Source organism: Gossypium hirsutum, chromosome A05 (assembly GCF_007990345.1).
Source record: "Gossypium hirsutum isolate 1008001.06 chromosome A05, Gossypium_hirsutum_v2.1, whole genome shotgun sequence".
In the NCBI taxonomy this organism is placed as follows: Eukaryota; Viridiplantae; Streptophyta; class Magnoliopsida; order Malvales; family Malvaceae; genus Gossypium; species Gossypium hirsutum.
Genome location: NC_053428.1, coordinates 33363558 through 33435646, shown reverse-complemented (window position 1 = coordinate 33435646; position 72089 = coordinate 33363558). Strand labels below are relative to the sequence as shown.

At 32.2% G+C, this 72089-nt stretch overlaps 4 protein-coding genes and 1 pseudogene across 6 annotated transcripts; 1 reads left to right on the top strand and 4 right to left on the bottom strand.

The window, feature by feature from the left end:
* Positions 1-7703: 7703 nt before the first annotated feature.
* Positions 7704-9255, bottom strand: LOC107903046 (annexin D4-like; annotated as a pseudogene).
* Positions 9256-22288: 13033 nt separating this feature from the next.
* On the bottom strand, positions 22289-25160 carry LOC107904427 (annexin D4). The gene is made up of 6 exons (XM_016830810.2): positions 25019-25160; positions 23951-24123; positions 23321-23539; positions 22953-23177; positions 22766-22837; positions 22289-22612 (listed from the first exon to the last, which is right to left on the bottom strand). Exons 1-6 carry the CDS (start codon positions 25062-25064, stop codon positions 22427-22429), a joined length of 921 nt encoding a protein of 306 aa, XP_016686299.1. The 5' UTR covers positions 25065-25160; the 3' UTR covers positions 22289-22426.
* Positions 25161-31225: 6065 nt separating this feature from the next.
* On the top strand, positions 31226-34170 carry LOC107904429 (annexin D3). The gene is made up of 6 exons (XM_016830812.2): positions 31226-31606; positions 31685-31830; positions 32445-32672; positions 33056-33268; positions 33390-33479; positions 33861-34170. The coding sequence occupies exons 1-6, from the start codon at positions 31456-31458 to the stop codon at positions 34062-34064; spliced, it is 1032 nt and encodes a 343-aa protein (XP_016686301.1). The 5' UTR covers positions 31226-31455; the 3' UTR covers positions 34065-34170.
* Positions 34171-34291: 121 nt separating this feature from the next.
* Positions 34292-38297, bottom strand: LOC107904428 (CSC1-like protein At3g54510). The gene is made up of 10 exons (XM_016830811.2): positions 37978-38297; positions 37754-37894; positions 37599-37662; positions 37253-37465; positions 36978-37163; positions 36119-36417; positions 35709-35988; positions 35026-35304; positions 34685-34918; positions 34292-34594 (listed from the first exon to the last, which is right to left on the bottom strand). Exons 1-8 carry the CDS (start codon positions 38205-38207, stop codon positions 35155-35157), a joined length of 1563 nt encoding a protein of 520 aa, XP_016686300.2. The 5' UTR covers positions 38208-38297; the 3' UTR covers positions 34292-34594; positions 34685-34918; positions 35026-35154.
* Positions 38298-39090: 793 nt separating this feature from the next.
* Positions 39091-41543, bottom strand: LOC107904430 (30S ribosomal protein S6). 3 transcript variants are annotated; one of them, XM_016830813.2, is made up of 4 exons: positions 41348-41543; positions 40494-40566; positions 40170-40383; positions 39091-39564 (listed from the first exon to the last, which is right to left on the bottom strand). In XM_016830813.2, the coding sequence occupies exons 3-4, from the start codon at positions 40350-40352 to the stop codon at positions 39292-39294; spliced, it is 456 nt and encodes a 151-aa protein (XP_016686302.1). In that variant the 5' UTR covers positions 40353-40383; positions 40494-40566; positions 41348-41543; the 3' UTR covers positions 39091-39291. The 3 variants fall into 3 exon arrangements, with proteins under 3 accessions (XP_016686302.1, XP_016686303.1, XP_016686304.1); XM_016830814.2 differs by having other exon boundaries at positions 40494-40582; positions 41348-41447; XM_016830815.2 differs by having other exon boundaries at positions 40494-40561; positions 41348-41447.
* Between the last annotated feature and the right edge of the window lie 30546 nt (positions 41544-72089).

Below are 72089 nucleotides of genomic sequence, written 5' to 3'. Positions count from 1 at the left end.
TATGATAATGATAATTTTGATTATCTTATGATTTTTTGAATTAAATTAACGGATATTATCAAAATTTATTAAATTTATTTATTTTTAATAAGTAAGGTATATTAAAATGTATTGATAATTTTGAGTAATTTTTTTGACAAAAGAAGAAAACATCACATAATTCATTTCTCCAAATGGGGATATTTAGAAAACTAGTAATCATTGACTATCCAAATGAGTCAATTTGCCCGATCTATCAACTTCTTGGTTCGCTTCTCTAGAGATATGGCATATGCTCCAATGATGAAATCGAAGAACTCGCTGAAGAATTTTCCTAATCAAAGCAGAATTTGATTCTCTTGTGAGTTCTTCTTGTACGACAGTAGCCACTTCAAGATTATTCATCTGAACTAACACATTATCGTAGCCTCAATCAATCAAGATGTCTAAGCCACCTAAGATGCCTTACAATTTAGCCTCGAATACTAAGCAACTCCCTAAAAATTTGTTAAAACTAAGGATTCAATTCTCAACTTTGTCTCGCACAATTCCTTCTGCTGAAGCAGAGTCATCCTCGGACCTTACAAAACCATCAATATTCAAGTAGACAGTTTCCATGTAGATTGGAACACGAAGTTGGAGCCTGAAGTGATATCGTTGGGCCACTAGCTGCCATCATGAACTATTTGGCCCAGCTAAAGGAGACTTTAATAGTGTCGATACTATTCTAAGACGTCCCTTGAAAAATAAAGAGATTGTGATTTTTCCATATGCGCCGTATTAGGATCTGAAAAAAACATTTCTAATCAGCTTTTCCAAATCCTAATTCATGTTTGTTCTGCAGGTTTGAGACGATCCATTCCTGCAAATTACTTGTTTATATAACTATTGGTTTATTCGTATATGTATAAACTTATATTGTGTTTATATAATTTTTTTCTATTGTATTGTATTTTATTATATTTTAAATATTATTTTAATTTGGTAAAATATATTATTTTAATATTATATCCGTGTTGTACCTTTCTAACTTATAAATAAAGATATTTTTTTAATTCACTAAAAGAGTCCTTATTTATTTTTATTCTTTAAAATTATAATATATCTAATATCTAATTTAATGCGTATATCTAATATTTAATTTAGATAGAGATTCACTTACATAGGTGTAAAATTAACTTTTATATATTTTTTACATCTAATATTTTAAAGATTTAAATGTTGAATTTATTGATATAATTATACTTGTTATGCATGCAAATTCTCAAACCAATCTGATATCTTTATCATATTGATCTGTATATATTAATATTTATTGAATGGTTAAATTTTTTGTATAAAACAAATAGTTAGCAATTTCTCATGTCATTAAATTTTGATGCATAATATACATGAATAGAATATGAAATATTATAGTTGGATCATTAATATATTAATAATACAAAAATATACAAAAGGGTATAAAACTAAAGTAGATTTACACCGTTGTAAGTGAATATTTCCCCTTTAATCTAATCTAAGGTAGCGTTTGGTATGGTGGAAAGTGATAACTTTTTTGGGAATTTAATCCATTGGAAAGTAATTCTAACGTTTGCTATGTGAAAAAAAATTATTTCCTTTGAAATCTAACTTTACCTTAAGAATTTCCTTCCCGTAAACATGGGAATGTGATTCCCATAATAAAATGTGAGAAAATTACTTTCTCTTGTAGGTTGAAAAGTTACTTAACATGGCCGAAGAAAGGTAATATCCATGCTTCATCTCTTTACAATTTATGTTGCCTTATCTGCTATAGCAACTTGGAACTGGCTTCCTAATAGCCAGTGTGATTCATTCAGTAAGCAGGAAGACTGCAATCCTTCTAAGAAAAGTTGTCGAGATGGTTGAATTTGATTTGGACCAAACAATCTTTAAAGAGATAGTAAAGCACGCTGAAAAGGTACATGGTAGATCCTTCCTACCATTCCAATCCCTGATTTTTCAAATCTTGCACAAGAAAAACCTGCGAGTTGTCCGTGCCACTAAGCAAGTTGAAAAGCCTGTCCCAGAACTCAAATTCTCCCATAAGTGCCTAGAAGGCAAGCACACAACCAATGAACCCAAGGATGAACCAGTTGGCATTGATGATTGACGCATTGCCAGACTTCGAGCTGAAGCCAAGATTGTAAAGAAGATCAAAGATAAGCAAAAGAACCTTCGTGCTGAACTTCACTCTCTTCCTGATGAAGATTAAGTTGGCAATCTTGTTGATAAAAAAGGGGAGATGACAGTCAAAGGGATATGCTGGTGAAAGGATTGATATCGTGCTACTATTTGTGCAAATGTTGTTTTTTTATTTAAAGAACTTTTATTTGATTTTGGGATTTTTTTTAGGATTGTAATTTGAACTTAATGCTTGTGGTGGATGAATATTTTTGTTTACATTGGTTGTTTATAATTTCCTAATTCATTAGCTTACTTATTTACATTTATAGTTGTTTGATTATTGATTCCAATTTCAAACTAAGCATTGATGGTTAAATTATTTAAATTATTTTCTAAGTTAAGTTGACTGGACTAAAGGGAGTATGTTAAGGGGGAGTTGTTGATTGATTGTTGAATAAGCATCTTGTCTTGTATGTGTTTGTTCAACAAATTGCCAAATGGGGGATTATTAAGATATTTGACGTTGTTGCAATGTGCTAAGAGAAGTGTCTATTTCCTCAGCCACTTTGGAAGACTAGCAATTTATTGAACTATATTTTTGGGTTTTGTTGATGTTATGGAACAAATCGAACCCATCAATGAAGATTAATTCACTTGGAGAAACTTATTTAGAAGGTCGAAATGGATCCAATTGAGTATTTCAAATCCCTTGGATAAAGGAAGTTGGATTGGATCAAAACGTTAATGACTTAGCTCCCAACAGTTCATGTTTATCTTGGTTGTTAATATATATATTGTATTTAGCTATTTTAGCTTTTGTTTAGTAGGGATTGTAATAAATCTTTATTATGTTAGTTTTGAAAACTTTATATACTTGAGAGACTTGTATAGATGAATTGATTATTGAAAACACTTATTTGTTTGAGTGCATTTGAGATTGTAAAAACTTAAAGTTGTGGTTTTACAGACTAAGTTCTTAGGGAGAGAATTTAGTGATGAGAGATCTAGTCTTTGAGGTACAAAAGTGAGGATTCTTCACTGGAGTGTGTTAGAATTATATTCACTTTGCTGTATTTGATTGGAGATAGTAGATTCTTCTCACTCAGCTAGACTCCGTAAACGTAGGGAAATTAAACTGCATAAACAAATTTTATTGTTATCTGTTTTGTTTGTGCTTGTCAGGACTATTGTTGAAGTGCCTACTTTTGCTGTCACTTTTTCTCATACTTTATTTGTTACATAGTAACTGTTTCAGGCCAACATTTACTTTACGTGAAAATGATATCTTCGAATATATATATATGATCCAAATAAGTAGCCAACTCTATATGAGCTAGTCATAGAGATTCAATTGACCTATAATTTATTCATTTATTAGCAATGTGAAATTACTAGACATTGCAATCCATAGTTTGTGGTTAGTGTGGCAATGATGAGGTTGGTCGTAGAGAGGAGAGATGAAGGTGATGAGAAGGGAATTAGTTCGTGAGGGAGCTATGGCGTGATTTAGGGCCAGTTCTTCGTTACTTTTGAAAAGTGCTTTTGAAAAGTGCTGTGGAAAAATATTTTTGAGAAGTACTTTTGAGAAGTGCTTTAGAAAGATTTAAGTGTTTGATATTGCTGTCAAAAAGTACTTTTGAAAAGTAAAATGTCTATTTTAGACATGATATTATAAAATAACAAATATGTATTTAAATAATGTTCAAATTAGTTAATATTATGATATTTTAGTAAAAATATAAAAAAATAATTTATTATAACTTATTGTTAATATTTTAATATATAATATTAATTATAAATATTTCTAAGTAATTAATATTAATTATTTATTAAATTTAATTAGAATATATAAACTATATTTAAATATTTAAATATAATAATTAAATATTTGTAATTAGATATTGACACAACTATATTATTTTAAAAAATATTTTTTATTTTTAATTAATGCTTTTAACACATTTGTAAAAATCATATTAAATAACCAAGAAAGAGAACACAAAATAATAGCATCAAACACATTTTAAACCAAAAAGTAAGGTTAAAAAGGTAAAATAACAGCCAAAAGTGTTTTTTGGCTGAAAAAATTAAAATTTACTGCTTTTTCATCTCTAAAAAAGCTCATCCCAAAAGTTAAAAAAGTTATCCCAATGATATGTATTCTTCATTGCTTTTAAGAGAAAAATATTTTTTAAAAAAAAGTTCATCTCAAAAACAATGGAGAACACACCTTACTAGGTTTGTTTTAAGTGGAGGATCGTGTCGAGAAGTAGGTGAATGGAATGGTTATAGCTAGAAACATGTAACATTGAAAAAAATACAAAAAAAAAAAGAAAAAAAGACGACTTCATTGATGAAGATATAACAACGTACACGATTCTCAAAAAAAGTTGTACACGTAAGTTTCTTGTGATGGTTTTATTACAGAGCCAACTTTCCACTTATAATTTTCTTATATTATATATATTTGAAAAGTTATTTATTAAATAAATAAAATTGAACTGTTAACGACTAACGACTTGTGTATATATATATGTACAATATCAATTTTGGATTTCATCTTTAAGTTTAGCGACAAAGCAAGGTAATTGTTTAGGTAAGGTAAAAAAATGAATTATAAAATTTTGAAAGGATTAAAATAAAACTTTATTATTATGTTAATTTTTAATTTTCTAAAATTTAAAGGGTTTAAACGAGAATTTTACCATATTAGGGATGGAAGGTCACTTATCTCTATCTACGCGGATGTTTTTTTTAATTGTTTTATTTAAAGATTTTATATAAAATTAAAAAATAAAATAATATTGATTTGTTATAAAATAAAATAATAGAAAAAATAGAAAGTAAGACAAATAAGAGAGTAAAAGAGAATTAATGGAAATGATTTATAATATTTTTTTAAACTCTATAATTATTGATTTTAAAAAGTATACATGATATAAAATTCTATTTATAATGATTGTTAGAGTCCTAAAATATATTAAACTTATCTTAATTTTGATGGACATCTACTTAATAATAAATTATTCATCGTATTATTATTTTTTAAATAAATAAATTTTAAATCTTTTTATATTTGAGTTAGTACAATTAACTCATGACAACAATCCAATCATGAGCATTATAATATCATATATAAATATTACATAGTTTATAATGAAAAAGTTAAATTTAAATTTAATTATTTAAATCCTTTCAAAAAATAATTATCAAAATATATAAATAATATAAAAGTATTTTTAATATTTTATTATTTTAAAATAGTATAATAGATTTTTCATGTTGGCCTTCGAAAAACAAATACTGGATTAATCCAAACTTATAACATATTTTTATATAGAGGTATAAATATGTAATTTGATTTATTTTTAATAAACAGGGGCAATTTACTAAAAAAGCCCTTTTTTCGTTAATTATCGAAATGGTCCGACCTTTTTATTATTTACGGGAAAGGACCAGTTTTTCCGAAAGCGCGTCCACGTCAGTGCAAAGTCAATGTCCATGTCAGCAAAACGCGTCCCTGGGAGAGCGTTTTGTCCACGTCAGCAAAAAGCGTTTCCTTGAGGGCGCGCTTTGTTCTGACATGGACAAAACGCTCCCCCAGGGACGCGTTTTGCCCTGCTCCAACGGTCACTTGACCATTTGAACTCCAACGGTAAAAAAAAAAAAAACTATAAAAGGCCCCTCCCCCCCTTTCATTTTTTCATACAATAGTCCTCTCACAACAATTCTCTCTAAATTCTTTCCAAATTCTCTCAAATTTCTCTCAATTTTTGTCAAAGTTGTCTCTAATTTTTGCAAAAAAGCTGTATTTAATTTTTTTGAATTAGTTTTATTTTTTAAATTACAAAAATATTCGATCGTGTTAGCAATGGCCGGTTCATTAATTCGTCTCGATAAGAAACACATCTCCGTCGAGCAAATGACAATGGTAATTAATCAACTTAATTAATTTTTGAATAGTATTTTTTTTCATTTATGCAATTTTAATTAATATTTATTTTATAATTTTTTTATAACAGTCTGTAGATCGAGTGTTGCAATGCTATATCCGTAATATGTCTGGTCCTCCATTGCCGCTGATAGAGAATTATCTGTGGGAAGCGGGTTTTTGGCACGTGGCCACGATAGGCCAGGGATGCAAGTTGGACCCGAAATTAATCAGTGCATTGATAGAGAGGTGGAGACCCGAGACGCACACTTTTCATCTTCCATGCGGAGAGTGTACTATCACTCTAGAAGACGTGCAATTGCAATTGGGATTGCCGGTGGATGGGTACGCAGTCACTGGGTCCGCATCATCTACTAATTGGGGAGCCGTATGCTACGAGCTTTTGGGTGCTATATCGGATAATATTAACAGAGGTCAGGTCGAGATGGGCTGGTTACGAGACAGATTCCCGGAGCCGGATAATGATTCGACTGAACTCGAAAGAATACGATATGCTCGGACATGCATTCTTGAGATAATTGGAGGTTATCTGATGCCGGACTTGTCACGAAACCGCGTACATTTGAGATGGCTGTTGAAACTCGTTGATTTTAAAGCAAAAGGTGAATTAAGTTGGGGGTCTGCCGTGTTAGCAACATTGTACCAGGAGATGTGCAGGGCAACGCGACCGAATAAAGCCAAAATCGGAGGATGCCTATCACTACTGCAATCATGGGCAAGGTTTCGCTTTCCATTTTACGTCCTCGAGTGAACCATCCATATACATTCCCACTAATAACGAGGTAAATTTTACATTAGATTTTACATTTATTACGTAGATTTAAAATATAATTGTATGCTAAAAAATTATTTAATTAGGTGGAACCATTCGACGAGTTATGTTGGAATACCCACATCCAAAAACCCTAAACCACTAAAAATCCTAACTCTAAAAAAAGGGGACAAAACGCATCCCTGGGGGAGCATTTTGTCCACATCAGTACAAAGCGCGCCCTCAAGGAAGCGCTTTTTGCTGATGTGGACAAAACGCTCTGCTAGGGACGCATTTTGCTAACATGGACACTGACTTCGTGTTGAGGTGGACGTGCTTTCTGGAAAAATGGTCCTTTCCCGTAAATAATAAAAAATTTGGACCATTTCGGTAATTAACGAAAAAAAGGGCTTTTTTTAGTAAATTGCCCAATATATAATTAATTATAGGTAAAAAGTTATTTCCCGTTCTTTTTAATTTTGAAATTGAGTAAATTAGTTTCTCTCGAAAAAAATCAAAGCAATTTAATTTCAAACCATTTCGAACGTGAGCAACTAAAGACAATTAATCACGGTGTTAATATATTTTGTCAATTGAACATAATTTTGATTGGCATAACAACAAATTTAGCCCTTAGTATTTACATGTTTTGTCAATTGGTCTTAATTCTAAAAAATTCAACAAATTTAACATCAACATTTACACGAATGTTACAGGCTAAATTTATTAAATTGGGACTACATCGACAGAATGTCTAAACTTTGAGAGCTAAATTTGTTATCATACCAATAAAAATTACGTATAATTAACAGAAAATATTAACGTTGATTAAATTGTGCACTTTCGAAATTAACATAGATTAAATTGCTTTGATTTAGGGAAAAGGGCAAAAGGAATGAAAGATGATTTTATTAAGGAGAGATTAAAGCAACAGCAATGGAATAGCCTTATAAGGGCAAAGATGGGCAGAACATTTGATGTGGGCAATGGAGAAACAACAACCATTTAAAAAGACAACCACCTAAAATAGAAATCGAAGGCGTTTAGTTGACCATTCATTTCCTATCATCTGCTAACACACCAAGCAACACATCCTTATAGGCTCCTTTAACTCTCTCTTTTATTTTGTCCTCAAACTTAGTAGCGATTCCCTTCAAATCTACGTCTTCTTGTGTTGCAACCAAGCGAGTCAGTGCTTTTTTTGCATCTTCCTTCGCATCCTCTCTTAAAGCTGTATCGAAAACCTAGAAATAAAGAGAATTTGTCAAGATCAAATATGCTTATGAATTAGATTAGATTTGTTCTTGCATCCAACTCGAAGTAAAACATATTAAAATGTAATTTGAGCCAACTTGAATCACTAAAAGAGCACATAGCTTAAGGTTTAGATGTTAATTATGTTACCCTGGTGAAATATGTTTGAGGGGTGCACAGGCATTCCACTGTCTCTTTCAAGAGCAACTCGACTTCAAGGTCCTAAACCAAAAGCAATACAAATAAATAAGAAATTAAAAACTCCATTGATGGATGAATTATCTTGTATTTTTTGGTTTTGTTTTTTATTACCTCAGTGATGGTTTTGGCAGAAATTTTCTTGTATTGTTCATAGACTACTTTAAGATGAGGCTTACTCCTTGTAGTTAGAATCCAGATAACTTCATCCTCCTCCATAGCCGCCTTCTTATGATCACCATTATTATTCTTGATTGCATTTAAAAAGTGCTTTGGCCTCCGATTTTGCAGCGTCTTCCTTCACCTTTGGTCCTTCATATCTGTAAGCACTCACCAGTGCCTCCAACAACTGCTCAAAACAACACATAAATCTAATTATTCCGCAACAAAACAAGTTTAAAATATACAAATGTGTAAAAAATGATGGATGGACCTTGCGCTCGGAGCCCTTAACGTGGGAAGCAAGATCTTCCTCGATGGAACGGTCGAAGAGGGAATGGTAGGCTTTTCGGGCACCCAAAAGCTGATCGGATGATCGGGTGTATGCTATTTCAACAATCACGTTATAGTGTGGAGGTCCCTTCTTCAACGCCTTTTTCAACAATCGAGCATCTCTCTCCCATGGGTGCATCAGCGAAAGCACCACAACATCCTGATGTTTATATTCATAAATTACTACAAATTATTTTATTTAAGCTTTACGATCACAAAGTCAGATTATACAGCCAATGAAATAGATAAGAATATATACCTTAAATAGCTTGAATTCAGCTTTAAGACTCTTGATGGCACAGTCGTTCCATCGCTCAAATTGACGTTCATCCTCAAGGAAGAATTTGGAACATCCTTTCCTCATGGATTTCTTGTGCTCATTTTGTGATTTTGTCAATATTGAAACTAGTGATTTTTCATCAACTCCAATCCCTAAATTAATTGAAAAAACAAAATTAACTAATCTACAACCTTCGATACTAAAGATTAATTAGCAATAATTTGTTACAAATGATGACATAGAATTCTTGTAATGCCAAATTTAGTAGGCTTAACTTTTAAGGACTTGGCTATCCGTCTAATCCAGGGCCTTGCATAGGGTTGATATGAATTTGGGTCGCCTCATATTCTTACACAATATTTTGTTATTTTCTAATACTAGTATGAGTTCGATTCAAGCTACTCATTAGACTAAAACCTTGCTTTACTAGTTGAACTTATAATTAAATTCATGCTGTAAACAAGTTTAATTTGAATATGACGAACAGCCATTGTGGAGTACAATGTTAAATACTAAAAAAAAATTAGCTCAACAAATGTTTAGAAAAGAAAATGTTTCATTTCCCCCTCCCCCTTGGATCTCAATATTAGAACAATGCAAAAACTAATTAACTCTAGCCGATTGGGTCTTAGCTCGATTAGTATTGATATATATTATTGTCAATGTAAGAGGACGATGGTTTGAGTGTACTAAAGTATATTATCCGCTTGTTTAAGAGTTGGTAAGGGATTATGGATAGTTCTAGGCATTGTATAAAAATAAATAAATATCATAACAACTTATAATAATATTAATGTTCAAAAAACTAATTAAACTCAAAGGAGATAATAAATGAATTTAAGTTGAAGCTTTGAATTTCACATGAAATCATTTGTAGTTATCATATGCCACCTAAAAGGAATTGATGATATCAAAAAAAGGAAAACAAAAACACTATATATAGTACTTAGTAACCTATATATATAATTACACCCTTAGAAGATTTCTAATCTACTTAACTTATGAGTTAAGTAATACCAATTTAATTAGAGAAAAGGTAAAATAAAAATTAACAAATATAAAATTCTCTTAACTTGTATAAATTATTGGTTAAAATTTTTATCAAACATTCCTTTAACACAAATTCAATTTATGTCACCTATCTTTTATCTTTAATATTGTATAAAAAATAAATATGAAATTAAAAATTAGACAAAAAGTAATTATTCATTATAAAAACAAATTCAATTTGCTAAAAAATTATTATCATATTTTATGGATATATATTTATAAAATGGAACTACTTGACCTACATGTCAAATCATATATGCAATTGACACACTTACTATATTTATAATTATATATTCTTTATTTCATAATTTATAATTTCCTTTCTAATTTTGATATTGGATTAATTCAAAATATCTATAAAAAAAAAGGTTTTAGGGAAAGAATATATGAAGAACCTGACAAGGCATTGTTGAGAACTTCCACTTCACAAGGATTAGCCATTTAATTTTCCTTAGTCTAAAATAGAGTTTTGGAGTATGAAAGAGAAAGACTTGACACTCTAAGGCTCAAATGCCTTTCATTTATATCAACCTATGAGGTTATTTTTGTCAATAAATTCCCTCAAGTTTAGGGTATTTTTGGAAGATTGCATATGAGAATTAAAGGAAAAAGTAAAAGTAAAAGAAATATATATATATATATAAAAAGAGAGAATAAAGAAGTAATAATAATAATAATCATAATAATAATACATACATACATACATACACAAGCAAGTAGTTTATTATGCAAATCTAAAATTCATGCATGTCATAATACCTTTAATACTTAAAATAAATAGGCTTTGAAAAGCATGTATGTTGAATAATAAAAAGAAAAAGCAGTTGCATGTGCATGCCTTTACACTTCTTTTTATTATTAATTTATCAAATAGTTTCCTTTTTCTTTTTCATATTGTACTAATAATTAGCATGCAAAATTATTTAACATTCTACTTACTTAAACCTTTGAATTTGATTTATGTAAATGCGATGCCACATATATTATATATTATGCAAATGAGATGCCATTTTTTTAGAAACAATTTATTATTACGTTGTACGTTTCTTGCATCTCTCAATCTTCCCTTCTTTCCTTATATATATATATATATATTATGTATAATAGAGAGACTCTTGTATTAAAAATTGAATTGTATTTTTTTTACTCATAAAATGAGTAAATTAATCCAGAGCAAGTTAGTTATTTCAGTTAAAAATTTTATCCATATATACTGTTAAAAATTGAAGTAACTGATAGAACAATAAAAAAGTGACACACGGTATGTCATGTGTATCTCATTTTGATTTACAGAGATCAATTTTAACATCATAAATGTTAGAAAAAAAAGACTAATTTATTTTTTAATATAATATATAAAAAATTATTAAATTATTAATAAAATATAAAATATAATTCATAGAGAATTTTACGTAAGATGTATATAGGGACTTAGCCGTGGAGTAACATATAGATCAGCGACATCTAATCATATGGGGGCATTAATTTATTATCTTTTTATATAAAATTGAATTGGAGCACTATTTTTTATTACACTTCCATTTCAATCTTGGCTTTTGAGTGTCAAAACGAGGAGCTTTTAAGTCTTTAATTACTACGGCAAGGGTGTGTTGACTTATTAGGTAAATTTAACTTTTAACTACTATATATGGATTATATTCTCTAATTAATAATGGATTTTGTGACTAAGTTTTGGGGATTTAGTAAGATTTTTAAAAAAATTTAGGAGTTTAATTAAAATTTTTAAAATATTTGTGAAGTTAATGAGAATTTTTAGAAATTTTAAGAGAATTTAATTAAAATTTTCAAAAAGATTAAAAGGTATAAAAAGTTTTAAAAAAAATTGAGCAGACCTAATTAAAAGGGTCTGCCTCTTTGTTTAAAATAGTGAAGTAAAAAACACTTCACAAAAAGATTTACATAACTACATGGATACTGCACTGGGCAATTTTCTTTGATGAAAGAAATTAGTGTATGTTTTCTTTGATATGTTTTTAACGGAAAGTATATAGATGAATAACAAGGTATATAGAACCAAACTAATAATTAAAATAGAGTATATCGGCCAAATTGATAAAAAGAAAAATAGTATAGATACCAAAATGATAATTTAACTATAATATTAAACTTAATTTATTATATATTATTACATATGAATATATGTATAATATTATTGAAATCAATATTTTAATATTTTTAAACTTTAAAAATTATTATTATAAGCAATAATATAAATTTTAGCCTTTAAACTTAACATTGTGCCTAAGCTAAACTTTAACATCTTCAACAAATCATCCTTACAAGGGATTTTCTTCGGAATAGAAGTTTGGCAATCTCTAACTCTTTGTTGAATCTGAATCCTTGATCCATTTATTTCGTGACTATATTAATGTCGCTTCTATTTGGAATGGTTTTAACCGACCCCTCGAAGTCACTCCCTCTTGTAGGGCTTTTGTTCAACTTAAGTTCCAACTTTTTTTTCTCAAATTTATTTTTCTTGATTTTTGCATGCAAAATAAAATGAGAACAGATATTAGCTCATTGATTAACTAATGTTTAATTAATATTAAGTTGCATTATGTGGTTGAATCATAATGTGAGAAGACAACTTATATTAGTAGAGAATTTAAACAAGCCATTAGTTTAATTGAAATTGAACAAGTTGATTAAAGGACTAATATGTTGTATATCAAGTCCAATTAAGGAGATACATTGTCTTGAGTATTGGAATGGATGACTTTCAGAAGATATAAACATAGATGTGGTTGTTTAGATTGGCAATATATCAGACATGACCCAAGCAGAATAAATGCTAGATTTATATTTATGAATTTATTCACTAGTGACATTAATCATAGTGTGCCTTACCTCAATTCTGAGTAAGTAACGGGCTATGTGCATATGACTCGTATACTTTGATGTATTAATAGCCTAAATTCAATTGATAATAGAATTAAAAGTTAGTACGTTGGATATACGAACTCATAAGATAAATTAATTACAAAAGATAAATACCCAAAAATGTTTCCAATTGAACAAGATAAAAACTCTCAATTTCCTATTACATAAATGGTGAATTATACATACACTTAATAATAGTTCCTAAGTGTGGGCTAAAATTCCATTACAATTTCCAAAAAAAATAAATCTTTATAGGCTTCAAAATCATCTTCCTTATGTTTAAAATAATCTCAATGTAAAGTGAGATAACATGTTGTTATAGCTCTTCAAATAATCATCTACACCTTCCAAGAGTCATACTTAAAACTCTTCAAAATTTGTTGCTATAGCTCAAGTCGTAATCAATAAAAAAGAAGAGATTTATCACATCCAATCTAATCTAGTTTAGCCTATTAACATTATCCACCGTCAACTTGATGTTTGATTCTTTCAAAACTTATGCAATCCCTCCTAGCTGATTTAGGACTTCCCCCAAACTTATGTGACAGCTGTGAAGGTAAAAATTGAATAATGCTATTTGTAGCATTTAAATTGGTCCAAGTCTTTATAAACTTCATGATATTAATTATAGATAACATCTTTTAATTTTTTCTCGAAAATAAATTTTATTGATTGTAAATTATTACAATAAAAAAAAGAGTCATAAGAATCTCGATGCAAGTCTAAAGGCTCAATTTTAGGCCCATGGATGTGATGGGTTTACATTACCTCAAGACGCAATAACAAGGTCAAAGGTCAATGAAATCAAACCAAGATTCGATCAAAGACAACATGTGAGGATAAATCTTTTTGAGGAAAGGGAAAATGATACAAGCATGGAATTGGTGAAATTTTTTAAAGTCAATTCAACCAAACTACCAATTTTCAAGCTGAAAAGATTAGTTAACTTGCAATAAGTTTTTGGATGGGATCCAGACATTTATGGGCTTAGATGTTTAAATAGCGGTTGAAGAGCTATCTCTTAGCTTTGAAAGACACTTTGAAACACCCAATTTTGAGTTTGGAAGCTCGAGTTATGGTCGTTTTAGTGAAGACTACATAGGTAGAATTTCTTGTAACAACCCGATTTTGGTCTTAGTCGGAGCCATGGTCTCAGGACCACAAATCCGAGGTTGAGAAATTATTTTTATCATTATTTTAGTGTCATAGCATGATTAATTGAGTGCATGAAAATTTTGGTGAACAAATTTTAACGTTTATGAGTTTAATGGAGAAAAAAGACTAAATCACATAAAGGGCGAAATTTTGTTTTACTAGCCAAAAGTGTTAAATTTCCAAGGAACCTTAATTGGGAGTCTTTAAAGTGCAAATAGACCCTTTTTAAGGAGAGTGGCCGGCCATAAGGGACAAGAAGGGTCAAAAGTCAATGTTAGGTGTGTTTGGTGATTTAATTGAATAAAATAGAAATAAAATAAAGAGAAAAAGATATCATCTTCTTCTCATTTCCTTCTCCACCAAAAATACCAGCAATTTAAGGGTTTTGCGAAGCTTAAAATTTCAACCACTCTCCATCCTTAAAAGTAAGTGATTTAGATAGCCTTATTTGATAATTTTTGTATTTTTGGAACCCCTAAAGCTTAATCTAGCTATTGAGGGGACTATTTTGCAAAATGGTTAAGAGTCTAGGGTTTTTCCATGAAATCACATGTGATGTTACCTGAAATTTTATGGAAGAATATGAATTATGGTTGTGGAATAAACAACTTTTGCAAAGTGATTTTCATGGAAAACACTTAAAAGGACCATTTTGTAAAGTTTGTAAAATAGATAGTAATATTGTAAAACAATGGGAATTTTGGGTTACTATAGAGCAAGAAAGGTTCGGCTAGGCTTGAGATTTGAAGAAATTTGATAAAAATCGATTTACGAGCCTAAGGGTAAAATCGTAATTTTTGCAAAGTTTAAGGGTAAAACGGTCATTTTACCAAAGTATGAGTCTTGAGTTGAATTGAATGATTTGAGTATTAAATAAGTTGAATTTTGACGTTTTAGATCAAGAGAAATGTGATTCAGGGCTTGATCGGGGAAATAACAAAGTTTACAAGAATTAATCTTGTTCCCATCATTTTGTACCGAGGTAAGTACATATGTCATTAATGTATTATTGTAGCTTACTTTTAAATGTGTTTATTTCATATATATGTTTAAATGTCTTATTTGTTACCATGAAAAAATCAATAATGTGATTTGAGCGTAACCTACATTATGAGCAAGTGCAATGACCCCGAGTAGATTTGAAATCCCGTTGAAGCTCAGGAATAGTATAGGATATACAAAGTATGTCATGAGAAACTACGTGGTCTGAACTTATGAGTTGTGTCTGAGTTCATGAGATGAATGTTATATGTAATGTGGGTTCAGGTAATGGCTTCGTGACTAAACTCGTGAGTAACTCGCTGAGCGAGCATTTCATGTTAACGTTATATGGGTTCGGGTGCTGACTTTGTGTATAGACCCGTGAGTAGCTTAATGAGCAGGTGTTACATGATAGTGCTATAGGGTTTGGGTACTGACTTGAAAAAAAGGCCCATGAGTAGCTAAAATGTAAGCATTACATAGTATGAGGTAGCTCTGGCTGCTTATATTGCACTTAGGTGCGAACTTCCTGTGCATTCGTTAGTATTCCGAGCATTCGACGGGTAACTCGATAAGTGAGTTGGTGATAATTCCAATGAGGTATGTCATTAAAGAGAATGAACTCAAGTTATTTTACGAGTGATTACATGTATGTATACTAAACTTATGAATAAGACCTTATTATGTTACGAGATGCAGAAGTGTGCGTAAATGAAGTGAAGAGTAAGATAGAGAAGTCTAAATAATATACATCATTTGAGTTTAATAAATTACCATCTGACGAATGAGTTCCTAATTATACATTATTTACATATATGCACTTACTAAGCTTTATGCTTACTCCTTTCTTTTTCATTTTCTTATAGTGCCATTCAAGCTTGTATCCGGGATCAAGGGACGTCGGAGGCATTGATCACACTATCACTTGAAGCTTTTGGTATAGTTAATTTTAATTGTTGTAATTTTGGCATGTATAGGGACTCAAATCCTTGGCTTAGTGTCTTATTAGATTAGCCACAAGTGTTCGCTTTTATGATGGATGTGATATTATTTTGTATAAGCCATGAATGTTGGCTAACCTTAATTATTATTAGAAGCATTTGATGTAAGTTTCCAATGGTTGTGGTTGATTTGATTATATATGTTATGCTTGTATTGGTCTGCTTGATCTTGTGTAGATTAATACGAGTAAGGGTGGCAAAGAGGCTTAGTAAATAGCCTTATTTTGTCCACACGGACAGACACGTAGGTATGTGTCTAGGCCATTTGTGACACACAGTTTGCCCCACAGGCGTGGAGTCCGGCCGTGTGTCCCCTGCACTTTAATTTTACGAGTCAGTTTGCATGGTAGTAAACACACGAGTGGAGACACGACCGTGTGTCTCAGCCTTGTGAAGGGAACGGCCTAGCACACAGGCGTGTGCCTTAGCCGTGTGCCCTTAATGGCTTGCTGATGTTAAAAACAGAATGTCAAGGTTTTTAGACACGGGCGTGTCATGACCATGTGAGGGACAAGGCCTGGAGACACGGGCATGTGTAGGCTGTGTGAAAACCCCTGTAGGTTCGAATTTGGAATTTAATTTACACGGGCTTAGGGCACGAGTGTGTCCTCTTGTGCTTAGGCCATGTGAACTACATGGGCCTTTAGCACGACCATGTCATAGTGGCCACACGGGCATGTGCCCTGCCTCAAGTGGCATTTTTCAAAGTTTCCAAAGATGTTGGGATTAATCCTAGGTTATTTCCAAAATGTGATTTGGGCCTCATAGGCCCATATTAAGAACTCTTAGGTTAAAAGACAAAAAGTTTTAAATTTGATCTAGTTTTTTTTTTAAACTCAGAAATGATTGCACGCATGTGGTTAAATCAGGTAATGCCTCCTGCCTAGTCCCGACCTCGAACTCAGGTATGGGGTGTTACATTTCTGGATGGGGATATTACAGATTATGAGTTTCAGGCTTTTTATATGAGTTTAAATCATATTGGGTTCGAGTTTTAGGCTTAATTTTTATTATATACGAGCTCATTATTTTATTTATTAAGTTGTATTATTTTATTATTTATTTATTCTAAATTTTGGATAATTTTTAAGTATTTTGAGTTATTTAGTAGTTTAATGTAACATGAAAGTTTAATCTAAAACTACTTCTTGTTTAGGGTCATTAGAGTTTCAATATATTTAAAAGATTTATTTAGATATACTTAACTAGCCTATATAAAGAACTCATTATTATTCAACAACTTCTCTTTTTAGTTAATAAATTTTCTTTGAGTTTTTCTTTTTACAAATTTTTCTTAAGTTTTCTTTTAGAATAATTTTAACAATCTTTGTAGATTGTAGGGATCATTTTCAAACTTTTTCTTGTTAAGTTTTCTTTCTTGGAGAGGAAATTAGAGTCATTTGAAACGAGTTGTGGATTCTTCTTGTTTCTAAGACTCTTTAGGACTTTTACATGCCACGTTTCATCTTTTCCATCTACCTTTTTTATTATCAGCTTTATTTTCTTTTTTTATTCTATTTTATTCCTATTTAAGTATTCAAATCTTTGATTTATTTGATTGTTCTTTTTTCTATCTTAATTATTTATTTTCATTGCTTCCTCTAATTTTTAAATTCTTAGATTTGGCTAGGATTTGTTTATGTTTCAGGTTGTGTCAGAATCCAAGTTTATTTCAATCGTCTAGAGCCCTAAGTCAAATCCACGCATTGGACAAACTTACAATCCTCTTCCGCTCTCGTCTATATCATTTGGTATCAATTTCTTGGGCGTTTTAGGTGTTCTTATAAATTGATTTTCAACACTTAACGAAAAGTTAAGCCTGTCGAAACCATTCTTTTGAAAACGGGGATCGACTTTGTTTGAAAGTGAAAATTAAAACGGGAGTCGCCACCAATCTTTTATCAGGTGTGATCGGATCACCTTTGTTTTAATAAATCAATTTTAGTTTACTAAAACAGGGCCTTTGGTCTACGAAACTTGAGAGAATGAGTTCGGGAGTCGGTTACGTGTGAGGAAGGATTAGGACCCTCGACACGCCCAAAAAATTGGTACCGAATTGATTAGTTAGTGTCTTAATGTCGAAAATTAAAAATTGGGAAGGGACTTGAAATACGATCTTTTCTATTAATACTGATTTTAAAATTCTTGAATTAGCTTAAATCGATTTGTTTAAAGATTTCCTTATCTCGAAATATCGGAGTATCACATCCCGTAAGTTAGGACACAATACATGAATTCCCGAGCACAAGGTCGTCTTTTAATTTAAATTGGAAATCCGTGCATTTCAAAACTCAAAAGGATATTTAGCTATTTAGAACCAACAAGAGAACCGAAACCCCGTAAGTTAAGGCACAATTCTTTGATGTTCCAAAATGCAAAACATTGCCTTATTTATTGAAATTAGTAAAAACATGAATAAAAATCTTTAAAGTAATGAACAACAGAATGATATAAAATAGGCGAGAGACAAAAATAAATGAGTTGGAAATACATTGAAACAAATAATAAATATGACAACAATATTAAAACAATAACAATGCATGCGATATATTAAACGTAATAATAGTATCCAATGTGAAATAAAAACAACGAATATATACATAATAAAGATATTAAGAGTATGTACGTAAAATATATATATATATATATTTATAAATAGTAATAGTATTAGAAATATACTATATATAGTGTTTGAAGTATATACATAAAATAGTGAAAATATAACTAGTAATGTTAAGATATATATAATATATACATATGTATAAAATAGATATAAAAAAATATGTACATAATATAGTGTAAAAAATACATACATAATATAATTAAAATATATACATAAGATAACATGTAGAAAAATATATATATATATAAATAATATAGTATTAAAGATATATACATAAAATAGTATAATATATATACGTAATATAGAATTTAGAATATACCTAATATATTAAAAGAATATATATATAATATAATATTAAGAAATATAATAATAACAAAAAAAAGAGAGGGAGAGAGTGGGTGATTTCCGGCCACAAGGCCGGCCACCGTCCGGTCATTGGACCGCCGCCGGCCACCGTCGGTGCTACCGTACACGGCAGCCGGACGTCAAAAAAAACTTTTTCGGAAAAAATGGGAAAGCTTCCTCCTTTTATTTTTACTTTCGTATAAAAGAAACAAAATAAAACTGAAAGGAAAACAATAAGCAAACAAAGAACTTAAAACGAGAATAGACCAAGAAACCTCTTTTGCTTTGATATTTGATTTATCTCCAAAAAAAAAAACTAGCCTCTCCAAAAACTAGCCTTTACAATAACTCTTCTCCTTGATTACTTTAAAAAAACCTCTCAAAAATTCTTTACAATAACTTTCTCCCCCAAAACTTCTTCCTCCCCTAAATAAAAAATATGAGAAGGCTTATATAGCCATTTAGAAAATATTTTTTTATTGTTTATGTCTTCATTTGTAGGTACAAGTGGTGGTGGAGCAGTGTGGCTAGTGGAGTAGGTGATGGAGCAAGTGTGGCTAGTGGAGTTGGTGGTGGCAAAGGCTAGGATTTAGTTGAGAAAAGTTTAGGTTGTGGGTTAGGGTTTTTTTATTTTGATTAGGGCTTAGGGTTTGGGCCATTGGGGTTTTGATGTAAATTGGGCTTTGGGTAGTTAAGATTTTGGGTTTTGGGTTTAATTTTGGTGGGTTAGGTAAGGTTAAATTGGGTTTTGATGTAAATAGGTTAAAATTGGCCTACAACAAAGCCATTTTGGTAAAACATCTGACCGTAAGAAATGAAGCTAATAAAAATGCAATTGCCACGGATACAAAGCCACATTATAGGGCACTCAGCCACCAACACGGATCAAATGGACTAGCCTGTTGGATCCAAAACTAATGATCTTATACTTCTTGAAAACTTATGAAACCTTATAAGACATTAAATCCTCCAGATCAAACTCACACTCAAGCAACTGAGTCACCAAAAAATCGAGAACATTGAATCACCACGGACCTAAGAAAGCATGAGTTATCATTAACTCAAAATGGTCTCCCTTAAGGGAGGAGCCAAAGGATAAAAACTTTAGGCGAACTTATTTTTTTGAGCAACATAACCCTCCCAAGAGAGAAAGAGGAGGCAATTGACAAAGGAGTTGGCATGGTAATGGAGGAGGGAAGGAAAGGAAAGGAAAGGAAAATGGGAGAAATGGGTGATGAAAAATAAGGGAGAGGAGGCTACAACCGGAAAATGGTGGACGACAAATGCCAAAAGAGAGTAGAAGGGAAAGAAGGACAAAGAGGAAGAAAGAAACGGTGGAGATGGAATAAAATTGTAGAGGAAAGAAAAATGGTGCAAATGAAAGAAGAGAAAATGATAGAGGTCAGCAAGCTACCGTCGGCCAAAGTCCGAAGTTGTCATCGTTGCCACTCCAAGTGGCTAAGGTTTAGATGTTTACTAGAGAAAGGGGAATGGAGGGAGAGCATGTGTTCTACCTAAAGCTTTTTTAAAGGGATAATGTCACATTTGGTACTTTTATTTTTATAAAATGTCCAATCTAGTATTTGCACTTTGAAAATATTTAATGTGGTATCTGAATTATTAATATGTGTTTTGTTATGGTACTGAGTGTTAACATTGTTAGTGAATTGCTAAACCTTTACATTTTGGTATCTTTACCTTTGTTTGGAATTCTAGGTTTTTTAGAAAATCTTGAAATTTTATGAAAGTTTTAAATAATTTTATGATTTTTTTTTTGAAAATTTTAGGTTTTTTTTTCATTTTTAATGATTTTTTTTATATTTTTAAGGATTTATGACTTTTTTTAAAGTAAAAAATACCATAAAGTTCATTAAGAAGGGATTAGACACCACTCCATAAAAGAATGCCGAAGGATTTTTATGAGCATTTTGATTTTTGAGAATTATTTGACTTGAGTTATGAGAGTATAAATGTTTTTTTCTTCTTATTTTTTGAAAAAAGACCATTAAATGTCTAATTGATTTGTTGATTTATGAATTTTTTGGCATTCTAATGTTATTTATAGACATAACTTTTAATTAATCAATTTTTTTCTTGAACCATACAAGGAGAAAACTTCTTATACGTTGTTTCTCCAGGGTGCTATCTAACTACATGTCTCCCATTGAGCTAATTTTTAGAGTATTTTATGGGTTTTTTTACTAAAAAATTAAAATTCCTTAAAAATACAAAATAAAAATCATAAAATTTTAATATTTTCTAAAAAATTCCAAAAAAATAAATTTTTTTAAAAACTTTTTTGATAGTTTTAAAATTTTGAAGTTTTACATACTTATAATTATAAAACTAATTTTTATAATTTTCAAAAAAACATATTATGTTTTTCTTTTAAATTTTAAATAACTTTCTAAGTTTTAAGATGTTGGGAGGGGCCTTTCTAGATTTTTAATTAATTTTTTGGATTCTTAATGAATTTTTTTAAAAAAAATTAATATTTTCAAATTTTAATATTTTTTTACTTTAATTGGCATGTGTAGCGTGTCATTGGTTGATTTAACTTCTTTTTCACGGAAAATTTATATATGTGGGCAACGAGGTATATAGAATGGAAGTACATGGATCAAACTGATAAAAAAATAATATAGGTACCAAAATGATAATTTAGCTATAGTATAAGGGCCAAAAGAGGTATTAAGCCTTTTTTGTTATCCATGAAAGTACATTACTTCTTTTTTTATGTCAAATTCTGATTAGCTGATTTAGCAAGTTATAAACGGTGTTAACATTAGATACTACATTGGATACTTTTAAAGTACAAGTGCCGCATTAGACATTTTATGAAATTACAAATACCATAATAAAACACATATCGATAGTTCAAGTCTCATATTGAACATTTACGAAAGTACAAATACCATAATAAAACACATATTGGTAGTTCAAGTGCCACATTAAATTTCTTAAGAAAGTAGAGGTACCAAATGTGATATTATATTTTTTTTAATTTAAAATAATAACTTTACTGATTTTATCTCAGTTTATGCATTAAAATGAAATATTTAATTAAATCCTAGACTGACTTAATATATTACTGGAATTTCAGAGGATTTGTGTTGGAAAACATAAATTATGATCTCTTCCGGACTGCTTAAGTTTCTGGTGAAGGAAATGAGATAAACAATACTTGAAAATCCAGCCTTTATACAAGCACAAGGCACTTGTGTCGTAATCAACAACAACTATCGGACGATATCAATTCATAGGGGAATCCAAGGTAATTCATAATTTTATTGAATGATTTAAGAGTGGGGTTTCGTGTTTATTTGATATCGCCACTTGCAATGGAGGCAAGCATGAAATCCTTGTAAAGCCCTAAAAGAATGTCTTGAATTTTATTAGGAATAAAGCCTTCCTTCACCAGCTGCTCCTTTTGAGTAACAATCACTCGAGTCAGTGCTCTTTTTGATTCCTCATCTGCGTCCTCCTTCACAGCTGCTTCCAATACCTGAACAAAAAGTGAAGAGGTTAGCTAACTCATAACTCGTAACTCAGTTGCTTCATACAGTAATCTTTAGGAATCAGTAATTTTTCCCCTTGGATAAGTTTATGTAGTAAACTTTTAATTTACATCTAAATACGCCTTTGGTTTAGACCTTACCCTGGTGAAATATGTTTGAGGGGTACATAGGCATTCTACGGTATCTTTTAAAATTCCCTCACCTTCGAGATCCTAAACAAACAAAAAAAAAAAGAAGAATAAGAGAGTCAAATAAATAATTATTATGTTTACTCAAATTTGGAAAATGTTACTACCTGGGGCTCTTGAATAGATCGAAGTTGTATACCTGAGCAAGGGTCTTGTCATAGCTTTGGTTGTAGTGTTGATACAGTGCTTGAAGATGTTGCTTGCTCCTGGTAGCCAGGATCATGATGGCATCTTCGTGGTCGAGAAGTTTGTTTTTTTCGCCATTGTTGATTGCTTCGTAAAGGATTTGAGCTTCTGATTTTGCAACATCTTCATTTACACCAGGCCCGTCAAATCTGTAAGCACTAACAAGTGCCACCAACAGCTGTTCCAAGCAGATTAAAAAAGTAAGAATGAGATTTTTCACTATTGATGGTCCAAAAGTATATTTTTATCATATTGGGTTGGTCGAGCAAGACCCAATTAGCAATCCTCTATTGCTGAATGCCAATAGATTAAGGAAATTACCTTACGCTCACGACCTTTAATGTGGGTAACAAGATGTTCCTCAATGGAGTGATGAAAGAGGGAATGGTAAGCCTTCCTAGCACCCAATAATTGATCTGATGATCTTGTACATGCCATCTCCACTATCACATTATAGTGTTTTGGGCCCTTTCTTATTGCTTTTTCAATCAAACGAGCATCTCTTTCCCATGGGTGTAGGACTGAAAGCATCACAGCATCCTAACAACCCCCCAACACAAAGTAAAACATAAACCACAAAAATCTTATCAGTACATGGTTTTCAGCATTATAATTCTAGCTTTCCAAATATAAAACAACAGCTAGGAAAGAATTATATTATTTCAATTTTTTAAATGAGTTCTATGTAGACCTGAATTTTGATTAGAGGACCAAATCGTTAGATCATTGGTTTATTTTGATACAAAAGTTGTCTATGGATATGAATATTTATACCAATCCCAAGAATCTCTCCAATCCTATCAGTAGGTCATTCAAGTAGATTTTATAGTTTGAACATATATGATATTAATATTTGAGTGCCGCAGATAATATGTTTATAAAGTTATATATTTGTAGTTTCTCTTTCTTCTCTTTCAAAGCTAAATATATTAAGGTATATGTATAACAAACCCTAAATCGCTTGAATTGGTGTTTGAGAATTTTAATGGAAGATTGGTCCGATCGTTCAAATCCTTTAGCATCCTCAATGAACAACTTGGAACTTCCCTTCCTTAGGGATTTTTTGTGTTCCTCGTTTGAATTTGTTAGTATAGAGATTAGTGACTTCTCATCCACTCCAATCCCTGAAAAAAATTATAAAAATAATAATATTTGACCATTTATATATCTATATTTAAAAAAGAGAACTAAATAGCTAACTTTAATAATCTAATTAACTATATATACAACAATATAAAAATAATTAACTATATACACAACAATATAAAAATAATTAACTATATACACAACAATATATGAAAACAAGTACACAAATTTTACATTAGGAGATAGTTATCCATTTCACGGGAAAATTCAAGCTCTGAATAAAATGCCAATAAAATTAAAACCTTATGCAAGTCATTGTCTTAGCTTATATTGAAGTTAGATAAACTAAAGAAACTTAAGATACAATAATGTATATGAATATTTGAAAAGAATTGAAATTGCATACAATGTTGGTCAATTTTCCTTTGGGTTGCTTTTTTGAATTTTTTAATCCAAATTTGATACATATTTAAATATGAAATAAGTATAATCATGTTAATATATTAATTTCTTTTTTTAATATTGAATATATCCATATCCATAACCATATTCCACAAGCACCAAGCTCTGATATATAAGTTAGAAAGAAAACAGGATCAACAAATTGATAAAGAAATTATTATAAAAAAGAATTGATAAAGAAATACTTCTCTGTTAAGCTTTTTACTAACGAAAAACTTCGTCGGGAAAAAAGATTCAAGTTTTCATAAGAAAAATCTATCGAAAATACTGAAATGGCTAACATTTTCCCGTGGCCAGAAATGGAAAGCTACATGAAAATTCATACATCTTAAAAGGAAAATTTCATCAAATTCACAAATCACAATCTGAAAACAACACTAAGAATCAAAAGAGAAACATTTTAAGAACTTATTAAGTGAAAAGAAAAACAGATTAAAGAAGAATAGAGCTGGAGAAAGAAAATAAAAGAACCTGAGAAGGCTTTATCAAGAGCTTCGATATCGACTGGAAGAGCCATTAATGGAGTTTCTTTTTGGCTGGAAATTTTGAATTTTATGATGACAAATATTTCAAAAGAGGATAAATATATTTATATCAAATTGGAAGGTTATTTTTGTCATTCTGGTATATATTAATGTTATTTTAGAAAAGAAAAGGAAAAAACTGAAAATAAATAAAACTACAATAATAATGACCATAATTTAAGAAAAACAAAATAATGGTTTAGGTAACGCTTCAATTCTTAAAATTTGAAACGGTAAACAGTAAAGACCGATAATTAATAAATATGGACCGCAAGAGGAGTTTCTCTTTTTCAATATACTCCATAGATTTCCCACATATACTACTTTAACCCATTTTTGTTTCGATTTTATTGTTTTAACCACTGAATTCCTGATTTTTAAATTTTTGCCCTCACACAATCAGCAAAAAATTAGATTTAAAAATGACATTCGATAAAAAATAAATTAAACCTATTTAAAATATGATTTATGCTCCAATATTCAATACTCGAGCTTAAATTAGTTTTAAGTTATAATATATTTTCTCTTTTATTCAATTATTATGTAATTTTTATCATACGAAAATTAGTATATTATAAAGTGGATATTAAAAAAATATGTGAAGTTATAATGATAGTAAAAATGTATATATACAAATATAATTTATAATTATTACATAAAATAATATATTTAAAAAAAGTTTTAAAAGGTTAGCGAACTTAATTAGGTTTGACTTAAATGGTTAGCAATTTACAAATATGAATGAAATTGTGTAAAATTTGAGACCTAGGTTTCAAAGCAACCTGGCATTCAACAGTTATAACTATATTACTTTTAAAATCATTGATTGAGTTGGTGTCATGAGTTACGTAAACACCAACTCAATTAAAAAAAAGACTAAAGAAAATACAAGTTTTAAAAACAATAAATTTTATTATGAGGATATTTATATCTTTCAATAATATTATAATGTTTTTAAATTAAATAGTTTAAACTACAAGTTTGAAAGATTTCTAAAAGAAATGAGTATTTAAGTTGGGAGTTGTATTATTTTGATATGGTTTTTTGTTTTTTTATACAAATGTCTAAACGTATTTCAGCACGCTCAAACTTACATTCTCTTATATTAACAACAATAATAATGTTAACCAAACTAAGACTCAATTGAAATGTCATATAATATAATAAATTATTAATAGCTACGTAAATCCAATTCGTAATTGATTCAACTTAATTCATAAACTCATCTAATTAAAGTGTTATATATAGATAATTTTAAATTAAAAAAAAAACCATCAAACATTTAATAAATGTGAACATATTGTAACAACCAAGGCTCATTTAATACATGTATTGTATTCCTTTTTATAATTTTGCCACATCTAACATTGTTTTGCCATATTTATGTAACCTGTAAAGGAATAACATAAAATACTATATAAATACATAAACTACAAGTTTGTAATGCTCTTCGTAGAAATGTTCCCTCAACAAGAAAAAATAAAAAAATACTCTTCATGTAGATCACCCCGAATATAATTTGAGAATTTTTAAAATAGACATTAGATTAAAATAAATAATTTTAAACTTTATATTTTGTATTTATCTTATTTTATTAAAATAAATTTAATAACGTCTAATCTTTTCTTTCTTTTTTTTTCTTTTCACCATGTAATTGAAGTGTTAGGGTGATTTTTTTTTTTGATAATCTTTAATTTCAAATTTATTTCTTTTGATAAAAAAAATTGGGATTGAAAGCAAGCAATTAAGGTTATTACAAGATTAATCAATTTGGGTATTAGGTTTTTTTTTGAATAAATTGGTCAATCATTTCATTAAAAAATTTGAAGATTTTTTTCTTGGTTGATTTTAAGTTGTTATATCCCCCACAATAAGACATGTGGAAAACCTAGGAGATGTTTGAATAGTAAGCCTATCATTAGCAAGCTGAAGGTCACTTGTGAACTCATTCTCCCGAAAGGACTATTTGGGCAATGAATGACTCAATCTTCATTGTGAACGTGGAATCATTTGGTCATCAAATATCATGTGGGCTCAATTGCTTTATCCTATTAGAGTCATGATGAAGGACAAGATTTGTCCTGTCACAGGCGCCCTCGTCCCATCGAATACATCCTTCTCACGTGATCCGTAATGATGGCTAGATGGCAAGTCCAACATATTAACACCATATTACACAAGACCTTAGCCTATAAATACTCCCAAGAACGATAAAGAGGGGATCGACTCTTGAAAATATTAAGCCTACATTCTGCCAATACTCTTCGAAGTTCTAAACTTCAACATACTTTCCACTCTTGTTCTCCTTAGCTTTCTACTCTCCACCTCAGCTTGGTGAATTGGCTTCCATACTACTTTCTTCTCTGTACCCCCTTTTGTTGTATCGTTGTCAAAGAATTTCAAGCATAAAAATTTATAACTTACCTCACTTTTCTTGTTATATGCCTTAAATTGTTTAAGTGCTTGAAATCAACCAAGAAAAAAAATCCCAAAATTTTTTAAATGAAATGGTCAACTAATTTTTTCAATCAAGAAAAATAAATACCAAATACCCAAATTGATTAATCTTAATAACACCTAATCTCTTGCTTTCCATTCCAATTGTTTTTCTCCAAAAAAAAAAGAAATTAAATCTAAAACCATATTACTTTAATTACACGGTGAAAAGAAAGAAGGAGAAGGGAAAATTGGGTATTGTTGATTTTATTTTAATAAAGTAAAATAAATACGAAATATAAAATTTAGAACTATTTATTTTAATCTAATAGTTAAAATCATTTTGATTCTCATTTTAAAAAAATTCTCGTTATTATTGTCATTATATAATCTCATCAAAATACTCAACAAAATTTAAAATAATAAGAATGTAATTTGGTCCATTGAAATATAATTATTATTGTAATAATTAGAAAAATATGAGATAAAGACCCTTAAGTATATATTATTTTTCGATTTAAAAATCGTAACATAATTGTAATAAGAATTATACAAAACAATAATGGTGAAAATATATTAGTAAAGCAATGAATTATTAATTTTAATCATAAAATTCTATTTCAAAACCATCAGAAAAGTTAGAAATAATTAATAAGGTACTAATACTTTAGTATTACGATGTTGTTAAACATGACCAAGAAATTTTGATCTTCAGTTTGAACAGAGAAATATCACATTTTAGGGTTTTTTCTTTTCTTTTTTCTTTTTTGTGGTCATCTTTTATGTTTAAAAGCAAAATGTAGAACATCAGGTGGTTGACTGTATATGATGATAATATATTCTATAAATTGAAAATGACATTTTATAAAAAAAGAAAAAGAAAAGATAATGGTATGATATAAGATTTTTCATCTATTAAGCAGCATCTATTAAGTCAAAACTTTTTTATGTCCAACTTAATCTGTTTGCTAGTGTTACCTTATGATCTTTTTTTCACGAATAATAAATTTATTTTATTTTTATGAAATTATTAAAAATATGTAAGATTGTAATTTTGTAAATATTTTAATTATTTTTATAATATTTTAAGTTATTTATTATATGAAATGATAATTTTTTTGTAATTAATTAATTTTTCGTATCAATGCTGAGTATTATTTCAACAAATAAGATTATTATACTTGAATAAAATTTTAAATGGAAGGATGCACTTACGCAGTATAGAAACTAAAATAGTTTTATGTATTTTTTGCAATTATTTATATGATTTATATTTTACGCTTTATTCATGTAGATCATGTATGTCAAATTTGATGTAAATTTAAAATTTATTACTATTTGTTTTATGTAAAAAAAATTCAACTGATATATATCAATATATGTAGTAATTTAAATTGATATATCGGATCAATTCAAAACTTTTCATGCATGCCAAGTACAATTGTATTAATAAATTTAATAATTGAATTATTAAAATATTAATCATACAAATAACTACGAAAATGTATAAAACTATATTTTTTACATTGTGCTAATACATTCCTCCCCAAATTTTAAAAGGATATTATTCTAGCTTTGAAGGATAAAAAAGAAATAACCTTATCCATTTTGCTACCAATTCATCCATTCCATCAGAAAATTTTAGGTTAAAGTTTATTACAAGTCCTTATATCATATTAAAAAGTACAGTTTAGCCTCTTTACTTTTAAAAGAAACATTTTAATCTTTGTATGTTTGAGAAGATATATTTTATCCCCTATACGTAAACTTTATTGTTAATGAAATGACATGACCTAATAATAGTCGACGTGGACTAAACTATAAATAATTTAAACACAATAATTAAGTAAAAATAAAAAATTAAAACAAATAAGATCGAAAATAATTTGTACAAATTATTTAACAAAATTTATAATTAAAAAAATAGCTTGATAACTAAAATGGACTACCAAACACCTTATTGAGTAGTATTAAAGCTAGGGTCCCATGAAGGAGCAATGAAACATTGACAGCTTAATTTTCACATCATGCCCTCCTCAAAATCAATTTTTTCTAAACAGTTTTTTTCTTTTATTTTTCATATTTATTTTATAATTTATGTTTAAAATTTATAAAAATTATTCTTAACTTCATCTTTAAAATTCGAATTACATTTTCCTTTTAAAAATATAATATAATTTACTACTCCACCTAATATTAACTCATTCATAATTAATATCCCCACCACCTTTGGATTGTATCACTTAATGTGAAACACATTCAGCTGTCTTTCATGTTTGGTAGGGAAAAGCAAGAGCATGTGATACTTGTGCATAATTTGCCCGCCACACATCACAACCATCTTCCAATTATTATCCACGAATTCCCAACCATTTTCATTTTAGCTGCATTGATTAAAGTGATGTATAAAAATTAAAATAGAATATAAGTAACGGATTTTTTATTTTTAAATTAAATAAAATAACATATAAAATATTAAATATAAGACTTTTTCTAAAAAATTCTTAAATTAATAAACAGATATATATATATATATAAACCTATGCCTATTTTTATGAATTTTTTTTGAAGGAATAGATATTTGTGTTAGCACGAATTTAGATATAAATATAATTACATAAAAGAATTCAAAAGTAAATATAAAAACTATATTGCTTCCCTGGACTTGCATTTTGGAAGTGTCTACCGATAATAAAAAACTCTCAAAGCAAAATTCTCTATATAAAGGTAATACATTTCTCTAGTTTAATGAAAAAAAAAATTCAAGCATCTTTCTATTTCTTTAATTTTTTAATTAAAAAAATAAAATTGGAAAGAGATAAAGCTGTGCATTATTGTTCAGTTTGGTTTAAAAATAAAAAGCAAAAGCAAAAGCTATTGTTAGATATAAAAATTACTTTTCATTTCATTTTAATTGACTGAACATGTTTAAAAACTAATTTAATATTAAATACAATAAAACATTTATATTTGATCTAATTGTATGATCTTTCCAAATTGGAAAAACTCTAAAAAATTCACCAGTATTTTATAAATGAGTCCTCTTATGCAACCCACTGGTTTTAAAATGCTGTTTTTCTTTTATAGGTATATAAAATCCTGTTTTGAAAGAAAGGGTACATTCCTGTCACACAAGAGGATAATAAAATCCTTTCTTCTCTTTTGGGTTTGTATGTAACCCACATAAATTCCTTTCTCCTCATTTTCATTTATGCTTTGGATCCTTCACCACTCTTCACTTACATTACATGTCAGTTGAAAATTAATACCCATAATTTTATATATATATGAATAATACGATACCAAAATAATTATAAATAAAAATAATATTTTTTGTTTCTTGTTTTTAAAGGAAAGCTTATCCATTTGAATTCAACAATGGGAAGGTCACGATGCAGTTCCTACCTACCAAGAACACGAGAAGCACATTATGAGTAAATTATTATGGTTAGTAACATCACAAATCCAAATCATTACCTTCACTTGACAATCTAAATGGAAACGAATGCAGGTCGTGTGGATTTTATTTTTTTTATTTCTCTCTGATAACACCCATGATAATAAAAGATATTAATTTTTCTAAAGTTGTTATCTTTCTCCTGTAAAAGTGGATAATTGACTGATGTGTTACTGAATTATTGCATTCAATGATAAGGAAATTTTCAAACTTCAATGGTACTAAACATAAATTGCAAAACTTCATGTACGTCTCCACAAATATGTCAAAACCCGAGGGTCTTTTAGCCTTTTTCTTTTTCTTTTTCATGAAGGTATTGTGGTAAGTGATAACCAAATAAATTTTAATTTACACTCATAATTGTTATAATATTGCAAAAAAGGGTATCAAAATATAAGAAATATAAAGATTACTAGTCCTGATTTTCAGCTAACTATTAGGAGGGAAATACACAACCGAAACTGAAGTAACTGACTGAGTGAAGAACAATAATGAAGAGTTTTAAGAAACTTTTCACGAGTAAACCAAAACCACATATCCCTGAATCTAGTTTTAAGATTGGAGGAATGGGTTCACTTAAAGTACTTGATGTCATTCCTTCTCCTGAAGATGACTCTCACAAACTCAAGAAAGCTTTTCAAGGTTTTCCTTTTTTCCCTTTTGTTTCTTGACAATCTGAAATTGTTGTTTTGATGTTGTTGTTGTTGGGAAATTGTTTAGGGTTCGGAACAGATGAGGATGGGATAATTGAGATATTGGGACACAGGGATGCAAATCAAAGGAAGAAGATTAGAGAAACTTATCACCAGCTTTACAATGAAACTCTCGTTGATGCTCTTAAGTCTGAACTTTCTGGTGATTTTGGCGTATGTTCTCTTCTGTTCTTTCTTCCCTTTTTTAAAAAAAAAAAAATTATCTTGACCGATTCCTTATCCTGAATTACAACATAGTTGTTTAGTTGATTTAATTAAGATCAATGTGAAATTCCTATCAAAGTTTCAATGATTGTTTGTTAAAATTTTTGTAGCAAACCCTTAAAATTCAGAAGCTTGTAATCATATGTTAATAGGAGATTCGGGTGTTAGTGCCAGATACGAATATGTACTCCCAAGTCCCATGGGTATTTGCTGAACTTTCATTTAAAACCTCTTATTTGGGCGATTCATAAAAAAAAACGATGTGGGATAAGTCTTATCTTTAGTTCTGCAGTTAGTCTTAGAACTTGTTGAACTCTTCCCATGGTTTTAAGCTATGTTACTTGGATTTAGAAATGAGTGTCGGATATGAGGTGTGTAATTTTATGTATTTAGAGGGTCCATGGAATGTTATAGCCTCATATCCATGCTCAAATATGTGTGCGATACGGGGTCAGAGTTCAATAGGTTTTAATGAAGCATTTCATTTATGAAAACTAATGTTCAATCCATGTGAATCCCTATGGCCCATATTTTGAAAAAAAAAAGTCTGTGATTTTCAACAGAAAGCAGTCATTCTTTGGACATATGATCCATCTGAGAGAGATGCTAGACTGGCAAATGAAGCATTGAAGTCAAAGAAGAAGGGTATCAAGCATCTCGAGATCATTGTTGAGATGTCATGTGCGTCGTCTCCTCAGCATATTGTGGCAGTAAGGCAGGCTTATTGCACTCTCTTCGACCATTCAGTCGAAGAAGACATCGTAGCTTCAGTACCTCCGCCTCTCAGAAAGGTAAATCAGAACCAGTCCATACTTAACTGATCTCACCTTCATGTATATTAGGTTTTGGGAGTTTGCAATCTTCTGTTATCTAGACTCTACCCGTGTCGGATATGAGTAATATACTTTTAAGTTTTTCTGGAAGGTCATATCCTTGTCTGAATATGTGAATAATATAAGTGTTAGATACAGGTCCTTGTAGGAAAATGAAGAGTCGCAGCCTATGTTGTTGTGGCTCGTCATTTTTAATTAAAATACTCGTGTTGGGATTGAGATATGACTCTCCAAAGACATTCCACATGCATGAGCACGATACTCACACTTGAGTCCCAAGTAACATAGGTCAGAGCAATTTTGCAAAGCAACTAGTTGACATGTTAATTTTGGTGAAACAGATTTTGGTGGGCCTAGTGACATCCTACAGATATGACAAGGAAGTGGTGGACACTGATGTGGCAAACTTAGAGGCAGATAGGTTACATGAGGCGATCAAAACCAAGGATTTGGCCCATGATGATGTAGTTTTTATACTTTCCACAAGAAACTTCTATCAACTCAGGACTACATTTGAATGCTACAAGAAAAAACATGGAAATCCTATTGATAAGGTACTGGTTTCATCTATTATAAACATTAAGGATTTAAATTGCGGTTGAGTATGCATTTAGAGTTCGGGTTTATCACAGTCTCGGATGTAATTCTTTGATTTTTTTTCCCTTTCTTTTGCAGGACATCGAGAAATCTGGGAAGGGTGATTTGGAATCACTTTTGAGAATGGTTATGTTGTGCATTGATTCCCCAGAGAAGCACTTTGCAGAGGTCAGTTTCTAACTAGATTTATGAATTACTAGAGTTGAGAGTATTGCAATATTTGAATTTGATTAGCTCAATAACTTCAGCTTCTCAAGTTTGACCTAGTTGGATTTGAGTTTATTGTTCAAGTCAGAACTCAAGTATAACTCGTGAGCACAGATGTCTCATTTACATCTCTATCAGAGAGTCATGTTTATATTCATGTTTAGAAATGAGTTAGACACGGATATGAAAAAAGATAAAGAATCGGAGTAACGTACAATAAAACTGGAATTTATGTTGTAGTACTACTTTCAACCTCAAATATGGGTGTATTTTTATGAAATTTGTTTTCATTTATCCATTGGGATTGGCTTCAAATCTGTTCAAACTTCAACCCATCAACAGGTTGTAGGAACTTCAATCATTGGACTGGGAACCGATGAAGATTCACTGACAAGAGCAATAATAAGCAGAGCAGAAATCGACATGATGAAAGTAAAATCAGAATATTTGAACATTTATAAGTCCAGTCTCGATGACGCGGTTACCGGGGATACTTCTGGAGATTACAGGAATTTCTTGGTCACCTTACTTGGTGGAAAAATCTGATTGATTCGTTCAGTCAGTCTGTCATATATATATATATATACTGTTTGAATTCGTGAACCATGGATTGTTTATATTGGTATTTCAATGGAAATTGTTTTCTTTTTCAGATATTGAATTTGAAAGCCTTCATTGTTTGGATGTTATTTGAATCTGATTGTACATAGGTTTCTGTATTAGTTTCTGTTTTCATTCTGATATATGCAATTTTAGAAATATTTGTATCTAGATTTGTTGAAAATTGGAATATGTTTATTATTTGCATGTTAATCCATCCACATATATGAAAAGATTTTAAATGAATCTGTATCAACAGATACTATATCCAACACCTCGAACATCGGAAAGAAAAGACCCCAACAGTGTTTAGACTATAACTACCATGAAGTAATCAAAGGCTGGTACAAGCTAGAGTCTGATTGTGTAAAACTCACAGGAACCAAACATGGCTGGCGATATTCTTCAATTGCCTTGTCAAAGTTATGTTCCATCTCACCACTTTTCTCATCAAGTTCATCGTTTTCAGCTGCATTCTGTCGATGAAAAACAACCCCCAGTTTGGTTAATTTCAGTGTTTGGTGATTGGGTGGGCGTTAAGAATAATTTATAAAAATTGAACGTACCTGAATAGAATGGCTTCGAAATGCAGGAAGAAAGCGAATCTTGCAGTACTCATTGAACATTATGGTGAGCAAAAGGAGGGGAATGGTGGATACGGAAGCTGCTGGTTTCGACTTCAATCCGAAGAGACCAATCATTGTGATTTGCATCAGAATGATTGCAACAATTATGTAATGATGAATGAACGGCCAAAATGTACCACATGTGTCATAAACAGTTTCGTATACATCCTGAATCTGCAAAAATGTTGCACCAAATTGTTCACCCAATTGCCACAACCACTAGGATTTGAGTACTAGTGTCAAGTTCTTATAAAATAAAGAACCGGAACATGGAAATTTGCCTGATTGATATAGACGGCGTAGCCGAGGAAGAAGTAGACAATAAGAAAAGGAAGCAACAAGGGGGCAATGACTGCATACACTATGCCAATCAGTATTGAAAGGGAGACGATGGGGATGACCCGGAAATATTACAGTGAATAAAGATAAAGATCTTTCTCTTTTCCTCGGCAGTAAGTCCGGGATTTTATAAAATCCCAGATTAGTAATCCTGGCTGAAGAACTTCCAAAGAAAACCCTGAGAGCCCCTCTGTGAGGATGTATGTCATGAAGAAATCTGCCTGGAACATGTGAATCCTTACTCAAATCAGAGCAGTTTTCGCAAATAATTGATGAGAAAACACACACATATATATATTGTGAATAACATATTATATGAAGAATAGGTGAATCATTTTGAACCCTTTCATCCTTATGATGCTAATCCTTTTAATGTGCACAAATCATACATAATTTGTGAACAGAAAGAAAGTACTCTACTCGAACTTAGATGTGTGTCGGCTAGATTAGACATATCTTTGAGTTTTTGTAAGTTTTTTCATGTATTTGAAAGATCATATTCTTATATCCATGTATGAATATGCATTTAGAACAAATATATTCATGTTCAAGAAAAATAGACTGGTAGAGCTACATATATAACTATAATACAGAAAAATAAGAAATGAAGAAAGAGAGAACTTACCTGAGAAGAGACGAGAGCAGCAAGATGACTAGGCAAATTCTTAGGATGACTAACATATTCTCCAATCTCATCAAGTAAAGAGCCTGAAATCAAACTCAAAAAGAAAACATTCCCCAACAGAAAATAGAAAACCATGTTGCAAGCTTTGATCTCCTCTTTGCTTTTTGAGATGGACCCACCCAGTTTAGCGATCCCAAGCATTGCAAATGGAACAATGTATATGAACCCTTTGAGGACTGCACTTGGAAGGTACCCTGTCACCACTGAGGATAATCCTGGTCTATGGTTCAATAAAATATGTCAACTCAAAGAACCATAAAAAGAGTATACCCGTTCCAGATACATCTCCGTATCGGAGACTTAGAGTTGAGTCTAAGAGGTAATGGAAACTGAAGAAAAAGAGTTCTTACATGAATTCTATAGCCATTGCTGGAGGAAACCATTTCTTAAGTTTCTCAAACTTAGCAATCCCTTGAACAGCGGTGACGGGCACTGCAAAGAAAATTGTGAGAAGTGTTGCTGCAAGAATGACTCCTATTTTATAAACAGGCAAGATTTTGTATTGAATTGATAGATTCCTCCATGAGACATCACTCGGTTCAGGAGCCATTTCAGTGATCCATAGAAGTGGATTTGTGTGCTGCTGAGTTTGAGCCGCCATTGCTGCTCCCCACCGAGATTTGAATGTCACAAATGCCACAGGTAATTCCTTGAAAGAAAAAAGATGTAAATTGTCATCTACTGCGCATTATCCTTTTCATGTTTATCGTGGTTGTAAATGAAACAAATATATCAGTCAATTACGTAAATATCGATGAGTAGAGAGAGTTGAAACTGCCAATATTCATTCTCATATGGAATCGAAGTAGCCATGTTACATGATGAAGCAACTATCTAACCAAACCTATGTTAGTTTGAGTCGTTTGAAGTACATATTCAGACAGTGGTGCAGGATATAGCCCTCCAAGAATCCTCCAAATACATGGAAAGACTTGTAGATTTTGAATATATTCAAATCATACACATATTTGTATCCTGCACTCGCACCAGAGTACCAGCAACATAGCTTGAAACCAGTCTTTTGGCTAAGAACAGTAATAAAAGCACATAATCTACTCTTCCATGAATGCACCAAAAGTCTAGGATTTGAATAGTATGAAAGGTTTTGGCTCTCTTTGCATCCAATATTCATTAACTATCTCCAATTAACAGTGAAAAACGCGACTCGACCAAAAACAAATGCATGGCTCATGCACAGGTTAGTTTTACCGTTCCTTTGAGCATATCTTCACTCTGTAATTGGCGAATCTTACGACAAAGTTCCTCAAGCTTTTCCTCAAGCCCTGTAATTTTCAATAAATCATCTCGACATTCATCCGATTCTTTACCATGTTTCTTGCCTTCACATTTCTTTCTTAAACCCTGAACCTTTTCATACACATATCTCGCCTGCTTCTACACTCAAATCATTTGTAACATGGCAGTTAAAACGGCATCCAACATGTTTCCGAATTGTATCGAATTAGAGACCATCGAAAGCTTACCGACAGATCTTCAATGTCTTTCCCATCATATAACATTTTGTAAGAATGATAACTGTAAGGATGATGTTTAGAAAAGAAGTGATCAACACAACAGCCACGAGCCTTGTGTTCACCGCAGACCGGAATTTCTCGAACTAGAGTCGTAAATTGATCGGGACGATGCCTGAGGTTGCGAACTTGTTGAATCCTTTTAACTAAAATCTCAGAATATTCCTGGAGAGTAGGAATTCACCTGTTATATGTCAAACATTTCTGGAAGTTAACAAGTACAATATCAGGACTCAGAACACACACAAACATGAATTTGGAAATAATAATCCACCATTTTATAATTGTAAAAGCTCACCCTATATAAAAGGTGTAATCCATAGAGAGATATAAACCACAAGCACATAAAATGCACCCAAAGCCTGTAAAACAAGGAGTCAAACTCTGTATTACAATGTTGTTGATGAACAGATTGAATCAAGACAATATATATGTGATAGTCTTACATCTTACATGTTAGAACCTGTTTTGATGTTGGATATTGTGCAAGAATCCATGGAACGATAGCTATCAGAGGAAGCTGGCTGTCCACCAAAATTAATTGGTAGGAGTATTAGCAATCCAACAGAAGAGCAAACAGTAAAGAAATTGATCCTGAAAAAAGAACAAAAAAGGGTCTTAACTCGTATATAATTGAAAACCAACAGGAAGAGAGATTATTATAAGAATAAACAGACCCGAACTTGAAGAGTCTTATAACAACGAGTGCATCAAGGCCATTGGTTTGGAGGATTTCATCTTCAGTGACGCGAAAGGCACGAGGGATCCACGAAAAGGAAGGAATGAAACGACGGAGAGAGAAAGGAGGGAAGGTGATGGGATGTCGTTTGGAAAGAGGACGAGGGTAATATATGGCAGCATTTGAAGGCCGTTTCTTCAAGATTGAGAAGAGAAATAGAATCACCATTGCCAGTCCTATGTTAATGCCTACCGAAGCCAATAAACTCTGAATTCATTTTTGATAGAAAATAACAAAAGATGATTCAAGATTTGAGTGAGGGATGCAATTATGAAGAGGAAAGGGGGATGCTTTGTTAGCTTTGGTCTTGCAACGTGGCAGTGTTGCATGCCGAGGACGACGTAGATTTTCTTGGAATTTTTTGCATGAAAAAGTGACACATGTTCGAGACACCTGTAATAGAAAAACTCCATTAAAAGAGCTGCTCCAATTGATGTTGAAAAGGACCATGGAGGACTTCAATTAGATATCGTTAAAAATTTATCTCTATATTAGCATGTGATACATTAATTATGTTTTGATTATTCTGCTAATTATGTTTAGTTTTAAACAATAAAAATGCATAATTTTTAACAAAAAATTAATTCTTTATTCCTCTAATATATAAAGATTAATTTGTTTATTTTTAAATAAAAATAATAAAATACTATCTAACTCTTAATACAAAAATTTTCATAATACTTTGCACTCCATTTGATAAATTTTTTGATAAATTTTAAAAATCATTTTTTAACTTAATTGACTTCAATGTTGGCTACCAATGTGCTTAAATACATTGGTCTACCGTTTTTTATAAAAATATGTATTGCCTATAAACAATGATGCTTCTAAATTTACAATCTCTTTGTCGCAAACACTTGTTAGCATGTCAATTTTGGCATACCTAAGGATTTTTCATATAGCATTGTATTTGACACCAATATCCAACACATTCGGACATGAGAACGAAAATATGACCCTCTAAACATTCTCCAAATATATAAAATAACTTTTAAAAAATTGAATATATTCGCATATTCGACATTCATACTTGAGTCAGAATAACATAAAATAAACAAATTAAAAACACTCATTTATTGCAATAGGGTCGCAATTCCCTGTATTCTTCTAGTCTCTTAAGACCTACAAACAACATAAGTTGGATCATTCAGAACTTTAAAAAGGCATACTACAAAGACAAAGAACATAGTTATGGACTTCAATTATCTATCAGGTTCTGCTCTATCCTCGGATTATCAAAACCTTTTACTGATCAGAGTTTTCCGCCATTGCCTGGGTTCTCATCGTATTCATCATCATCATCACCATCATCATCATCGTCATCAATGTCCTCTTCATATATACTGCCTCGAGAGAGTTTGCTAAGCTCCAATTCCCCATCATCTTCATTAAGGAATTCCAGCCCATATTTCGTGTCACGATGCTTAACTAAAAGCCAACGCAACAGTCTGTCTTCCTTGTTCAAGTACTGCAGCTCCTTGTTGATATTGGGTGTGGCCATCATTGTCATCTGCATGAGTTGACCCTGTATAATACATGATATAAACAGATTGTTCAATCCATCATTACATTAATAAATTTCTATGCCAAAAGGACCAATTTGTGTACAAATTTCTTTGTTCTAAAGAAAGAAGGGGCTGTAAATACCAAGATTCGAACTCAAGCCCTAATAGTTGCCAATGGCTCATGTCTAACAGTTCTTTAGCTGAACCAGAAACTTGCTATAAAACAAGTTAGCAGATAACTACGACAGACCTCGATATGACCAGCTTAAATATCTTAACTTGCAAAACAGAACAACGCGCAATCTGTAACATGTTCGGATTTTCCATTTTACATAGCACCTCTATCTACAGTAGTTAGTTCACTTAATTCCTTTTTTCTAAACCGAGACAACGTTCTAACATCAAGCAATCCACATAGTCTCATAAACTGGCCATTGACAATCAACATGTTATTTAAGATAAAGCAAAGCTTCCATTTCAAAGTTCAATAACAACAATAATGGAAGCAACTCCAAATCAAAGCAAGATAAACTTCAGAGGGGAAAAAAGGCAAAACCCAACAATAAAAACAAAGTTTTAGCAAGATCAAACAATAAATATGAACAAAAAGTAACATTTTTCTGACCTGGTAGTATCTTCCGGAGAGCTTCCTGATACCATAACCTAATTGAACGGTGCCAAATGATTTGAGCTCAGTGAGAACCCCATTTCTGCTATAAACATGTCTACCTACACGTGCTACCAAATCGATGAGCCCCTCCTTCTTCACATGGGGCTTCAATAAAAGCACACAATCATATAGAGGCATTTCTTTAACTCAGTACAAAAACCCACCAACCCTTTAAAAAAAAACAAAAAAAATGGAACTGATTTCAGACTGAGGTTGAATCGAATAATCAATGCCATCAATAGAACAAAATCCCACCATAAATTTAATTGAAAAAAATACCTGAAGCTGAAGGCTGAAGCAGTAAACCACTTGGAACAAAAGCCCTTACTCTGAGAAAGAGTATATAACTGAACTGATCCAACGGAAATCTACACTTTAGTCCATTGGTTTAGTAATTTAAATTATCTCTCCTTTTTTTTTTCTATAGCATTTTGAAGTTCTTTTTCACCAATTTAGAAATAAAATACTTATTTTCTATAATGTAAACAATTAAATACTATGAAATATTTTAAAAATGTATAAAGTTCAGTTCGATTAGAATAATTGCGATTTTCCAACTTATGAACCAAATAAATAACCAAAAACAGAAGCAATCACTAATGCTCAAGTAAAATTTTTGAAATTTTCAGAACCAACCCCAAATCACCAAAACGAAAATGCAAATTCCCTAGAACAGCAATCTTCAAGACAAGGAAGCATCACAGAAATAAAATCTAAAAGATACCCATTGGTGTAGAAGGTCATCAATCATTTTTTTTAACAAGTTTAAAATCATGACCAACAGCCATAACCCCACATACTACCCTAATTTTTCACATACCATTCCTTCTTCCACAGTTTTCCCATCAACCAAACAGGTACTTGAAGACATTCTCACCCACAAATTCCACAGTTTCCTCACCAACCAAAACACCCAGAAGCATATGGGAAAAGAAATCTTTGACCCACAAATCATCTAATCATATAAACTGGATCTTACGTACTACTTTACTGGAATAAACAAACGGCGATCGCAAAAATGATTCACAAAGCTATCATTGTTTAGAAAGTTTAGAAAGGAATAAATGGAAACGAACAAACAATAACGTTTTGTAAAAATTAAAAAAAAAAAAGGTTTAGAAAGGAAAACTAACCCCATTTTGGCTGGTGCAAAAACAGCTTTACTGAGACTGAAATCTGAAAGTAAGATTACGGAAGAAAGGAAGTGCCGGATAGTGTTGCAAATTGGAAACCCTAACAGCCACAATTGATTTGTATTTATATAGATAAATTTTAGGGTTTTGGAATTGTTTTTTACGGATTGTCAGATCAACGGTTGAGATTTGAAGTGGGCTTTGAGGAGGGCTTGTTGCTTACACGTGGCCGATATGGTGACTAGACCGTCCAAAGTCGGGCTATCCCCAACCCGAGCTTTGATTTCTTTCTTTGCCTTAATTTAATAGTTGGTCCTCAAACTATGCCCTTAGTTTGAGTTAAGTACTTAATTTTTTTATTCATGCATCTTTAGTTTCTAATATCGCATTTACTTTTCATTTTGATGCAAAAGTTTTTTAAATTGGGAGTATATTAAGTTAGATTTATAGAAAAAATTATTCATTCAAAGGAGAAATAAATATGTTTTTAAAAGAAATTAGGGAACATTTGGTTAAGGTTTTTTTTGTGACAAGTAAAATAAAAAACTAACTACATAGCCCTATGACCTTCTCCAAATGGGGAATCCTCGAATATATGCAACTTGTAGCTTCTTTCATGTGCCATCTTTACCGATCTATCAGCATCCTGATTGTCTTCTCTCTTATGTGGCAAATACTCCAGTGATCAAATCATAACAACAGATGATGGATTCTCCTGACTAGAGCAAAGTTAGAGCCCTCCACGAGACCCTCTTGAATGTCCTTAACTGCCTCAAAAGCATCAGACTAAATAATAAAAATATATCAATAATATCAAATTTTGGTAATATGAGGAATAACATCAATACCATTTTTCTTGTCAAATTAGAAGTAAAGGATTCATTTTATCAAAAAAGCATACAATCATATGGAGGCATTTCTTTAACTTAGTACAAAACCCACCAACCCTTTAAAAAAAATTGAACTGATTTCAAACTAAGTGTTAAATATGACTCCTATTTTCAGTCAAATTTGAGAAATCATCTTTCAGTTAAACTCTATTTCGAATTTTGTGTTTACGTTTTGTGGGTTCTTTGTTTTCGGGGTTTAATTTTTATCTCTATCTTTTGCCCTCTTCGTTCTTTTGCCATTATAGTAAAATTATCTTTGCCTGTGGTTTTTTATCCTCTTTGAAGGGGTTTTTCCACGTTAAATCTGTATGTTTAATTTCTCAATTTATTCCGCTATTTTCTTGTTCGTTGCTTAATCGGGTCGAAGTCCTAACAAGTGGTATCAGAGCTAGTTCAGTTTTCATAAATCAGCCTGTTCAGAGATGGCAACAACAAGGTTTAACATTGAGAAGTTCGATGGTGAGACAAATTTCAATATGTGGCAAGTTCGGATGATGGAAATTCTAGTTCAATCAGGCTTGAAAAAGGTTGTTATCGGGAAAAAGCCTGAGAATCTAAATAAAACAAAATGGGAAGAACTTGATGAAAAGGCTTTGTCTGAAATCCAGTTGTGCCTAGCGAATACGGTATTACAGGAGGTATTGATGGAGAAAATCTCATCCGCCTTGTGGAAAAGGTTAGAAACTCTTTATGCGACTAAGTCTCTGGCTAATCGTTTAGTGTTGAAACAACGTCTATTTATGTTTTGCATGAACGAAGGTGAGCTTCTTAGAGATCACATCAGTCAATTTATTACTCTTTTAAATGATTTAAAGAATGTTGAGGTTCATATTGACGATGAAGGTCAGGCTATGCTATTATTGTGCTTTTTACCCCCTTCATACAAGTCTTTCAGGGAGACCCTGATTTATGGCAGAGACAAACTCTCGTTCGAAGATGTGAAGGATCATTTGTTGAGTAGAGACAAACTTGACAATGAGCTTCATTTGGATAGCAAGATAGATAGGCAAGCTTCCGTTTTGGTAGCATCAAAGAAACGAGATAAAAGGTGTCGTTATTGTAAAAAGTTAGGTCACGTCAAAGCAGATTGTTATAACTACGAAATAAAAAACCTGCTGAGAGTAACGAAGAAGATGTAGCTGGTGCTAATTTGGCCGATAAAAATGGTGATGATTTCTTGTTAGTGTCAACAAGCGATAACACCAAGCTCACGTCCGAGTGGATCCTAGATTCAGGATGTTCTTTCCACATGTGTCCCAATAAAGAATAGTTCTCCACATACAGTTCGATTGAATGTGAAGTTGTGCACATGTGAAACTGATGTGAGCACGCCCGGGGCTTCCTCGAATGCATATCAAGATTCAATTGAGCTTCCAAAAACACCCATAACTCGAGCTTGTGCTAAGCATTTCCTAGAAGCTGTTTTAGCTTCTAATGCAAAACCTTGGTTTGAAACAAGGGCCAATGCTCACAAAATCAGCTCAAAGCAACTATCCAAAGAACCCGTGCATTGTTGGCAAGCTGATCCTAGCTCATTTCCAGCTCCTCGAGCTCCGTCCAGCTCAACTCAGCTCATTTGAGCTTGTTTCAGCTTGTTCGAGCTCAACTGAGCTTTCTTTCAGCTCGTTCTTTATTTCAATAAATTAAACTAAGTTTTAGTTTTATACTAATTAGTTTGCTATAGCTCATTAACGAAAATCCTAGCTCAAATAAGTTCATTAAATGTTTTCACTTAGTTTGAGCTAGCCGAACTTAATGCTACTAGCTAGTCTTTAATTAATGTGTTTAGTTTTGCTTAGCATGATGTTTGTGATGCTTAGTTCATGCTCTTAACATGTTCAGCTGAATATACATTGGGATTTAATGTGTTCATGTTTCTTGTAGGTTTAACCAAATGTATGGAGTACATTTAATGAGATTCATGCACGGCTAGGTACGTTGAATATAAGAGTTCATGCATGAACGAATTTATGCATGGTGGGCTGGCTATTGGTGATCCCTAAGCAACCTTTTGGCCAAGAGTTAAGTTCCACAAAGTGATTGAATACATGAAGGAGCCATTAATACAAGTACATGCATGGCTTAATACATCGTATGGAAGGATGCATGCACAACTAGTGTTCAATGGATGACATTTGAAGGAATTCATGTATTGGGGACATTCATGCAAGTGGGGGCTATTTTATGTACATGTATTTGAAGATTCATGGACCCTAATTAAGGAAGAACATGTATTGGGACATTTCATGCATGTATCATGCATATCCAATATGTCCATTCAAGTATTCAAGGTACATTAAAGCCTCATTCGGCCAAGGGAGATGTAGGAGTATTAAAGGGCTACACATTCATGAACTATGGCTTTTCTTCTAGGCTAAGTATGCATGAATGCATCAAGTGAAGCAACATGATGGTTCAGCCAATTCATGCACCATCTCTAAGCATGAACCGGATTTTAATGCTTTTGTGTGAACATGTTAAATACAAATGTGAATAGAATTTAAGTTAGTGTGAACATCATAGATGCCGAATATCAATAGGCATCTTAGGCTTATAAATAGTTTGCTCATTTCATGTAAGAGGGACTTTTGCCAAATTTGTTAATAAACATTGTTCTTGTGAGGTTGCTTCCTCTCATATCTCGTACAAGTTTCGAAGACTTATCTAGTTTGTGCTAGTGGCGTCTACAGATCTTGTTTGAACTTATCACCAATCTTGGTGTGGCGTTCATCTATCCATCTATCCATATTTTTCACCTTAACCATATAGGAATTGGGGTGACACTTTTTAGTGTTGAATCATTCCTGACGTTGAGTTCATTTTCCATTCCCATTTCAAATTTCTTTCTTGTTAACCAAACCGAGCTTTTTATCTTTCATCCATCTTTGCTACCCATAGTCGAACCTATTATTAAACTTACCCTTCTTCGAAACCTTCCGCTTATCCTATTCTATTCTTTTACTTCTATTACTAAAAATTCGAGGCACGAACAACTCTCTCGACTACGATCTGGCAACTAAGTGAATTCGACTCAACTACCCGGGCCGGATCACATAAAAAACGATTCATTTAGTAAGATAATTGGTATTGGTACTGTTAAAATTAAGATGCACAATGGGACGATTAGGACACTCTCAGATGTCAGGTATGTACCTGATTTATGAAAGAATCTCATCTCCTTAAGTATTTGACTTGAAAGGATGCAAAATCAACATCGAGTCGAGCGGCATTAAAGTATCTCATGGAGCTCTCATTTTGTTAAAAGGTAAAAGAACTTGCAGTCTTTATATTCTGGAAGGTTATACAGTGACCGGTGAAATCAGACGTCCCTCGTCCGTTACGGAGTTGAAGTCAACTTGTTTGGAGCCTGGCCAACTTGGTCATAGGAGGGAAAAAGGTATGACTGTTTCGTTGAAGAGAGGTTCTCTTTTAGATGCATGTTTTGAAAAGTTAGGGCACTGTGTTCGTGAAAATCAGACCTGGGTTAGTTTTGATTTGAAAGTGTACAAGTCGAAGGCTAGAAGTCTTCTAGTTTCTAAGCACAAATTCGACTCAGTTAATTCCCTGCATAGTTCAAGATAGGCTCGTGGCGGGCTTTGGCAAAGATGGCGTTGTGAAAATATGAGTCAAGGTGGAGATTTGTTAAATATGACTCCTATTTTCAGTCAAATTTGAGAAATAATCTTTTAGTTAAACTCTGTTTACTTGTTTCAATCAAATACTGATTAGTTTAGATTATTTTATTATTATTTGACCTATGAATTTAGCCTATAAATAGGCTCTTTTACAACCTTAGAAAAATACACCTATTAGAGATTAGAACTCATAACATATTTAGAGAATTTTGTGTTTACGTTTTGTGGGTTCTTTGTTTTCGGGTTTTCGGGGTTTAGTTTTTATCTCCATCTTTTGTACTCTTCGTTCTTTTGCTATTATAGTAAAATTATCTTTGCCTGTGGTTTTTTATCCTCTTTGGAGGGGTTTTTCCACATTAAATTTGTATGTTCAATTTCTCAATTTATTCCGCTATTTTCTTGTTCGTTGCTTAATCGGGTCGAAATTCTAACACTAAGGTTGAATTGAATAATTAATACCATCAATAGAACAAAATCCCACCATAAAATTAATTGAAAAAACACTTGAAGCTGAAGGCTGAAGCAGTAAACCATTTGGAACAAAACCCCTTACTCCGAGAAAGAGAACAGGGTCTACAAGGGAGGGAAGGTGTAATAACCTATTTTTCAATGGTGTTGGAAACAGTGGTTTTGGGGCCACAAATTATATTAAATTTTGATTTGATAATTTTTGTTATTTGAATGAATAGTTAAGTTTAATTGCTTTGTTCTTAAAGTCAAGTGATTTTAGAAAATAAGATATCGGGACCTCATTTCTATAAAATGAGCTTATAAATATTTAATAATGATTTTATAAGTTTTTTGAAATTTGGTTCAGAAATTTTAACGTTTGAATAGTTAATTAAAGAAAAAGGACTAAATCATAAAAATTACAAAAGTTAATCACTAATAGTTTATATGTGTTAAATGATCGTAAAAAACATGAATTGAAGGTCTTAAAGAGCAATTAGACCATAGGTGAAGTAAGTGGACAGTCATGACTTGTTAAATAAGAAATTAATAAAAACATAAATTAAAACAAAATCAAAGCCATCATCTCTTTCATTTGGATTTCTTCAATCGAAAACTTCATGGTTTCAAAGCTTAGACAATTGGCCATGCTAATTTGAATGCATGTAAGTGAATTCCCTGTCTATTTTTTAATATTTTTATATTTTTGAGATCGTTGTAGCTTAATTTAGCTAACCTAGGGACTAATTTGTAAAACTGTTAAATATTTTGATTTATGTTATTGATGAAATTAAGATTTTTTATGGAAAATAATAGAGTTGGAAGTAATGAAATGTTTATGAATTAGAGACTAAGTTGTTAAAATAGTAAAAGTGTATGAAATTCTTGTGAAGATATGTTAAATATGGGTTGTATAGGGATTATAGGAAATTTGGCTAGCATGAATTGAGATTAAATATGTAACATTCCTAACTTGTGTCCGTCGGCGGATGGAGTCTCAAGGTATTACGAACTAAAGTACATTCATGAACGAATACATATGAATTATATAATTAATCGTAACACATGTCCCGAGAGTTATTCGAAAATTTTAAATCATAAAAGAAATCATTTCTAAAAGAAAACATTTCACTTAGGTTTACATATATAAATACGTCATTCTCATGTAATAAGATAAATATTTACACATATATGTATATATAGATATATCACAATACTATTAATATTTATTTATCAATTTCTATAATCATATGAAAAAGATAATATGTTTCCATATTCATAAACACTTGACAGATATTCAAAGCATTTCAAAGAAAATTAAATTAAATAAAATGACAAGTCAAAATGTCATATGCACATGGCATAGTTTAATGCCTAATTCTGCTGCAAGGTTAATATCATGTATTTTCTATCCTCTTTACACCCTGGCTTCACGATTTATAATAATAATTTCATAACTTAATAATGTACTACATGACCGATTATACATGTTATCCAACAAGCCGAATATATACTATCATTACGTTCTTGATATAGATCTTATATAAAACAAACATTTAATTGTTACTAATTTATCATGAATTCATGCAAGGTGAGTATTTACCCAAGTGCCAAGACTATACTTAGCCTTTGAACATCAAACGTATATATGTATGCAACAATTAATACGCTAGGCTTAACGTACGAACTACATACATTACTTGCCATTTAATAATCGAATTAAATAAGCTAGTTCACTACTACCCATGAATAAAATATTGTCGCATTTAATACACATATTATTAAACAATCTAAACATATTAAACTATACACACTGTACCCATAACATTCCATGGCCGAATTCTTATATTGAGAGTCTCCTACGTATACCAGCTTTCATTAGCACCTTACCAACTTTCGGATTCGTTAATATGTTCTAATCAAAAACATGTAGATTAGTAAATAAATTCACTTACCTATCGTACAATAATATTAAACACATACATAACTATCTAACAAGCTTATAACCGATTTTACCATATCACATTCAAGATCAAAGACTAAGCTTGATATATGACCATCTAGCACAGTTTATATATATATATATTCATGGCATAAAGTATCTCAATCAAAATAAACCTCAATCACGACTAAATTGAGAACAAGTCAAGCAAGATGATTAAGCCATTTTCGCATGGCTTATTTTTAACATTTCCCAAAATATTCAATCTCAAAGCTAGCCTATACATGCCATAATTTAAGTTTAGCTAAAAGGTACCAAAATAGTAGATAGTGTGATGAGCTTGGCTGACAGCCCCCGAGCTTGTAGCTTGACTTCAAAATCTATAAAATAAAATAAACATAACACACAAAATAAGCTATCAAAGCTTAATAAGTCATAAACAAATAAACACTCATTACTATAAATATCTTATGATAATCAAACAAATACATTAACATTTTTATGCTTACCCTCAAAATTATAAATTATATACGTGAAACATTTTCCATAAGCTATAATACACCTAAGCCAAATGCATATATGACCATTCAACACTTGTAAATTTACTTCCAGCCAAATAGTCACAATAAATCACACATCCGTTTATTCACTTATATAACATAAAAAAAAATCATTAGATAACATTACTTGTATAGCTTAAACCTAAGTAGCCGAATACGCAAGCATACACATATACACATACTAAATGACATTTCAATACCACATGAATTGTTCATCACAAGCCGAATGCACATATTCAATAAACATGGATTTCTCATTTGCATAGTATATCATTTATAGCATACAGCTACAATACTTTCTTACCTTGTCTTGAGTAAATACCAAATTAACTCTTACCTGACCACTTAGCTCGTATTATACAATTCGTACATGGTTTACTTTTGCTCGATGAACCATTCGGAATTGGATAGGACACTTGGATAATCACATAAATCGTACAATGCCACGTCCCTGACGTGGTCTTACATGTAGCCACATATCTATGCCGCTGTCCCAGACAGGGTCTTACTCGTAAACACTTATCGAAATCACATATCGATGCCATGGTCTTACTCGCACACGTATATCGGAATCTTATGTCATGACATATGTATCCTAACTATTTCTAAGGTTCATACGGGGCTTTCGGACGTCGTAACTCAGTAGAAACCAATTCGAAAATGTGATAATCAAGCTTAGGTATATTTAGCTATAGCTTATATATATTTTTACATTTCAAAATAGCATATAATATTTACATTTAACTACAATTTAACATGTTTGTTTACTTATAAACTTACCTCAGACGTCGCAAATGGAATCGGACAGCTAGTCGACAACTTTCATTTTTCCCCGATCCAAATCTGATTTCTTTGGTTCTTGATCTTGATTGAGCTCCAAATAGGCCGAACCCTAACTTTCTTTCTTTTCTTTTTATTTTGGTTTATATTCGGCAATGAAGAACAATTAAAACAAGTATGTAAGCTTTATTTTATGTTTTATATTATATATATGTTATAATATTTTAGTTTACAAAAATAACCTTAGTTAATGAATTATAAAATCATTTATATCTTACCCATAACCGTCCAACACCATATAAATTGGGCTAATTTCATCATAACTACTCCCATTTAGAAAGCCATCAACAATTAAGCCCTTTACAAAATAAACTACCCACTTTTCAATTTACGCAATTAAGCCCTTTTATTTAATCGGACACCTAAACGACAAAATTAATTTACGAAAATTTCACAGATATAAATTCACACAAAATAAACACAAAAAATTATTTTAAAATATTTTTTCGACTCGGATTCGTGGTCCTGAAACCACCATTTTGATTAGGGTCTAAATCGGGTTGTTACAAAATATGGTTAATTTGAAAGTTTCAAGTTTAGGGACTAAATTGCATAAAAGGGTAAAACGTTGGAGTAAATTTGTAAATTTATAATGAAAGGGTTTATAAGCTTAAGTTTAATTATTTGAGCTATTTTAATTGATTAATTGAGTGAATAATATTATTTAGATCAAGAAACGAATCAATCAGACTTAAATCGTGGAAAAGCCAAGTTAACGGATTAGTCGTCTGCGTTGTATTTGTAACCGTTTTTGTCTAGGTAAGTTTGTATATCGAATTAACTTATTAGTTGTTGCTTTTACAGGTATGTAAATTATTATTTATGTTAGGCATAGTTAAATTTGTTGATAAATGGCAATTAGTGACACGGATTAAATTATGGAATTAGTTAAATTAATGAGTATGTTTGAAAAATGAGAAATACATGAATGTATGCTTGAAATGGTATAATGTAAATAAAGATATAAGATTTGAACATGATATGTGGCCCGTATGAACCTCGTGAATGCTTAGGAATCAAATGACATGTCATTAGGGTTATTACAATTCGGGTGTTAGTCTTTGATGTCCTACCAATGCCTAAGGTCTTACATTTATTGCGGATTCTCCACAACTCGCATGAGCAGCATTGTGTAGTTTAACATCTCAACCCATAGCTCGTGTGAGCAGGCCCATTTCACAGCTTGTGTGAGCAAATACAGTTATAGTTACAAGCACACTTTGTGTAAGCATTACTATCTCGAATTCGACGTTATTTTAATTGGTTCATCAGGTGTTAAATCTTTACTATAATTTTATGACGGTTATTATACGGCCATGCATATACACCAAAATGAACAGTTGGGTTGATTACACTTCGCCAGACATACTGTTTAACTACTATACATCAAAACCTTAGACCTGTAACAGCCCATTTTTCAGTGAAATCGGAACAGTGATTTCGGGACTACAAATCCGATCCAAAAATAAGGTTTATTTTTATTTCATTATATGGTCCGTATTATAATAGGCATGTCGTGTGAAAATTTTGACACAAAAATTTTTATCGATTAAGTGCTTAATTACGAGAAGGACTAAAAGCATAAAATGCGAAAGTTAAATTCTAGTAGTTATAAGATCAAATAGCTATGGAATTCAAAACTAGAGGTCCTTATATGGTAATTAGACCATTAATAAAAGTATGTGGATTTTTCTTGGTGACTCATCCATGGAATTATAGAAAAAGGGTAAGGACTAAATTGGAAATAGAAAAATACCTAGTTAATTAAAAGATGAAAAGAAATTATATCATCTTATTTTCATCATCTTCAACCTAAAAACACATGGAAACCCTAGGTGAGATAAAATAAACTTTCAAGGCCTAATTGGGTAAGTTTCCTTATCTCGTTTTTAGTAATTTTGGTATTTTTAAAATCGAAATAGCTTAATTTCTCTATTTGAGGGATTAATTTGAAAAGTTATCAAGGTATGAAAATTGGGTCATGGATGTATATGCTGGAAATTAGAAATTTATGGTAGAAAATAAAAGATTATTGATAGATAAACAACTTTTACAAAGTGATTTTTAATGAAAACATGATTTAGGGACTAAAATAAAAAGTTGAAAAATTTGATGAGAAATTCTGAAATTTTATGAATACGTGTGCTGTAAAATTTGTAACAGGGCTTTGGTTAGGCTTGGAATAGGGAGTAATTTGCATAAGTTTCATTTTCCGGGCCTAGGGACAAAATCAAAAGTTATGGGAAAGTTAAGAGCAAAATGGTAATTTTACATAGGACATAAATTGAGTCCATTTAAATATGAAATGTGTGAAATTGATGGTTAAATTCATTTATATAGATCCGGACAACACTAATTCGATGTTAGATCGAGGAAAAGAAAAGGTTTAGGATTAGTAGACTTTTTACGCGAACAAATGTCGAGGTAAGTTCGTGTAACTTAATCGAGCATGTAATTATGTTAATTGAAAGTTGTGTTTGTATGTAACGTGATTTATATTGATGTGCTTTACTTGTATACTATGATGGAAAATTTGATATAATGCTTGAAATGGTGATAAAGGGTTTAGCCCCGATTGATTGTTGAATTCTGATGATTATATGAGCTTTCCTGAAACTAATAAGGTCCTACATTTGTTGTGGATGAGATTTAGTTGAGTAATCCCATTGACCTTGTTATAGAAAGGATTTAGTCCAGACGGGTAATCCTTGTAACAACCCGAATTTGGGCCTAGTCGAAAAGTGGTTTTGAGACCGCAAATCTGACTAAGGAAATTTATTTTTATTATATTTTTATGGTCTAGAATTTCTCAGAATAATTTTGTGAAAATCTCGTTCGAAAATTTCGACGTTTGGGCACTTAATTTAGTCAAAAGGACTAAATTGTAAAAAGTGTAAATCTTGAGTTCTAGAAGCTAGAGGTGTCCAATTGTTATGAAATTTAAATTGGAGGTCCCTAAATGATAATTAGACCATTGATTAATTTTTTGGACAAAAATGGACATGAAATGGGTGAAATAGAATATTTTTAAGTTAGGGGCATTTTGGTTATTTAGTAATTAAAAGAATAAAAAAGGAAAATAAACCAAAAAATTTTCCATCTTCTACCTCTCTTGGCCGAAACTTGAATGGACACAATGGCTAGGGTTTTGTTCAAGCTTTTCAAGCTCCATAGTAATTCTGTTCTTGCCCCGTCTGTAATAATTTTTATGTTTTTGAAATCCTCATAACAAAGATCTATATATTTCTACCATTTATTTGAGCGAGGGTTGATGTTTAAAAATTTACCCATGTGTGAGATGCATGTGTTTTGATGTTTCATGGTAGGTTATGAAAGTTTGATGTGTAAGAAACGACTTTTACTAAGTGATTTTCGATGAAAACGTCTAAAAGGACTAAATTGTAAAAGTTATAAAATATGTAGTAAAAGTGTGTTTTAATGGGAATTGTGGGCTGCTATAGTTATGAAAATGATTTGGCTAGGCTTGTATGTTAAAGAAATTGAACAAATTTCATTTTACGATCCTAGGGGAAAAAGTGTAAATATGTTAAACTTTAGGAGCAAATATGTAATTTTTCCATAATATGATTTTTGGGTCACATTGAATAATGTGACTAATAAGTAAGTTAAATGTGATGTTATAGATCAAACAAAATGAGGTTCGGACCTAGAACGGGGGAAAATGAGTAATTAACGGTTAGATCCCTCTTTGCTATTTTTGGTGTCGATGTAAGTTCATGTGTAAATTATGCAATGATATATCATGTTGTAATATTTTATTAATGTATGAGTCTTTATGTTTTATTGTTATGACGAGTTTATGAACGAATTATAGTCTATGATCATGACATTGTGAACGAGTTCAACGAATATGTGATATGGAGGAAATCCCGTTTGAACTTTAGGAATAGATTAGGGTACGAGTGAAATGTCACTAGGAACTATGTGATTATGAGCTCATGAGATTATGTGTATATGTGACTATGTGAATCCAGGTGCTAGTCATGTACGTCCTACCGGTGGCTTGGTAGCCAGGCATGTGTTGTGGGTACCTGTCAGCTTGTGTGAGTAGCCCCTGTAGTTATGTCCTGACTATCAGCTTGTGTGAGCAGGCCCGTGATTAGCTCGAAAGCGAACAATGTGTGATATGTGATACGAGGTAGCATGTGGCTACGTATGAAGCACTATGTGCAAGCTTTCCGTGTATTCAATAGTATTCCGAGTGTTCAACGGGTAAATTAGTGAGTTATTCGACAAGTAAGTCAATAATGAGAAGATATGAGAATGTGCTATGAACGGGTACAGGTACGTACTTATAACTCGTGAGTAAAGGACTCGGTATACTATGAATATGTGGTAAGAATGTATTCGAGTAAGTTACGCGTGAGAAATATCGATAACCTTATGAATATTGATTTACACTTAAGATGAATGGATACATAACAAGATTTTATAATGATTATGTGATAGGTTTATGAGCCTAATTGAATTATGATATAGTACGGTTATTTATTTAAATTGTGTTTCATTGGATATGAGGAAAAGGAAAGACAGGCATAATTGCCGAATAAAGTCAATATGGGAATATAGTAAGATATGAGCTTAGATAAGTGAATGGTGATTGAATTATATGTTAAAATTAAGACCACTCATAAATAATGTGCATGTGATTAAGAGGATGGAAATAACTTGTTAAATAATGTGATATGTTATAATGGAGAGACTATGGTGGCTAGGCTAATGCCAAGACATGTAAATGGTGTTTATAAGTTAAATGAGTAAGCACTATGAATGAATAACTGGTAATCATGCACTATGAATGAATAACCGGTAATCATGAGATTTAATGCAAATTGTAATAATAGTATCCTTATGGATGGATAAGTAAATGAATATTGATAGTTGTTTATTATTTGCATATGAACTTACTAAGCTTTGAAGCTTACTCCCCTTCTTTTCCCATCTCTTATAGGTTAATTGAGCTAGCTCGGGTTGAAGACCGCTGGAGATGCCATCACACTGTCAAGCTATCATTGGGTATAAGTGAATGCAAGTATTTTAAGTTTATGGCATGTATAGGGACTTTGTCTTTTGATTAAATTGTGTCATTGTTAATGTGGCCAAATGTGTTGACCTAGAATGGTTTATGGTCCAATTTGTATAAAGCCATGAGATATGGGTCATATTAATTATGGGGATGTAATCCTATTCATATATGCATGCATGTGCTAAGGTCACTCATGTTGTGGTTAAATTCATTTGGCATGGATGAATTGTGGATATGATCATGGATGTTTGATGGTGGAATTGTCAGTAAATGGCATAATAACATCTCAGGCATGAATGTATAAAATGGAAGTAAATTGATGTTACATATTGCATATGATTTGGTAAGCTTGGTCTAAATAAAGTATGAAGTTTTATGCATGTATTAGTGAAGGTGAAATAATCATGATTATGTCTTGTTTGTGTATGTTTAAGTGCTCACGTGTGCCATGCTATGTGCCTTTGAAGTCATGTATGTGTTTGTGCAAATAAGGGTGGCAATTGGCTTGGAAAATAGCCTTGTATTTGTCCACACGGGTAGACACACGGGCATGTGTCTAGGCCGTGTATGACACACGGTCTGCCCCATGGGCGTGTGATCCGGCCTTATGTCTCCTGCACCCTAATTAGGTAAAACAGAACGCTCAGTAGTAAACACACGGGTAGAGACACGACTGTGTGTCTGAGTCGTGTGAAGGACACAGCCTCAGGACTTGGGCGTGTGCCCTAGCCGTGTGAAGTCTGCATTTAATTTTTTGAATTTAGTTCGCCACATAGCCTAAGCACACAGGCATGTGACTTGGCCGTGTGACCCTATTTTGTTAATAACGTCATAAACAGAAAGTTACACGAGCTGAAGACACAGGCGTGTCCCAAGCCACATGGGCGTGTGTAATCGCACGGCCTACCCACACGGGTGTGTGACCCTCCTAAACAAGAAAATTTTCTAAGTGTCGCAAAAGTTCCAAAAGTTCTCGATTTAGTCTCGAACCACACCCAATGTATGTTTTGGGTATCGTAAGCCCGTATAAGCAGGGGCAAAGCCAGGGGGGCTGGCATGGGCCCCGGTCCCCCTTAAAATGTAAAATTACATTTTAGGCCCTTAAATTTTTTAAAAATTTTAACTTAGTAAAGGTAAAATTGCACTTTGGCCCCCTAAAATTATAAAAATTCAATTTAATCCTTTACAAATTATAAAGATATAAACTATAAAAAATTAAAATTTCATCCGGCCTTCTAAAAAATTTTTCTGGCTTCGCCCTTGCGTATAAGGGACGATATACATGCGTATGATTGGTTTTAAATTGTATGAAATTTAATGGCTCGGCTTTGTGTGAATGATTATGCTTTAGTCTGGTAACGCCTTGAACCCTGTCCCGGCGTCGGATACGGGTAAAATGTGTTACATTTAGTGGTATCAGACCTATGGTTTAGTCGATTTTTAGACTAACATAGCGTATGTGAGTCTAGCTATACATGTCATATTACTATTCGTGATAGTGTGATATCTCCTGGCTCTAACAAAATTGTTTTGTTAAGACAAAGACGACTTTCAACCAAGCTATTTATCGATAATGCTGAAAATGATATTGAGATGATTGAAATGTGCCTATGTTGTGTCGAAATTTGGAAAGGTATGAATGTGTTAATGTACGAAATGAGATAACCATAAGTTGATGAATGTGGAAAGGTGAAATGAAACGAAAGTTTATGTTGTGATAAGCTCATCCATGTATGTTGGTGTTCATATGATGTTATGTGCCCAACCTATTTGATTAAGTGAATATGATAAGTAAACTGATCCAATGGACGGAATGTGTGCATGTACACTTGTTTGAATAATGCATAATCAATATGTCTATATAGTTGAATCTCATGTTTAATTCTTAAATTAGAGAATATATAATGTTTTGTTTTATGACTTTGTTAATAGTATGAAAATTGAACTGGAAGATCAAATTGAGTAGAACGCAGGAGATGAGTACGATCATTCAATGATGAGTTGACGGATAAGACCATGGTTGGACCATGGCAGTATATGCAAGTACATGTAAGACCATAGTTGGGCTATGGCATCGTAATGACATGTAAGACCATAGCTGAGCTATGGCATTGTGATACCATGTAAGATCATGTCTGGAACATGACATTGGCATCGATATATGATACCATGTAAGACCATATCTGGGACATGGCATTGACATCAATATGTGATCCCCTTAAAAAAACTAGGCACCTGTTTTAAAAACAGTACTCAAATGTGAACACATCTATAAGGTAATAAATGGTCCACTTGAGCATAATAACTTTGTATTGGTCGAATGAATAATATGATGAGGCGTACTGTGAATATCCTTTATGCATTTGGCGAGATTAAGTGTTTATCTTGCCACATCACATTAGTGGACAAGAGGATCTCTCTTATAAATACTCTTTTGACAATAGAGAAGGGATCCATTTTCCAGCACTAAAGTTACTTTGCCTAATTACTCTTTCTCCCAATGATCAACCTGTCGTCTTATTCCTTCCAGCTCTTTGCCTCTTTAAGTAAACCATCCTCTCCAGAACCACCACTTACTCCACTCCTTTCCTCCTCTGTTGACCCTTGTATCAACAATTGTTGTAGGTAGCGTAGACTTTACGATGGCTACTTCTCATAATGATATTACTCTCAACCTCAAAAGCCTGTCAACTCCACCAACGCTGTCAATTCCTTGGCTCTGGCGACCAATAACAACCCCATCAACACCAAGCTTCCCTCAAACCAAACCTTTTCCCTACTAACCAAACAACAATTTGCCCCTTGAAGCTCTCATCCAATTCATGACCTCTCTTATTATGCCTCTACCTACTCTTCAAGCCAACATCGCTACTAATCGCACACAACCTCCTTTTGAAACTCCTCTGTTAAGCATTGTATCAACACATTTCAGAGGCTGGTTTATTGGATTTGCATCTGCAGCAGGTTTCCAATTTATGTTGAAGGTTGTGGCTTGGGCGAGTTTTGTTTTATGATTAAGGGAGTGATGGGCGTTGAAACCACCAAAAATAATTCCTACAAAAACAACTCTAAATTGTAGTAAAGAGTGGTAGTAGGGTCGAGTCCACAGGGATTGGATATCGTAATCAACTTCTGTATTCACTTATGAACAACATATTCGTCGCGTCAAGCTTCGTGCCCACTACTCCAAACGTACCTACAACGAAAATAAACAATTAAATCAAGGGAGTTTGAGAATGTTTAAGAAAGTAAATAACCTAATCAGCTTAAATAAATGATTCACTACTATTGGAAATAAATGTAAACTGGAAATAAATTCAGACTTGTCTAAACTAATAAAATAAGCCTTAGCCTTAGACTCGGTAAATTTCATATCAAGAATCGATTCTTGAAATTTAATCTTCTCTTCCAAACGATAAGCTGGGTATAACAGTTAAGAACGTCATAACCACTAATTCTTCCTCTCATAGCTGGTTCCGATACGACCTGCAAACCAACCCTTACTGATTATCTAACCGAGATACACGTGTTCCTGCTCAAGATTCCGGTAGCCTTGTATTTTAAAGAACCCAATTCAAATCAACGGCCTCAACCGTGTGGGTCGTTTAAACCCGATCACTTCTTCCTTGATTTGTTATCAGAAAATCTAAATACAGCACGGCTAACTCGAATCTCCAACTGTTAGCAAACACGACTCCAACCCAACGTACACTTTGACTTGAAATCGAATTTAACTTTAAGGGATAATTGGTCTATCCTGGTACTTAGGAAAAAAATGAATACCGATTGGAAGAATTTTTAGTACGAATTCGTATCTCACGATTCCCGACCGGAAGAACACTGGCATAAGGCTAAGATGAAATTTAGTGAAGCATGAAACTATTCATGGTTTGTATGTTTTGAAAGGTAGGTTGATGATAATGGAGGAAATTGGGGAATGAAAAGACTTGAAAGGTAATTACCCCAATTTATAAAAGCAAACAAATGCAAATAAAAAAATGGCAGTGAGCTCACGTCAATTTGAAAGAAAAATGTAGAACAATTCTATTCCAAATTGAAGTAGGAATACAGAATTAAGGGATAATTTTTTCAAAGAACATTAAGGCCCTATATATATACATAAAATTTACTATTTTTGGCCTTGACTAATTTAATATAAAATCAAAATAAAATCAAAAAATAAAAATAAAAATAAAATAAGATTTTTCTATTTTTGGCTTTTTACAAAGTTAAAATATTTGGTGAGTCCTTGGCTTTATCCATATTTTTTATTCGGTCTCATTCCATTGATTTTGTTTCAATTTGCTTCTTTTCTACTCGTTTTTGTCTCTTAGCATCCTAATTGCATCCCTGACAAGATTAAAACATAAAAGTACTAATTAGCAAGGATCAATTTAGAAATAAACTGAATTTAAACACAAAATAACATGCAAGTTAATATGTTATCAAATCCCCCTTACTTAGCTTATGCTTGTCCTCAAGCACATTATTCCTTTAAACACTAAAAATTATTCTACAATTTATTACAAACCGGGCCTCTTTTCCACATCCATAATCAACGCAAATAACATAGGCAAAAATAAACAAATGCTCAGAATATATAGTTTAATCAACAAGTGTTATAAAATTAAAATATGTGAACTAAATAATTTTACTAAATTGAGTTTGAATCCAAAATTTGCAAGGCATTAAAAAGAATTTTTTAGACATGGTCAAACCTTTTTACGCGAACTAGGATGACAACCCAAGCACCCTATCCCGATTACTCAGTTCAAACAAACTTTTTTTTTCTAAAGGCTCGGTTAGTGGAATGTTTGTAAGTTATCGACTTGTCACTCGAACCTTTTTACACGAGATAAAATGACAACCCAAGTACCCTATCCCGATTACTCAATTCGGTCACGTTTTCGAAACTCTCACTCATAACTTGAGCCTTTATTTATTTATTCATTTTATTTAATTATTTATGTACAAGCAAATTATTTATGTACAAGCAAACATTTTTTTCAAACAATCAAGTTATATGAAAAGTCTAGTTACATATACCAACCTTAAAACACGAATATAGATTAATCTAGATACTTTGAACACTTTAATTCAAAAATTTTCCCAATTGTCCAAATTGACTACATAATGAGATTAGAGGCTCAATGTCGGAATAAACTATCAAATAATTCTAGTATAGGATTGAACATATGCAAAAGAGAGACATGTAGCAAAAATCATGCATATTCGTCATCAATTTCGACCCCAAACTTAGCTTCTCCTCAAGCAGGTGCCATATGAGATAAAAAAAACAGCAACTCAAATAACAGGTAAAAAGAAAAGTTCAGAATACTCCCCAGGTGTCTTTTAACGATTTTTTCAGTGTTGGGGGTAACGACTTTGCAGAATGTCAAGGATTGTGGAGACTTGATTTTCCATTGTTCCAAGTCGAGCTTCGATCCAGCTTAAACGTGCCTCCACAAAGAGAGGTTGTTCCTCTTACTCTCTACTATTGATGTGTGGACGTTGGCGAAAAACCATATTTCCGTGAGTAGTCCATGTACCTAGAGGAACAAAATAACACGAAGTAGGGGTACCGGCAAGCAACCCCATAGAATCCAAACAATATTTATCTGAGTTTTCCATACTATATGCACATGTTAAGGACGAGAAATCAATTTCAGAGGGAAAAAGTCGAGAGGTTAAATTTGTAATGTATGACCCAAGTATTAGTGGACGATTACATCACAAAACAACATGAAAATTTTGTACAAACCAATATCCTAAATTAACTTTAAAACCAGAATGCATACACCACAAAAAGAACAGTTCAGTCTTAGTTAGAACAGATGACGAGTCATTTCTATCTGAAAAACTAAAGGCTAAAAATCAGTGACTATATCTTAAAGCAGGTTTATGCACCGATAAGTCTTTTGTGGTCTTTGGATTATAAAGCTGATTAGAATGAGTTAAAACACAATAAACATCTTGAGCATCAAAGTTGCTTGGAATATCTAATAGAGCAGTATTGTAACACCCCTAACCCGTATCCGTCGCCGGACTAGGGTCACGAGGCGTTACTGAACAAAAACAAAATTCCAAACATTCACTTATTCATATAAGTCATACTCATAATTATATTAAGCATATAACTAATTAAATAATAAACATACTTTATTTATCATATTGCATTTACAAATCATACCTCAAAATTCAACCGAATCTATACCTTTCGAATAATCACATTTTCATTAACAAATATATATTCACATATGAAAACATGTATAAACATCTTATAAATTACATTTTCTAAACTCATTATTCAAATATATTTTACTCAAACTAAAAACCTAAACCGAACAAATAATTATATCATGAAATTTATATATATATAGTGATTATTACATCAATCCACTTTCAAATTTACTAACATCAATTAACCATTTTTAAACATACCACATATATCACATACTTCATTAACATATAATTTATAACACATCAACTAAAAGTAAGCTCAAACCATATCCAATTATGAACGAATCTATCATGAAAATTAAGCCATTTTCGCATGGCTAAAGTTATACATATTCAAGGTCGAACAAAATACATATTAGCCTATACATGCCATACGTTTGAAAAGAGACTTTTAAAAGTACCGAAGGTTGGCGATAGCGTGGATGACTTTTCTGACGATCCCCGAGCTCGTAACTTACAACAAAATCTATAAAACAGAGTAACAAAGACACACACAGAGTAAGCTAACTTAGCTTAATAAGTCATAAACAATTTTAACATTTAAAATAATAATCAAACATTAAAAATAAAACAAATTAAAACATTGATGTTGTACATTATCTCGATCATATCATCTCTTTTATTTATTTCTAACTTATACTTTTACACAAAAGGGTTACCTTGGCCGAATGCCAACAATTCACATTTAGCATAATGTTATTCAACTTTTCATTCTCAAAATAACATTATCTAAAATATGTTTACATTCAAATATATATATACTCGTGAATCAAACTCAACTTTATAAGCCAACATCACTCATTTAGTCGATTATAGAGAATCAAAGATAATATCACAAATGTGCATACCTATATGGCCAAATATGCAAGATCAAATTTAACATCACCTAAGTACTTACTCATATGGCTGAATATACAAATTCAAATATAATATCACTTTTGTGCATACCTTCATGGTCAAATATTCAAGATTCAATATAACATCACATATGTACATACCTATGTGGCCGAATAAATACAAGATCATTTAGCTCAATTTACTTGATCAATTTCCACATCAACTCGTAATCTTAAGCATAGGCTTGAAAATAAATCACCGGTATAAAACCTGCTAGGCATAAGCCTGAATCACACACCGGCACAAGGCCTGCATATCCCTATTATAATGTTGTCTCGGACACAATTCATATAACAAAAACTCCATATATTCCATATAGATCATACAAACTTTTAAATGATATAACTCTGTCGAATTAAACTCAAATATAATATTTCTATGCTCAAACACATTCGACTAGCTCTTTTATGAATCAATAGATTCCAAACAGCATATTAAACTAAGTTATAAAAAATGATATTTAATTGCTTAAAGACTTACCTCGGACTATGAAAAACCGGTACGGCTCGGCTAGTCAACAACTTTACTTTTTCCCCGATCTAAATCCGATTTTCTCTTTTCTTGATCTAAATTAATATAAATTAAATTTATCAAATCAAATATTCAACCAAATTCATCCAAAAACACACAAATGGGCAAATTTAAATTTTACCCCTGATATTTCACATTTTTCACAATTTAGTCCCTATTGCATAAAACACAAAATATGCAAAATCTCACAACAACATTGTTAGGCTGAATATTCCTTATTCTCATACTAGTCCATTTATTTCATTTATTTCATTTATTTCACATTTTAGTCCCTCAATTTATTATTTTCACAATTTAGTCCTAATTACTCAAAATCATTAAAAACTACAATACAAAACATGATAATCTAAAACATATTTTTAATATCTCATCATCAAACATCTCAAAACACAAATATTCATCAATGGCATAACTTAAAACATTCATCAAAATTAGAAATTCTAGCATGGGTCTTGTAGATAACTTAACAACGATCTCAAAAACGTAAAAATTATCAAAAACTGAGCTAATTACATACCTTGATTGAGCTTAATAAGTTGCCGAACCCTTAAAGCTTTCTTTTCTTTCTTATTTTCTTTAGTTTCGGCAATAATAAAGAACATGCATGGTTGTTTTTAATTTATGTTATAATATATACATATTATTACTTATATTATAACTTTAATATTATTATAATATTATTTCCACCCACTAACTAGTGACCAAATGTGTCCATGCCAATTTCAATGGTATAATTGCATTATAAGTACTCCACATTAAAAGAACAAAGCAATTAGGCACTTTAACAATTAGCATGCAAATTTTACATTTTATGCAATTAAGCCCTTTTATTAAATCGGCCACTCAAACAACAAAATTAAAACACAAAAGTTTCACATATATAAATTCACACATGGTAAACATAGAAAATAATTTTAAAATATTTTTCTAACTCGGATTCATGGTCCCGAAACCACCGTTCCGATTAGGGTCTAAATTAGGCTGTTACAACTCTTCTCCCCTTAAAGATTTTCGTCCCCGAAAATCTTACCGATGAATAGGTTCGGATAACGTTCTTTCATGGCATTTTCTGCCTCCCACGTTGCTTCCTCAATTCCATGTTTAATCCACAATACTTTAACTAACGGAATTTTCTTATTTCGCAACTCTTTAATTTCACGAGCTAGAATACGAATTGGTTCTTCCTCGTAAGTCAAATTCGCCTAAATCTCAATCTCTGATGGACTAATCACATGCGAAGGGTCGGATCTATATCTCCGAAGCATCGAAACATGAAATACATTATGGATCTTTTCTAACTCAGGTTGCAGTAACAATCTGTACGCAACCGGCCCAATTCGTTCGATAATCTCATACGGCCCAATAAATCTCGGACTCAATTTGCCTTTACGACCAAATCTAAGTATTTTCTTCCACGGTGAGACTTTCAAGAAAACTTTATCTCTAATTTGAAACTCTATCTCTTTCCGTTTTAAATCTACATATGATTTCTGACGATCTGATGCCGTTTTCAAACTTTCACGGATCACTTTCACTTTCTGTTCAGTTTCTCTGATCAAATCGACCCCGTGTACCTTATTTTCACTGAGTTCAGTCCAGTACAATGGTGTACGACATTTACGACCGTACAAAGCCTCATAAGGTGCCATTTTGATACTCGATTGAAAGCTATTATTATACGTAAATTCAATCAAAGGTAGGTATCGTTCCCACGTACCTTCAAATTCGAGAATGCAACATCTCAACATATCCTCAAGTATCTGAATGATTCGCTCAGACTGACCTTCTGTTTGGGGATGAAAAGCAGTGCTAAAATGCAGTTTAGTACCTAGTGCATCTTGCAGTTTCTTCCAAAACCGTGATGTAAACCTCGGATCTCTATCCGATACGATAGAAATAGGTACTCCGTGTAGTCTCACAATCTGAGAAACATATAACTCAGCAAGTTTATCGAGTGATTAATCTGTACGAACCGGAAGAAAGTGAGCCGATTTAGTCAATCTATCCACAATAACCCAGAATGCATCTTTCTTGCTCGATGTCATCGGTAACCCAGATACAAAATCCATCGTAACTCTGTCCCATTTCCATTTAGGTATCATGATTGGCTGTAGCAATCCAGAAGGTACCTGATGCTCGACCTTTACTTGCTGACAGATTAAACATTTTGATACAAAGTCAGAAATGTCTCGTTTCATACCTTGCCACCAATATTGCTGTTTCAGATCATTATACATCTTCGTACTACCTGGATGAATAGATAATCGAATGTTGTGAGCTTCATTCAAGATCATCTGAATCAACTCTGTATTTCTCGGAACACATAATCGGTTCCTGAATCTCAAACCATCATGAACATCAACTCGAAATTTTGAATCCACATTTGCATCACATTGAACCCGTTTCACTATTAAATCATTATCAACCTTCTGGGCATCACAAATTTGCTGAATAAATAACGGCCTGGCTTTTAACTCAACTAATATCGCACCATCATCAGACATAGTCATATGCACATTCATTGCACGCAAAGCAAACAATGATTTTCGGCTTAAAGTATCAGCAACAACATTTGCCTTTCCCGGGTGATAGTCAATAACAAGTTCGTAGTCTTTTAGTAATTCTAACCATCGACGTTGTCTTAAATTCAGATCTTTCTGAATCATCAAATACTTTAAACTTTTATGATCTGAATAAACATGAAATTTCTCCCCGAACAAATAATGGCGCCATATCTTCAATGCAAACACAATAGCTGCCAATTCTAGATCGTGTGCCGGATAGTTCTTTTCATACGGTTTTAACTGTCTCGAGGCATAAGCTATAACTTTGCCTTCCTGCATTAAAACACAACCCAAACCATTTAAAGATGCATCACTATAAATAACAAATTCTTTACCCGATTCTAGCTGAACTAACACCGGAGCTTCGGTTAAAAGAGCTTTCAACTGATCAAAACTTTTCTGGCACTTCTCTGACCACTCAAATTTGACATCTTTCTGTAGCAGCTTCGTCATCGGAGTTGCAATCATATAGAAACCTTTCACAAACCGTCTATAGTAACCAGCAAGTCCCAGAAAACTTCTGACTTCAAAAATGTTTCTCGGAGGTTTCTAATCGAGTATAGCTGAAATCTTACTCGAATCAACCCGAATACCTGATGCTGAAACAACATGTCCCAGAAAGCTAACTTCGTGTAACCAGAACTCGCATTTACTAAACTTCGCATACAACTGTTTTTCTCGCAAAGTCTGTAACACAAGTCTCAAATGCTCAGCATGTTCGGTTTCATTACGAGAGTAAATCAATATATCATCAATAAACACAACCACAAACTGATCTAAATACTGTCTAAATATCCGATTCATCAAATCCATAAAAACTGCAGGTGCATTAGTAAGTCCAAACGGCATAACTAGAAACTCATAATGTCCGTACCTCGTTCGAAAAGCAGTTTTTGGCACATCAGAGTCTCTGACTCACAACTGATAATAACCCGATCTCAAATCTATCTTCGAAAACACTGAAGCCCCTTTCAATTGATCGAACAAATCGTCAATTCGTGGCAACAGGTATTTATTCTTTATAGTCACCTTATTCAATTGGCGATAATCAATACACATTCTCATAGTTCCATCTTTCTTTTTCACAAATAAAATTGGCGCACCCCAAGGAGAGAACCTCGGTCGTGCAAAACCTCTATCTGTTAACTCTTGCAACTGCGCTTTCAACTCTTTTAATTCTGTAGGTGCCATCCGATACGGAGCTATCGAAATAGGAGTCGTCCCCGGTACTAACTCAATACCAAATTCTACCTCTCGAATAGGTGGCAAACCAGGTAATTCTTCAGGAAACACATCCGGGTACTCACACACAACTGGTACAGATTTAATCTCCTTTCAGTCACTTTACTATCAAGCACATAAGCAAAGTAAGCTTTACAACCTTTTCTCACATACTTTCGAGCTAACATCGAAGATATTACTATTGGTAAACCACTCAGATCATTAGATTCAATCCGAATAATCTCATTATTCTGACATCTCAAATCAATGGTCTTTCTTTTGCAATTAACAATAGCATTATGCAAAGTTAGCCAGTCCATACCCAAAATTATATCGAACTCGTCAAATGGTAACAACATCAAATCGGCTGGAAAGCATGAATCTCGAATCATCAACGGGCAATTCTTACACATTTTGTCAACCAGAACACACCGGCCCAGGAGGTTTGATACTCGAATTACAAACTCAGTAAACTCAACAGGCAAAGTCTTACTAGATACTAATGTTTCACACACATATGAATGAGTCGAACCAGGATCAATCAATGCAATAACACTAATATCATAAAGAGTGAAAGTACTGGTAATAACATCTGGGGAAGAAGTCTCCTCGCGAGCTCGTATGGCATATGCTCTGGCAGGTGCACGAGCCTCAGATCGAACTGTTGTATCTTTTGTCCCTCTCTGACTCCCACTCACATTACCCGAATGTCGGGGTGGTCTGCCTCGTGCTGACATGTTACTCGGTCTCGCATTTTGGACAGTGTTTTGCCCGGCCAACTTCGGACAATCTCGGATAAAATGATCCATCGATCCACATTTAAAACAAGATCGATCATTCAATCTACAACATCCAGAATGCCATTTACCACAATGTTTACACTCAGATCTGTTCTATCGATCATTGCCAACACTAGCAATCGAAGTAGCTCGTGAACTCACAGGAGGTCGGTCTCGATCTCGTCTAGAAAAGTCAGAAGTAGTTTTAAATCGACTAGAATCATCTCTAAACTTCTTCGATGCTGATTGAAAAGTCTTGCTCGATGATCTTTTACGGGAATCTCTAGCTTCAAAATTAGCTTTTCTTTTCTCTTTCCCGAGCTCTTCGGCTTTGCAAGCTCGTTCAACAAGTACCACGAACTCTTTAATTTCAAGTATACCAACCAGCAATTTAATGTCTTCATTTAAACCATCTTCGAATCTTTTGCACATGATAGCTTCGGTTGAAACACATTCACGAGCATATCGACTAAGTCTCACAAATTTTCGCTCATACTCGGTTACGGTCATACGACCCTGTTTCAATTCTAGAAATTCTTTGCATTTCTGGTCGATAAATCTATGGCTGATGTATTTCTTACGAAACTCCGCTTGAAAGAATTCCCAAGTCACTATCTCTTTTGGGACCACCGATACTAGTGTATTCCACCAGTGATATGCAGTGTCTCGTAACAAAGATATGGCACACTTTAAACATTCATCTGGAGTACATGATAACTCATCGAACACACAGATAATATTATCGAGCCACAACTCGGCCCATTCAGCATCATCATCATCATTAGCCTTAAACTCTTCGGCCCCGTGTTTTTTAATTTTATCTACAGGAGGCATGTTAAGTCTTATCGGATCAATCATCGGAGGTATCACAGGTATGGTCGAAGATGGATTATTCGGGGGTGGAGGTTGTTGTACAGCTGGATTAGTTCGGATATACTGAGTAAACCAATTGTTCATTATTTGATAGAAAGCTTGCTTAGCCTCCCCCTCATGGCTACTTGAGACAAGTCGAGATTCAACTGGCACTGTCCCATGCACGGGAGTAGGCGCTACACTCTCGACATCAACAGCTATAGCTCTATCGGGATCCATTTACTATATGAAAGCTCATTTACAAATGTCAGAAGTCATCACACTATCGCAGTATAAATTATGGCATGTATAGCTAAACTCACCCACGCTACATTAGTCCTAGAATCGACTAAACCATAGCTCTGATACCAATAAAATGTAACACCCCTAACCCGTATCCGTCGCTGGACTAGGGTCACGAGGCGTTACTGAACAAAAAAAAATCCAAACATTCACTTATTCATATAAGTCATACTCATAATTATATTAAGCATATAACTAATTAAATAATAAACATACTTTATTTATCATATTGCATTTACAAATCATACCTCAAAATTCAACCGAATCTATACCTTTTGAATAATCACATTTTTATTAACAAATATATATTCACATATGAAAACATGTATAAACATCTTATAAATTACATTTTCTAAACTCATTATTCAAATATATTTTACTCAAACTAAAAACCTAAACCGAACAAATAATTATATCATGAAATTTATATATATAGTGATCATTACATCAATCCACTTTCAAATTTACTAACATCAATTAACCATTTTTAAACATACCACATATATCACATACTTCATTCACATATAATTTATAACACATCAACTAAAAGTAAGCTCAAACCATATCCAATTATGAACGAATCTATCATGAAAATTAAGCCATTTACGCATGGCTAAAGTTATACATATTCAAGGTCGAACAAAATACATATTAGCCTATACATGCCAGAAGTTTGAAAATAGACTTTTAAAAGTACCGAAGGTTGGCGATAGCGTGGATGACTTTTCTGACGATATCCGAGCTCGTAACTTACAACAAAATCTATAAAACAGAGTAACAAAGACACACACAGAGTAAGCTAACTTAGCTTAATAAGTCATAAGCAATTTTAACATTTAAAATAATAATCAAACATTAAAAATAAAACAAATTAAAACATTGATGTTGTACATTATCTCGATCATATCATCTCTTTTATTTATTTCTAACTTATACTTTTACACAAAAGGGTTACCTTGGCCGAATGCCAACAATTCACATTTAGCATAATGTTATTCAACTTTTCATTCTCAAAATAACATTATCTCAAATATGTTTACATTCAAATATATATATATACTCGTGAATCAAACTCAACTTTATAAGCCAACATCACTCATTTAGTCGATTATAGAGAATCAAAGATAATATCACAAATGTGCATACCTATATGGCCAAATATGCAAGATCAAATTTAACATCACCTAAGTACTTACTCATATGGCTGAATATACAAATTCAAATATAATATCACTTTTGTGCATACCTTCATGGTCAAATATTCAAGATTCAATATAACATCACATATGTACATACCTATGTGGCCGAATAAATACAAGATCATTTAGCTCAATTTACTTGATCAATTTCCACATCAACTCGTAATCTTATAAGCATAGTCTTGAAAATAAATCATCGGTATAAAACCTGCTAGGCATAAGCCTGAATCACACACCGGCACAAGGCCTGCTAGACTCAAAGTCTGATATTATTCACCAGCAATAACCTGCTAGGCATAAAGCCCGATTACATTCACCAGCATAAAGCTTGCTGGGCTGAAAGCCCGAATATCCCTATTATAATGCTGTCTCGGACACAATTCGTATAACAAAAACTCCATATATTCCATATAGATCATACAAACTTTTAAACGATATAACTCTGTCGAATTAAACTCAAATATAATATTTCTATGCTCAAACACATTCGACTAGCTTTTTTATGAATCAATAGAATCCAAACAGCATATTAAACTAAGTTATAAAAAAAATGATATTTAATTGCTTAAAGACTTACCTCGGACTATGAAAAACCGGTACGGCTCGGCTAGGCAACAACTTTACTTTTTCCCCGATCTAAATCTGATTTTCTCTTTTCTTGATCTAAATTAATATAAATTAAATTTATCAAATCAAATATTCAACCAAATTCATCCAAAAACACACAAATGGGCAACTTTCAATTTTACCCCTGATATTTCACATTTTTCACAATTTAGTCCCTATTGCATAAAACACAAAATATGCAAAATCTCACAACAACATTGTTAGGCCGAATATTCCTTATTCTCATACTAGTCCATTTATTTCATTTATTTCATTTATTTCACATTTTAGTCCCTCAATTTATTATTTTCACAATTTAGTCCTAATTACTCAAAATCATTAAAAACTCTAATACAAAACATGATAATCTAAAACATATTTTAAATATCTCATCATCAAACATCTCAAAACCCAAATATTCATCAATGGCATAACTTAAAACATTCATCAAAATTAGAAATTCTAGCATGGGTCTTGTAGATAACTTAACAACGATTTCAAAAACGTAAAAATTATAAAAAACAGAGCTAATTACATACCTTGATTGAGCTTAATAAGTTGCCGAACCCTTAAAGCTTTCTTTTCTTTCTTATTTTCTTTAGTTTCGGCAATAATAAAGAATATGCATGGTTGTTTTTAATTTATGTTATAATATATACATATTATTACTTATATTATAACTTTAATATTATTATAATATTATTTCCAGCCACTAACTAGTGACCGAATGTGTCCATGCCAATTTCAATGGTATAATTGCATTATAAGTACTCCACATTAAAAGAACAAAGCAATTAGGCACTTTAACAATTAGCATGCAAATTTTACATTTTATGCAATTAAGCCCTTTTATTAAATCGGCCACTCAAACAACAAAATTAAAACACAAAAGTTTCACATATATAAATTCACACATGGTAAACATAGAAAATAATTTTAAAATATTTTTCTAACTCGGATTCATGGTCCCGAAACCACCGTTCCGATTAGGGTCTAAATTAGGCTGTTACAAGTATGATAGGAATCGACTGAATATTATCAGGGTTGACAAAACCGATGGCAATGTTAAATTTAGAAATTAACATCCGAAAGTTCCTCCAAAGCAACGAAAATAGGTAATGTTTTGTGTTTCAACAGTTAGTAATACATTAATATTGAAGCTAAATGTAGTGTAGAATTCATATATCAACTCATATTATGCATTACAGGAAATATTAGCAAATGAATTCCAACCATTAGCATCAAAATAGCCAATCACAGAATCGCGAATATTTAACATATCAAGAGTAGAGAGATCAATTTGCTTACAGACTGGGAGAAGACGTTGTCGGATGTCGTCGTATCTTGCACGATGCTCCGATGTTGAAAAGTCTAGAAACCCTTGTAATCGACCTTAGATAGGAATAGTGTTTGCACAACCTCGTCTATTACGTTGACCGTCTCATGGTGGTCGAACCGTTAGGCGAGTCAGGAGGACTTGAATTTCCAGTAGCGTTAGTACTACTTTTGGGGGTGTCACTGACTTTTGTGTTCGTCGTTGACGGGTTCGAGTGGTAGATGATCTTGTTCAGTATTGAGAGAGATGCTTGTTCATATTTGAGGAACCTTCGACATATTAGAAGTCCCGGCTTCCTCTGAATAACTTGCATAATATGTTAATAAAGGTAAATCAAACTGAGGATTAAGAGAATCAACCTTTCGGGGGTAGCCAGGATGTTGTTCGAGTGTTTATTTTCGACTGGAGTCAGACTTCGTTTGTGACGAGCTTTTGTTGGGGCAGTTGTTCGACTTGGAGGAGGTGGAGAAGGCTCGAAGTCTTTGTCTGTTATTTCGACGATTAGAGGCGTTGAAAATCGATGTCGACTGCGATTGAGTGAAGCCGAAATATTGTCGGCTATTTGGTTCTGAGTTTGAACCATTGTTTTCGTGTAAGACGTCACGAATAAATGGTTCTGTTTGCTACGATGGCGGTAACATGTGACGGTGTGGTTTGGGCTGATTTTTTGAATGGTGATGGGAGGGATATTTGTTTTTGCGTTAGTTAGGGTGGTGGGAGGGTGGTTTTGGTGTTTGGTGATGGAGAAAAAAAAGAAATGGATTAAATAGCATTTGTGGAGGGGCAATGCGCGGTTTGGTGCTCCGATGGGCAACGGTGAGGCAACGGTGGTGGCAACTAGGCCCTCGGA

Coding starts and splice junctions, on each gene's coding strand:
- LOC107904429 (XM_016830812.2), top strand. CDS start 31,456: ATGAAGAGTTTTAAGAAACTTTTCACGAGTAAACCAAAACCACATATC. Junction 31,607..31,684: donor ACTCAAGAAAGCTTTTCAAG/GTTTTCCTTTTT, acceptor GAAATTGTTTAG/GGTTCGGAACAGATGAGGAT. Junction 31,831..32,444: donor AACTTTCTGGTGATTTTGGC/GTATGTTCTCTT, acceptor GATTTTCAACAG/AAAGCAGTCATTCTTTGGAC.
- LOC107904430 (XM_016830813.2), bottom strand. CDS start 40,352: ATGCCTCTATATGATTGTGTGCTTTTATTGAAGCCCCATGTGAAGAAG. Junction 39,565..40,169: donor TCTCCGGAAGATACTACCAG/GTCAGAAAAATG, acceptor TGTATTATACAG/GGTCAACTCATGCAGATGAC.
- LOC107904428 (XM_016830811.2), bottom strand. CDS start 38,207: ATGGTGATTCTATTTCTCTTCTCAATCTTGAAGAAACGGCCTTCAAAT. Junction 37,466..37,598: donor GATTACACCTTTTATATAGG/GTGAGCTTTTAC, acceptor CCTACTCTCCAG/GAATATTCTGAGATTTTAGT. Junction 37,164..37,252: donor AAGACATTGAAGATCTGTCG/GTAAGCTTTCGA, acceptor ATTTGAGTGTAG/AAGCAGGCGAGATATGTGTA.
- LOC107904427 (XM_016830810.2), bottom strand. CDS start 25,064: ATGGCTCTTCCAGTCGATATCGAAGCTCTTGATAAAGCCTTCTCAG. Junction 23,178..23,320: donor TTAAAGGTCGTGAGCGTAAG/GTAATTTCCTTA, acceptor TGCTTGGAACAG/CTGTTGGTGGCACTTGTTAG. Junction 22,838..22,952: donor ATGACAAGACCCTTGCTCAG/GTATACAACTTC, acceptor TTGTTTGTTTAG/GATCTCGAAGGTGAGGGAAT.